General features: G+C 38.3%; 1 protein-coding gene across 2 annotated transcripts; it reads right to left on the reverse strand.

Annotated features, from left to right (window-relative positions):
* Positions 1-3,984: 3,984 nt before the first annotated feature.
* Positions 3,985-53,493, reverse strand: PTH2R (parathyroid hormone 2 receptor). Of its 2 annotated transcripts, XM_040641293.1 has the most exons (10): positions 53,372-53,493; positions 45,121-45,218; positions 41,148-41,337; positions 39,803-39,956; positions 31,871-31,931; positions 23,810-23,876; positions 15,493-15,587; positions 8,127-8,265; positions 6,692-6,733; positions 3,985-5,146 (listed from the first exon to the last, which is right to left on the reverse strand). In XM_040641293.1, the coding sequence occupies exons 1-10, from the start codon at positions 53,447-53,449 to the stop codon at positions 4,751-4,753; spliced, it is 1,320 nt and encodes a 439-aa protein (XP_040497227.1). In that variant the 5' UTR covers positions 53,450-53,493; the 3' UTR covers positions 3,985-4,750. The 2 variants fall into 2 exon arrangements, with proteins under 2 accessions (XP_040497227.1, XP_040497218.1); XM_040641284.1 differs by lacking the exons at positions 6,692-6,733; positions 8,127-8,265; positions 15,493-15,587 and having other exon boundaries at positions 53,372-53,470.
* Positions 53,494-72,089: the final 18,596 nt, after the last annotated feature.

Genomic DNA, 72,089 nt, shown 5'->3' on the forward strand with positions numbered 1-72,089 from the left:
ACAGTATGTTATGAAGACTATATGATAAAATAGACAAAAAAGGCTGAGCTCAGTTCCTATGTTATTCTTAAACTACCCACAGGGTGGGCCATCTTTTCAGCCTAGAACTTCCCTGGATGAGTGGGCAAGAGCCTTACTGAGCAATCGAGTCCCTATGTGTCTCATGGAGAGGGTCTGAGGGTGGAGGACATAGGCAGAGCAGGCCTAAAAAGAGACAAAGATTGAAATCCAACTCATAAAAACAGATACTTAGTAATTCTTTAGAAAAGATGAGAATGGCCTTTACTGATAAAAATTTATGTTTCTAAAATGAAACAACCACTGGTAAAAAAGTGAGTTTGGCAAATAGGCAACTTTCCTTCCTGTGATACATGCATCATATAAACTACCATAAACACTAGGGAAATAATTGATCTCCATGAAGCAAGCAGACAGATAGCAATTATTCAGCACAATTCTAATCAGCCATTGTAATTCTTTCCATGTGGATCATTGATATAAGTCTCTGTAATAGGTTTCTATGGGTACCATAACGTATTACCACAAACTTAGTGGTTTAAAACAACACGAATTGAAGGGTGCCAGGGTAGTGCAGTTGGTTAAGCATCCTGTTCTTGGTTTCAGCTCAGGTCATGATCTCAAGGTCCTGGGATCAAGCCCCATGTCCGTCTCTATGCTTAGCACAGAATCCACTTGGGATTCCCCCGGCCCCTCCCACTCTGGTCTCTCGCTCTCTCTGAAATAAATACATACATCTTTTTAAAAAACACAAAAATTGATTATTTTACAGTTCTGTAGGTTAGGAGCTCACTGGGCTAAACTCAAGGTGTAAATAGGTTTATATTCTTTCTGCGGGTTCTAGAGGAGAGTTTGTTTCTTTGCCTTCTCCAGTTGCCTACATTCCTCAGCTTATAGCCCCTTCTGCCATCTTCACAGCCAGCAACAAGAGGCATTCCTTCTTATGTTACACCACGCTGACTTCCTCTTCTGACTCCTTCTTTCACTTTTAAGGATCTTTGTGACTACACGGGGTTTACCCAGCTAATGCCCTGATGTTAAAGTCAACTGATTAACAATACCTAATTCCATGTGCAACCTAATTCATCTTTGGCAAGTAACCCCACATAGTCACAGGTTCTGAGACGTAGTAGGCAGATATCTTTGGGGGAAGAAGGGTGGGCATTATTCTGCCTACCATAATCTCCAAGGAAGATCACCTCTGAATTATACACTATTAATCTCTGGCTGTAAATAATACACTGCAACTCACACATACCTTATTCATTCTCTTCCAATGATTCAAAAACAGTGGAATTCTTTCAGCAGCTTTAGCAAAGGTGTTTCCGTTTGGAGGCGCCTGGGTGGCTCAGTCGTTAAGCGTCTGCCTTCAGCTCAGGGTGGGGTCCCGGGGTCCTGGAATCCAGCCCCACATCAGGCTCCCTGGTGGGAGCCTGCTTCTTCCTCTCCCACTCCCACTGCTTGTGTTCCCTCTCTCACTGGCTGTCTCTCTATCAAATAAATAAAATCTTTAAAAAAAAAAAAAGGTGTTTCCTTTTGGTTTAACAAGTACAGAAAGAGACAATGCTCTGACAGTTAGAGTTATGTAACCAAAATCATTCCTGTTTATACTAGGCAGTGGAATTTTATTTTCTCTGATATCAGGCTTCCTTTGGCTACAGGAAAAATAGGGTATCAAAATTTAATATCCATGTCAATAAGCCATATATGGCTGTCTTCACACACCCCTGTAACTCACCATACTATTCAATCCTTTTTGCATCTAGAACTTCCTGGTTTGCCAAAGAGAAAAATATCTATTGTGTTAGCAGTAAGTCAGAGTAATGACTTAGAAAGTGAAGCATAGTGTGGTTGGGATCTGAAAGCACAGAAACTGTGGGATGAATTTTGCTCTTAATAGACTTATCTAAACAGAATAATTGTGATTTCAAGCCTAAATACCACTACACATAAAAATACTTGGTTGCAAAAAATAAAAAATAAATACTTGGTTGCTTAGCTTCATTAGAAAAATTAAAATTATATAGAATGTCACTCCCCAAGAACATTTTAGGAAACTAAAGGTTTATGTAAGTTCATTGTCTAGATCAAGAAATGTAGATTAAGGGGGGTCTGGAGCCCAGGCAGGTAACAAAAGTAAATAGATGAGGCCAGGTGGGCACTGGGTATACTAGCACCTTTGTTGCCCCATCTGAAGACGTCAGCCACCACTCAGCTCTAACAGCTGATTTTTGGTTCATAAGATTGTCTGACATTTTTATAATTCAGAAAATACAATTTGATGTGGAAACATTCATATTTTCAAGGCTGACAACTTAACAATATACCGCAATCCTTTGACAGAGCAATAAAATACAGCCATGGACCGAATTTAGCTAATCAGCCAGTAGTTTGCACCTCTGAATCTAGATCAGCCAATCCTTAATAACTACCCGATACTTTACTTGATAAAATCAAGAGTGGTATAACTTATTGTCTAGCTGGATGCAAACATCAAAACATAGAAGAAATATGTGTGTACACAGATGAGGTAAGAGCCTTGGCATGCACCTAAGGGGCTCTTTGTTCCTTGTAGGGAACCGATTATGCCTTATGTTTTGTCATGGCCCCAGCACATAGCATAGTATCTGTCACATAATAGGCTTTAAATAAATGTTATATATATATATATATATATATATATATATATATTAAAGCCTATTATCTGACAGATACTATGCTATGTGCTGGGGCCATGACAAAACATAAGGCATAATCGGTTCCCTACAAGGAACAACTGACCAATAGGATCTTTTATAATATAATGCGGCAAAGCCAAATTTTAACTTGAAACTATAATGTAACAACAACTCAAACCAAGTATTTGTATTATATTTTTATGTTACAAAGTACTTTCAATATGTGATTTCTCTTATCACCAGCACATTTTTCTGAGGTAGACAGATATTATCTTCATTTTAAAGATAGGAAACTTGAACTACAAAGGAAGGTAAGTGATTTTGTACAGACTTGCAGAAAATTAGCTATAGAACTGAACTTAATCTTTCAGCCCCTGATCATTCTCTCCTGATAAGGAGACAGTGTCGGTGTGACAATAAAGTATAGAATCAGATGAATTAAATATCTACAATGGCACCTTCATAAGCAGAATGGGAAGGAAAGTATCTCTGTGTGGTACCGAAGAGGAAGGCAAGAATAAGCGTAGAAGGAAAGTATAGTATTTTTCAAGAAGGCGTGTAGACATCAGGGTACCTTATTCATCATGACGCCAGCTGCATGCATGTTGGTTAAATCCTTCAGCAAAATGAAAGAGATCAACTTCACCTGTGTTGTTTCACTTGGAACACATTGCTCTGTAGTATTTTCATTTCCTATATATATTTGTCTACCCCACTAGAGTGGAAACATCATGAAGGTCAGAAGCTAAGACATAATAAGAGTTCTTAAGCACTCTCTACCCAGAAGAAATCAATTGAATATTTTGATTGGATAATGGGAAACATATATATTGGTGATAGTGGAGCGTAATGATTAAGAACACGGGACTTGAAGTGAGTAGATCTGTGTCTGAAACTACGCTCTGTCAATGTCTAGCTGTGCACCTTCGGTCCAGTTACTTCACCTCTACGAGTCACACTGCCATCTGTAGAGGGTGACAGTGATAAAACTGAACCATAAGTTTGTGGTGAGAATTAAGTTAATGTTTGTAAAAACCAGCAGGATGGTGGGTACCTGACATACACTCAATAAATGTGTCCCTACGGCAACATACTGAAGTGTCAAGTTTGGGAAAGTGCTGGAGCTACAGGCTGATCTCTGTAGATTTGAAGAAGGAACGTTTGGTTGGTTCTCAAAAACAAAATTAGATGCTGAGAGAAAATCTTTTAAAGAGACCCAAAATGTATTTTTAAAACAAACTTTTAATTTATTCCACATGCCATTTGGAATATAGTAATAGAACAAAGAAGAAAAAGGCACGAGTGCAGTGTGCCTTACTATCAGTACAAATGATTACAAACAGAATCAGTTTGCAGACACAAGCTCACTGACTGAGAAAACCGGGGGGCATGTCAAGGTTTACAGAGGAGTGAAGGCCTGAGATTTGGCTGGTCATGGAGGAGACATTCAAAAGAAAGAATAGGTGCAATACTATTTTGAGTAATTTTCCTTGTTTCTAGAAAGAAACAAGTATTTCACAAATTTATTATCTTATCAAAGTCCAGCCACTTTTTTTCCCTAGTGTGTACTTGTACTTAGCTTTTTCATGGTTCAAGGTATGTTTTCAGACCCTAACTGCTCCTATGCACAGGCAAAAGGAATGCAATGGTAGAAGCACATTAAAATGAGAAATCCTAATTTCTTAAAAGGAAATGACACATAAGGAATGATCTCTATCATACTTAGAGTGATATTTTCATGAGAGAAAACTAGAGCCAAGCAGTTGAAACATTTTCTACCCAAAAGTAGCAGAAAAAAATGACCAATCACAGAGCAAGTACCACACAATTTAGAAGAAAATCTGATGACAAAATAAGGTAATAAACTACTCCACTGACACTTCTCCTTTTGTGTCTTTACTATTTATAGAATCCAATTCATGCGAGCTGAAAACTTCTGTGAAGTAACACTCTGAACCCTGAATTTTCCGTTCTGGGGCTCAAGCAGAGGAAAGCCAGCCAAGCTCCTCTAACACAACCAGACGGCGCAGCTCCTCAAAGTCACACGTGTTGACTCAGGGAACGTCCTTGGTTTCCCCTCTGCTTCCTTCCGGGTCTGGGTTCAATTCCAAGGGCCTGGGAGACTCCAGCATTGGAATCTCCTCTCCCAGCCTCGAGCTCCCGTCTTTGGTCTCCTCACGGACCGAGGGCGGCAGGCAGTCCTGCTCCGAGTGACTCCAGACGTAGCCGGGTAAGGTCACGTGGGTGTCGGGCTGGCGGCCGGCCGTCCTGGTGGTCTTGCCGGAGAGGAGCACCATGCGAGCGCTGGCTGCCGCCTGCGACTGGCTGCTGGTGCTGTGGGTCAACGTGGTGAGCACGGAGCCGTATCTGTGGCCGCCGCAGGGGGGCGTCCTCTTCCAGTCGACGGACAGGTTCCACCGACTCCACAACTTCTTCACCTCAGACTGAACCTAAGTCGCAGGAAACACTGTGCCTCAGAAACCATCGGGGACTCTGAGAAACAAACTGAGGGCTTCAGAGGGGAGGGGCTGGGGGAACGGGATGGGCTGGTGATGGGTAGTAAGGAGGGCACATACTGCATGGTGCACTGGGTGTTATACGCAAGTAACGAATCATCGAACTTTACATCAGAAACCAGGGATGTACTGTATGGCGACTAACATAATATAATAAAAAATATTATTTAAAAAAAATTAAAAAAAAAAAAAAAAGAAACCATCAGGGGGACCCTGCAGCCTTGTTACATGGGTGCTTGCCCTTCAATGACGGTTGTCACTGAGTGTCTGCTGTGTGCCAGGGACTTGATGTACACACTCTCTCAACCTCAAAAACCGTGGAGATGGGTGTACTACCAGAGATAAATAAACAGGCTTTGCGAGAGGTGAAGGGACTTTTCCAAGATTAGTATTTTAATAGAAGTTGAAATGCAGCCCATAGAAACATCGGACAGGGCGCCTGGGTGGCTCAGTCAGTTAAGGGTCAGACTCTTGATTTCGGCTCAGGTCATGATCTCAGGGTCCTGGGATGGAGCACCCTGGTGGCTGGGCGTCAGCAGGGAGTCTGTTTGGGGATTCCCTCTCCTTCCACACTCACCCCCACCCTGCTTGCGATCTCTGATCTCTGCCCCCCCCCCCATCTCTCTCTCAAATAAATCGAAGAAAGGAAGGGAGGGAGGGAAGGAGGGAAGGAAGGAAACCTCTGACTTGGTGGGAGAAGGAAAAGAGGATTCTGGGTTGGAAGAGAAGGACAGATAAATAGGGCCAGCTGTGGCTGAGGAATGGCATGGAAGGTACTCAACCTGAAATGTCATACTATCCCTTTTGCATAGGCATACTGAAGGAGGAAAAAATGGGAAAGAAGCTTTTATCATGAAAAGCAGGCACTGTGAATGCGTTATTAATGGGGTGGGGCTCTTGCTTCCAACTGTGGTTGAAGATTCAGTTCTACTGCTATTGCCATTTCCCAAAAAGGAGCTTATCTGGAAGTTCCATGGAAAAAGGTGGAAATCTGGTAAGCATGGTGTCACCCAAAAGAACAGTAGAGCTACCTCTCTCCCGCCAGCCCCTGAGTGAACTGAAAGCATCCTGTCACCATTGTATGGTTTTAAAAATATCAAAGTATTCTTTCTTGTCCCAAGAAAACTTTTTTTTCTTACTTTCTTATAGAACTTGAAATTGAATATCAGTTTCAGTATTAACTGGAATATGAAATTCACTGTCCTTCCAAGTATCAATTTACATTCCAGCAAGTTGGTTTTTTGCTATCAGAGTTTCCAATTGAATTAACATTGAAAAGTGTTAGAAAAGAAAGACTCTAGCTTATTTACATTAATTCTTGCTTTCTCAGAATCATTTATGATTGACATATCTCCTTTCTGCCTGCTCATTTTTTCCTGTAACTCCTGGGGATCCTAAAGAGATTCAGGTCCCATGATGGCCATTTACAAGCTTACTCAGAGCTGGACCCGTGGGACGTCCCGGGGACTTCAAACCTACCTCCCCATTGCAGTAGCAGTAGATGATAGACACAAAGAATCCCTGCAGAACAAAAAGAATGTTAACCTGCTGACAGCTCATGACGATCACAGCACTGAGGTGTCTTGTATCACAATACATACATTGAAAAACTGGGTTGTGTTATGCTTCCTTCAGGAAACTATATGAACTGTTCTCTCCTGGTGTTTCCGAAACTTTAGTTTATATTATATTTGTCTGAGATCCTTCCTTGGTGTCAGCAGACCCAAACAAGTAACTGAATAAAACACCCCAAGACACACAAATAGCTGATTTCTATGATATTAGCTTCATTTATGTTGCCACTCGAAGATCACAGAATACCTCCTGGTTGGTAAGAGATATTTATACGCTGTGAATGCTGGAAACGACAGACATAGGCTATTACATGGTAAAAAGACAAAGAAACTTTTCGTTCACTCATTCAAAAATATTTATTGAGCTTCTACAGGACACACTGCTCAGCATGCCAGGGACAAACAATTCAATCAAGACAGACAAGGTCCCTGTTCCCTTCGAGCTGCATACTCGAAGGAAAAAACAGATGATGGGTAAAAATATAAACAACGAGCCACACTCGAAAAATGTAAGATAATAAGGGCTACGCAGGCCAAGCAAGTGGTGTGAAAGAGAACGGTGAAGATACCTTGAATGGGGAACTCAAGGAAGACTGTGTTGAAAAGATGGCATTTAAGCTGGTGGGAGTGACAAGAAGCCAGGCCTTGTGACTATTAGCGGGGAGCGCCTTCCAAGGGGAACAGTAAGTCCGAGCCCCTGAGACAGGAATGAGCTCAAGGAACAGAAAGTGTGGAAGCGCTAGTGGGGCTCAAACTTAGCGGGCAACCAGGACCATGATGGAACGCGACATCACAGTCGGACAGGGTCCCTGCCACAGAGGGCTGTGCACGCCAGCAAATGGCATTGGATTTTATTCTGAGTGCAGTGGGAAACCTCTGGGGACTTCGGGTGGATAAGGGACGAATGAAGAGTAGATTTAAGGTAGCAGTGGGAGGCAGCAAGCTGGTAGCCAGGAGGAGAAGTTAGGTGTCCGCAGAAAGCCATGTGAGGCATGATGGTAATCGTATTTTCAAGTGAGATAAAATGGGTAGAAGCTACTTTTGCTTCTTGGTTGTCTCCCTTTCCCTTCCCCCCCTTTCCTGTCTGCTTTTTCTTTGGCTTTCATTTATTCTCCATACACGCACGCCGCTCTGCACGCCTTACAGATTCTACGACAATATGCTTTCTTGTCTCACTGCCCCGGCGGGTTTGTGAGCAGCACAGGCTCCAGAGAAGGAGGACTTTCCGTGGCCGTCTGGGGACAGGTCCACGAAAGCCAGACAGAGGGGCAGAGAACAAAGCTGCAAGGGGGCAATAAAAGCAAAATGCAAGAACCACATTCCTAGCTGGCGCTGTCTACCTGAAAGGAGTTGAAGAAGAGCTCGCAGTGCATGCGGACCTCCCAGCCGCGCCCCGCGAAGGAGTGGGGCAGGCACAGGAACACGATGTAGTGCACCCCAAAGACCAGCACGAGGACCAGGGTTGATTTGGCGAGTTTCCTGAAAGAGAATGCCAAGGCTTTTTATTCCTCAACTTCGAGTGCCCTTCAGTAGAGACGCTTGCTGGGAAAAAAGCAAAGCGTAGCCGAGCTAACAGGGGCTGCGTTTTTCCCATCTCTTTGGACCCCGTGGCTTCTGCTAGCGTTTCCCCCCCTCCCTCCTCTTCCTGTCCTTTCATACTAAGTCATTTATTCTCATTTCCCATGATTAGTCCCTTAAATCATTCTAACCTCATTTCCACTCTCCTGGCATCGGACACTATTTTCATAAAGCCGTGAAATGCCCTTTTTTTCTGTCCTAAGTTTATTTTCACGTCTGTGTTTGAGACTGAACACAAGTATGCCCTCCATCCTTGTTATCTGCCTTTACTTTCATAGACCGCATTTTGGCTCATTTTGTTCATTTTAAAAATGAACTTCTCCCTCATTTCTTCTTACATTTGGGTCTGCATTAATCATTTCATACTTTCTTATGGTCTTATGGATTTGCATGTGGTCAATACTTCCTACTTTCTCCAAATATCCTCTGTCAAATATTCTACAAAATACTACAGTCCTAGGTTTTGTGGGGTTTTTTGGTTTGTTTGTTTTTTGTTTTTTGTTTTTTTTTGCAAGCTAAGCAATTTGACTTTATTTCCCTTAACTACCTCTTCATACCCATTTTCTTGTGTACCTGGAGGAACCCCAGGTTTCCAAGGTGTTGCTTGATTCTAAAATGACCCCCAATGATCCTCAGCTGGTATTTACATTCTTGTTAATTCTTTCCTCTTGAGTGTGGACAAAGACCTGGAACTCGCTTCTAACTGATTGATTACAGCCAAAATGATGGGATGTCACTTCTGTGATTACATTTCATAAGAGTGTAGCTTTCGTTTTACTAGCAAACTCCCTCCTTAGTTTGGTTCAATGAAGCAAGTAACCACGTTGTGAGCTACTCTACTGAGTGGGAGAGATGGCAAGGAGAGGTGGCATCAGCCAACAGCCAGCAAGAAACTGAATCCTGTCAACAATCTCATAAATTTGGAAGTGGATTCTTCCCCAGTCTTAGGGTACGAAGACTGCAGCCCTAACTGCCATCTTGGTTGAACCTTGTAAGATCCTGACGCAGGGTCCCAGCTTACCCATGCCCAGATTCCTGACCTACAGAAACAGTCAAATAAGAAGCCATGGATGTTTGTGGTAATTCATTTGCACAGCAGACAGCTAGTACACCCAAGCACATCATTTGTTTCTTTTGTAATTTTTATCCAAGAAACTGTCAAATCTGGCTTCTTCTTTATTTCTCAAATATCTCCTTCTTTACAAATCATTTACACCTCAGTAATCTCAAACAATTATAACCTTCTCCCTTTCTTACTGGTCTTTCCTCCAGCTACCTACCTTCCTTCCTTCCTTCCTTCCTTCCTTCCTTATTTATGTACTTACTTATATACTTACTTAGTTCTCTTCTTGGAAATAAGCTGTGTGGGTGAGTAGAGATCACACTGGACTGAAGCTAAACAGAACTGGATTTGGGTTCCAGATTTGCCATTAACTCCCTGAATGATTGTAATTTAGTTTTCTTTTCTCTAAAATGAGGGAACAGGGCCCAGAAGTTAATAAGAGCTCTCACAGTCTAACGCTTTCCTAGGGATCATCTTCCAGACACATCCACTTTCATCTTTCTGGCTCCTGCAGGAGCTGGGTGTCCCACAGAATCATACTGAAATGCCTAATTTAGGCATTTGGAGTTGCACACCTACCCCATCTCATACTCCTCTGCCTCCTGTATCTCTCACTAGTGCCCAGACCATCTGCTCCTCTTGGCTCAGAGCCATCTGCTCTCTCTCACACCAATAGTTTCCCTCGTGGTCTATGGGCTTTCTCCTATGCTGCCCTAGTCCCACACCTCCTACCTTGACTCGCCTACAGTCTACTTAATTTGAAAATTCTACATTAAGTCTGTTTCATTCAGGGCAGCATCCCTGATAAGACAATGGATTTCTCTGACCTAACTCATCCTTTCAACTTTCAGGGGCTCCTTGGGATATGCTTGTCCTCCTGAATCCTGACTAGTGACTACCCTCTTCCTATCACTGCATATATGAGCAAGACACTGTGAATACCTTCACGATATTATAATTCAGTCTAATCAGATAAAGGGGGACAGCATTAACTACACTTGCAGAACTTTAGAAGTCTTAGTTAACATCACTCTGAAAAGAAAATTGCATTTCCTCCTTTAAGATGAATGGATAAATCCCCCTGGAGACTATTCTCAAAATCAAGCTAATTTGACTGCTCCTACTGTGTGTGACTAGGAGCCAAAAACTAGGTTAAAACAAGAAAGGAGGAAGGGAAGGAAGGAAGGAAGGAAGGAAGGAAGGAAGGAAGGAAGGAAGGAAAGAGAAAGAAAGAGAAAGGAAGGGGAAGGGGAAGGGATGAGAAGGGAAGGGAGAAAGGAAGAAAGAAAGATGGAAAGAAGGGAAGGAGGGAGGGAGGGAGGGAGGAAGGAGAGAGATGGGGAGGGAAAGAGGGAGGAAGGAAGGAAGGGAAAGAGAGAAAAAGGAAAGGAAAGGAAAGGAAAGGAAAGGAAAGGAAAGGAAAGGAAAGGAAAGGAAAGGAAAGGAAAGGAAAGGAAAGGAAAGGAAAGGAAAGGAGGAAGGAAGGAAGGAAGGAAGGAAGGAAGGAAGGAAGGAAGGAAGGAAGGAAGGAAGGAAGAAAGAAAAAAGAAAAGGAGGGAGGGAGAAAGAAAGAAGGAAGGAAGGAAGGAAAAGAGAAAGAAAGAGAAGGAAGGAAGGAAGGGAGAGAGGGAGGGAGAAAGGAGAAGGAGGGAGAAAGAAGTACAACACATTGTGATATACCACAAATGTTGGTTCAATGCAGAGTAAGTAAAGGCAGTCAGAGTAAGATTTAGTGGGAATCCTGCTAGCTCAGACATCTGGGTTTTCCCTCTCTCTTTATCTATGAGTAGGCTCTTTCACAACTCTGTAGAGATAAAAGTTAATCTGTAGAAAACCAGATAGTAATTGAATTCATTTTCTCTTGCTATGAAACAAATTACCACAAATTTAGTGGCTTAAACCAATATCCATTTAGTCTCTCTCAGTTTCTGCGAGGTCCTAGCCATAGTTCCCTCAGGTCTTCACCACAGACCTTCACAACATGTCAGATCACTTCTTCAAATCCCACAGAAGGATCTCTCTTCAGGCTGCCAGTCACAGGAGTGACTACTCCATCACCTTTCCAATATAATGTAACTTAATCAGGGGAGAGACTATCCCATCATAGGTCTTGATCAAGAAGGGGTGTGGGGATGAGGATTGCATAAGGCATGTACACCAGGGGGTAGTAATCTTGGGGGGGGGGGGTGCATCTTAGAAATCTGCCTACCGCAGCAGTGCAAATAATTTCTGTCCATAGAAATGCAAATTGTGTCCAATGGAATGCCACTAATTATAGCCCTGTGGATGTTAACAATTTGCTAATTTGCATTCATTTGTGAATTCATTTTAGCATTCATAATTCTCTTTTAAGCATGTGTAATGCCTACCAGTTCTTTCATTAACGAGTGAAATAAAATCTTTGAAGTGTGTTCATTTATATTTGTGTAAGAGTTACGATTACATCCTCTTTTAAAATGTATCCTTCAATGACAGTGAACAAGTTGAAGTAGTGGCATGTGCGGGGCCAGTGTGTACATGGGTCATCTGTATGTCTGTTCTCTCATAAAGATGGATTTTTCCACTCACATCAAATCATGCCTCAGTCCTGGAAGCTGATTTGCTCAGCGTCCATCTGGTCACTCATGCACACTGTACATCTTTGCAGCCCAGCTCTCTGAAAAGGCACAGCTGTCTAATGAGATAATCGGGGGTGCACCAGCTCAGAGTGGCCTTCTGGCTTGCTGGAGACATGGTGGTGGCTCTGTGTCCAAGGGCAAAGCCATGAGAGGAATATAAAGGAATCAAATGGTGTGTGGGACTCAGCGTCCTACTTAGAAAATAGATACCCAATCCTTGCAATCTCTCTCTCCCCAGGTGAATAGTGCTGGAAAATTGCTACTTTTCTTTTAAGAGTCAACTTAGCTTTTTAAAAAAGTAATATTTCCCCTAAGCCTTTTTCAATCCCTCTTGAGCTTGAATTAATCTTTCCCTTTTTTCTACACACATAACACTTTGTAAGTGCATCTCTACTGGTACTGTTCTCACTTCAATTAAATCAATCTCTCTCTCTCTCTCAAATTTTTTTCCCAGGCAGGAACCATGTCTTCTTAACTTTGAATCTCTTGCGTGGCACAAGAAGGGCACTCAGTCATGAAGCTGTTGGCTATCATGTCCTTGTCACTTCCTGTACTGGTTGCCTCCTTTTATTCTGCCAACCATGTGAGAGAGCCATTATTTTCCCATGTCCAGATGAGGACAGAGGCTCAGAAAAGGAAAGTATTCACCCAAAGTTAGACAATGAGTAGAGGATTCAACCTGAAAATCTGTCCTCTTTACTATCATATTGCATAACAAACACTGGTTGAATTTATTCCAAAAATAAAAAATAATAAATATGATTGTCTAATATTGAATGGAAAGTCAAATTAGCCAAAACATTCAAGTGTTCTTTTCTTCTGAATTTTGCATTTTTCATATCTCATGTTCTTCTAGTCCTAGTAATCTTCTCTTACTTTGCAAGGGGATTGAGTTGTAATTTAAAAGATAAAATAATACATTAGCCCTGTTATTAAATCTGATAATTATTTAATTTTCTACACAATCTCTTGTGTGTTTAAAAATCCTTCTTGCTTTAAAATAACTGATGTGAACTACAGCTATGTAGAATGTCACTTTTGAGGGAAACTGGGTAAATGTTATATATTACATATATATGTGTATTATTTTTACAAGTCTGTATTACTTGTATGTTTTATTTTATCTCTGTATTACTTTTATAACTGCATAAAATTCTGCAGTTATCTCAAAATAAACAGTTTCTTAAAAGTTGACTGTATTAATTCATTTCAGGTTTTTTTTAAGATTCTATTTATTTATTTATTTATTTGAGAGAGAGAGAGAGAGAGAGAGAGAGAGAGCGCAAGAAAGAGCAGGAACAGTGGGGAGGGGCAGAGGGAGAGGGAGAAGCAGACTCCCTGCTGAGCAGGGAGCCTGACATGGGGCTCCATCCCAGGACCTCGAGATCATGACCTGAGTTGAAGGCAATTCATTTTGGTTTTAAGTCACCATATGAATGAAGGGATACTATGTACTTTTCCAAAGTCTGTCTTTGTGCGTGTGCACGTGCACACCAGGAGAGACTATCTCAGCTTTGAAAGATGTTTTCAGTCTTTCAGAGAGTAATATCCATGGGAATGTGTTTAAAACCTGTTTTAGGTGCCACCATTTGGAAATATAAATAAAATATACATATATTTTTTCATCGTTAGCAAGAATATTTGATATTTGAACATTTGTTTGACAAAGGTAATAATTGAATGAAATATAAGTTTAAAGGTACAAAAAATGAGTGGGTATAAATTTAAATACTCTGTTAAACCTCATAGGTAGAATTTCACTGGGACAGAGACACAAATTACATTTTTCTAGGTCCCTTTATTTACAAAGTGAGAAGGTATTTAAATTTGGTAATCTAAGGCCTCAGAAACGAAATACTGAATTGAATTCCCAAATCACTACCAAGTAAGTACCCACATTTTTCTCCAAAAAGAAAGAGTCATTCCTCACCATATTTCTATCTGTAGCTTAACTTCAGACATTAGTAAGAATATTAAATATGTTTCAGCTATTTAAAACAAAACAAAACAAAAAACGTACTTGGCTGGAAAATACTTTCCCTGACTACTATTAGTCTAGACTCTGTTCAAATTAATGGCTCCAAAATTTAAAAATTTCTGGGCCCCAGATTATTTAAAATTTATTCTGAATTCTGAATAGTAGACTATTTTAATCCTTGATAAATGTTTCTCTTCCATTATTTTGAGAAATAATCTCCCATGAATGAACTCAAAATATCGTCTACTCTATTTTTTAAGATAATTCACTCTTTTTTCTCCCCAGAGTTTCTCAAACCTCTTGGGTAACTTTTAAGTGAAAGTACAAGCTCACATCATGCAGAACTAGAGAAATAAAGAGCTTGGGTTCAGGGCTAGAGAAATAAACAGCTTTCAAAAACCTTTGCACTGTTCCACTTTACAGAGAAGAATGAAAAGCTATTCACATTTTCCGTTGTTCTATCATCCTTTGGCCTTTGTCTTCATCAGTGGGATGTGACATGAGACATGCTATGAGTATAGCAAAGGTCCTTCACTGGAAACCCCTGGGCACAATTTACTTTATAACACTACTGCTTGCAGCATATTGCAAATGACTGGAGCCTACAGCTGCTGGTTTGTTCACACTGTGCACCCTATTCCAGACTCCAGTCCATACCCGTCATCGTTTCTTCCTGACAGTGAATGTTGTCTAAACAGTAGAGGGAAATGACTCAACGACGGGCTTCGAGAACGTTTGTGACACAGGACCAAAATGCTGACTATGGTTTCTTCCTTTCTGTGTCTCAGATAGCATTTCATAACAATCCAAGACAAAAAGAGATAGTTATTGCCTTGGGATTATAAAGAGCAATCCACATCCACCAGACTCCTGGATGTGTATATCCAGTTGGGTAGAAACTGCCATTATTCAGAACTCCCAAAATGATCATTGGAAAAAGTTGGCACACCCTTAAGATAGTATGATAATGATCATAAACACTCAATTTGCCCTTTTCTTCTTGAAAGACTGTGGATCTCACTCAATTGGTACATTTGAAAGTTCTTAAAAATTTATATTCGGTAGGAGCCAGTCTGATGGACAGATTGGAAACAATACAGCAAACCCACTTTCTTGCTATTTTCAGTTATGACATATTATTTTAAGAACGCAGATAAAATTGTCTGCCAAAATATCAAGAGATTTTCTAGGAAGTCACAGAGTTTATGGGAAAATTCCAAAATGCTAAGAACAGTTTAAAAAATTATACTTAATTAATACTTAAAATTTAAGCACATTAGGAAGGTTTTGGGTTATCTAGATTTTCCTAAAATACACATACTTTTCTGATAAATTGCACAATTAAGCCAAATGAAAATTCATATTCATAAACTTATCTCTCAGAGACGTTTCAGATCAATCAATATCTGCTCTTCACTCTAAATAGTAACCCAAATATTTCCTCTGGTGGGTGCCTGTCCTGCAATTACCTGTATTGCTTTCTTGTGTCATGCCCAACTGCGTTGGTCTCCCAGATTTTGGTAGCCAGAACTCTAACCGTATTCAGAAACAGAATAAAATTGAGCTGAAAGAGAAGGCCATATTACAAAGCATTATTAAGGTAGTCTTCAAGGTTTTTATAAAAATTTATATAAATTGAACTTCTTTGTATTCAAAAACTGAAAATTACCTATTCCACAAATGTGAATGAGGGACTCTGAGATAAGCTATTGGACAGCTAGCGATTCTTGAGTTGCCCTCATGAAAACACAGAGATAAAAAGTTTCAACAATACTGGAAACTAGAAATACCAGAGGATGATTTGCCAGAATCCAGGGGGAATTTCCAAACCAAAGTTCAGATCAAGTCCGGTGGCAGACTGGCAGGATAAAGGATAATAGTTATTATATAAATATAACCAATTGCCCTTTTGGAAATGAATTCCCAGCTTCTGCATCTATTTTAGAGGAGAGGAATAACAGAGTGGTTTGGAGGATGCTGTCCCTCTTATGACATATGAAAAGTATTGGGTCAAGTATAAGGTGTTTTTTGAAAAAGCAAGTGGTGGGAGGAGATGGATGAAATAGATACAGGGGATGAAGAACACATATCTTGATGAGCACGGAGTATTGTATAGAATTGTTAGAACATTATGTTGTATACCTGAAACTAATGTAACACTGTCCATTAATTACACTTTAGTTAAAAAAAAAATTTTAAAACACTTCTCAGATACACACACACATGAACAAGATGCTGTATGACAAAAGGCCCCCAGTGTAGGCGGTCAGATTGAATTCAAAATATTACAGGTGTGCGCACCCCCAGAGACAATCAAGTTCTGGTTTTAAAATGGGGGGAGGGGCGCCCGGGTGGCTCAGGCATTAAGCGTCTGCTTTCAGCTCAGGGCGGGATCCTGGCATTCTGTGATCAAGCCCCACATCAGGCTCCTCCGCTGGAAGCCTGCTTCTTCCTCTCCCACTCCCTCTGCTTGTGTTTTCTCTCTCACTGGCTGTCACTCTCTCTGTCAAATAAATGAATAAAATCTTTAAAAAATAAAAATAAAATAAAAAAATTAAAATGGGGGGGAAAGTGTTGGTAGGATAAGCCCTTTTATGTCTGAGGGTCTCAAAAGAAGTGAAGAGATCAAAAATGAAGAAAAAGAAAAGATCTCCAGATCCAGGTCATAAGGAGTCCCTTTATTCAGGAAGACATCTGCAGTCCAGAAAGGGCTACTACTTAGGAATAGTGGAAAAGTGGATTGCCAAGAGTAGGTTTGTGTCAGTGACAGAGCAACAGCAGGAAGAGAAGAACCAGCAAGTTCTGTATTCTTGGAAATAAATCATCTTGTAGAGTTTCCAACCATTTCTGGAATTTGGAGAATTGCGGATGTTGGGTAATTCGCGTGCCCCACTCCCGGATACAGACGATCAGGTGGATCAGCCCTTAAGTCCTGCCACCTTCTTTGCCATCCCACCACTGACTGTGCTGCAGGGACCTCTCATCTGTCACTAATTTCACAGCTTTCTATAGGAACCAAGGGCTGAGTCTTGAGTCCCATACCCTGGAGGAAGGACAAAGGTGTGCTGTGAGCTGATGGAAGGATTCTTCAGGCTAGTAAGAGCTGCCATTTGTTGAGCGCTCAAGTTTAACTCACATGATTGGGACAAGCATTTTTATGTCCCTTTATCATGGATGAAGAAATACCAGCTCAAAGAGATCAAGTGATCTGACCTACGCTACCCAGCTCTCGGGGGAATCTGAACCATCATGTCTATGTGAGTCTGTACTGTGAATTCTTCACCACCACCTTATACTTTCTCTTCGGGAGGGTAAAAAGATGCAAAACATGAGAGCTGAGGATCTCCATTCATCCTCACCCACAGCAACACCTGGCTCAAGACGCAGACTAGTTTTCAATAAGAGAGTGAGAGCTGCTCACAGATGTCACATGAGTGCTTCTTTTTGAATGGCCACTTATGTCGTGCCCCACTAATTCCACTCTCCCTACGACCACAGTCCCCAGCAATACGATGCAGCTGGAAGTGAAAATGGTGGGAATCGATACCGCGTAATTACTGTGCAAAGGACAAAGCAGTGGGAGCTGAGGCTGGCAGCACTGTGGAAGCAGTGCCAGCTGGGGAGTGTCACCGGTCATTCCTGTCCCTGGAAAAGGAAGAATTACAGATGGCTTGAGACTGGCCGATCCTAAACTCCATCCCTATCAAAAAGCCCATGACCAGGAACTCTGTTCTCAGGCCGGTAGAGCACACTAAATAAATACTGAAACCTGGCAGAAATGTGACTAAAGAAGATACACATCCAATACGTCTGCTTAATAACTAAGAAGATGCACTGAAGGATAATGAAGTGGATCGCGGAAAGAATTAAGAAAAACTAAGATTGGGTAAAACGTGTTGCCTTAAAAGATCAGTTAACAAAATATACCCATACACACACATACTGATAGCTCCAACACCGGCTGGGTAAAATTCCAAATAATTACTCTGAATTACTCTGAGTAGGGAAGTATAGAATAAAGGTTAATTAGCAACCAAGTTATCAACTACTTATTTACTATCCTAAGTGTATGAGGTGAATTGACTCTTAGTCTTCACAACAGTTCAATGAGATAAACACATCATTTTCCCCATTTTGTGGGTGAGGAACCTGAGTAACAGCTTCCACAAATTATTCCTGGTCACACAGCCAGCAAGCGGCAGAGCCCTGAGGCCCATGCAGCCTGGATGATGCCCAGTGGGGACTCAACCACAGCAGCATGCTGCCCATAGAAGAGAGTTGAGTTATAGCAGATTGAGATAGAGACAGAAATTTCTTAAGGAGCAGGACGGATTAAGAGAAGATTGGGAAGAATCTAAAATCAAGTTTTAAAATCAATATTAGAAACAGCAAACAGTAGATCTGACAAAGCAGGAGAGCACAGTCAGCAATGTAGAAGACCACTGAAGACTCTTCCCAAATGGGGGGGTAAGGAACAAAGACCCGTATGATGAGGGGGGAGATGCTTACATAGATGACATGGAATTGAGAATCATCAGGCAGATTTATTCCTCCCTCTGTAGGAAAGATTATGATAAATTGCACGAATCAATAAAAATATGAGAGGAAAATTCCTGTGCTAAAGGAAGATCTGAGTCTGTATAAGTGACATTATACACTGGGCAAATGGAATGAAAAAGAACGAGACCAAGTGGAAACTTCCAGTGAGATTTTTAAATGACATTTTAAAAGATGTAGAAATAATTCTAAGAGAAAATTATTTAGAGAGTCCTTGTCTCTCTCATGTGAACTTCTAAAATTTTGCTTAAAGGTCTACTTCCGGCAAAGTACAGATAAAACAAAGAAATAAGAAACTGAGAAGTGAATAAAATGACCACTCATAAGCATTAAAACCAGTCACACATGGAAAAAATTTTATGCAAATACAGTTTTTAAATAATGCAAATATAAACATTAGATTTTTTTCTCAATTAAAAATTTAAAGATGTATTCAAAGTGAACCACGCATGAATTGAAACAAAGAACTCAGAATTTCAGCCTTGAAACCTCTGGCCCCTCAGGCTATCTCAGAGACTTTGTTCCTAGAGTCCCCTTTGCCTGGATCATTCTTCCACTCCCTCTGCTCTCCCTTCCTTACCAGGTTAGCTCATTCCTAGATTTCAGGCTGACTGCCAGCTTTTCTCAGATGTTCCAGCCCCACCACAGCACTTGCCACATTTAAGGGTTTGCCTCACCCACTCTGCTTAAGCTTCAGGAGAATTGGTGTCTATCTCCTCACTGTATCATAGCCATTGCCTCACACAGCAATGTTCTTGGTGTTTAATCAAGATTTGTTAAATGAGTGAATGGATAATTGATTGAACGGGATATGCATTCTCCAAACCCTATAGCAGAATTTTTAAAAATCATCCTCAAATCAACATCAACATGTTACAGGTGAATAAGAAATTGTTATATTTACAGATATTTATTTTCAGAACAAAAATTAATGTTTTCTAATGACTCTAGTTCTCTTAAACACATATAGTTCTCTTAAAACACATAGTTTTAACACATATGAACAAAACATAGACAACAACAGCACAGTAACTTTAGATTCTGTGATTCCAAAATCAAGTGGTTCCTCCTAAATCTATGCTGAAGTCTGTGATTATGTCTAAAATTCAATTCTCTTGACAGGACTTCTTCAAATTAGAACCTGTAAATGCTTATCCTCTAAAACTCCTTTCCTATATTGCTTAGAAATTCTGATCACATTTCATCAGATTTTACTCCCAGATACACAAAATTTCAGGTAATAGAATTTCTACTATTCTAATATCCAAAGCCAGAATTAAGTGAGGGATCCAACTTATATTTAAAAGTTTCAGTGATGTGCCTGGGTGGCTTAGTTGGGTAAGCTTTCAACTCTTGATTTCAGCTCAGGTCATGATCTCAGGGCCGTGAGATCGAGCCCTGCATTGGGCTCCGTGCCTGGGGGGAGTCTGCTTGAGATTCTCTCTTTCCCTCTCCCTCTGCCCCCCCCACTCATGCTTGCTCTCTCTAAAATAAATAATCTTTAAAAAAATAAAATTCAAATTAAATAAAGTATTGCAAATAATTTTTGATAGCATATATGGAGCATATCTATTTACATAAAACCATGCTACATATAATGCAAGTCTGAAAAACAAATATTTTATCCAGAGTTAATATATAAAAAAGCTATAAATATTATCTTAAAAATGGAAGGATCTTTCCCCCATAAATTCAAGAAACAATCTTGACCTGTTTTGGAGTGCAAGTAAAAAGAACATGGTCAAAAAATGTAGTTATAGTTTTCTTTTGTCACACTAGATCTGTGACCTTTATCTGTGTGGGCTTTGGTTTCCTTCTCTAGCAATGAAAAGGTTGCATGAAATGAACTCAGAGGTTCTGTAATCATACAGAACTTGGCTTGTGCTCTTATTTCACCTCTTCCCTCTTACCAGCTTCCCAGGGCATCTACTTTGTACACGGGTTTTATTTTTTCAATATTTATTGAGTGGCCACTATGTGCCAGGAAGTTTGCTAGACACTAGAAATGTAGAAGTTTAGGGAAAATATGGTTCTGGTTCACATAAACCTTATAGCTTAGTGCACAAGACAGACATTCAGCAATCAGAAGTTTTATGCATTATGATGATTTTTTTAAAAAGATTTTATTTATTCATTTGACAGAGAGAGAGACAGCCAGCAAGAGAGGGAACACAAGCAGGGAGAGTGGGAGAGGAAGAAGCAGACTCCCAGCAGAAAAGCCCGACGTGGGGCTCGATCCCAGAACTCTGGGATCACGCCCTGAGCCAAAGGCAGACGCTTAACAACTGAGCCACCCAGGCGCCCCTGCATTGTGATGATCTTGAGAAGGAAAAACCTCACCTTGCTCTATGGGTTGTAACAGACGACCTAATTTAGATCGGAGGCATCAAGGAGGCCACAATGAAGAAGTGGCATTTAAAGCAAGGAATAGAAAGAAGCACATGGCAGACTTCCAGGGGTACAGCGCAGAATATGGAATAGCCCTGAGGAGGCAGAGGTGGACAGGTTCAAGGAACTGAAAGGAAAACAACGTGGCTGAGGTATTGCATGTAAAGGGTGCAGGCACGAGGGACAGGGTCTTCCCTAGACTATTGGGAATGTTGGATTTTATTTAAGTTCAGGGAGCTCACTAGGTAGAGACACTGACCCTGAAGTTAGAATCCCACTCCACCATTCACTAGCTGTGTGATCGTGGGCAGTTTCTTCATTTAGAAGATCAGGTAAACCTATGTCAATAAAGCGCTAAGAACAGTGCCCACTGCCTGGCACTATGCAGAGCTTGTTATTATTTGCATCGTCCTTCCTGGCTTCAGGATACTGAACAGCTGAGAGGAAGGAGCACCTCACTCAAAACGCCGGGATGGGGTTCGGGCCACATCTCTTCCGTTACAGACTGGTTCTACAGTAAAAGGAGGGAATCTTAAAGGGAACTATGATAAATGAATTGTAATACTTAAACAAAAAGGTAACTCTGTGAACAGAGAGGTGCTCTTGAAACTTCTCTGATTTTTTTTAGAAGATTTTATTTATTTCTTTATTTTAGAAAGAGAGGGAGCACGCATTGGGGAGGGGGGAGAGAATCTCAAGCAGACTCCCCACTGAGCACAGAGCCCTGCAGGGATCCATCTCACAACCCCAAGATCATGACTATGATTTTTGAGATTAAATGGATGTCGTGGTACTGGAAAAACACTTGAGAATTCTTGCTTTGGAGGTATCATCATCTAATTCAAGAAGACAAAAATGGCTTCCATCTGTTTTCTTTAAAATGCACGTGCATTGAGTTTACCATCATTTCTAGCTCTCTTTCCTCAATGGGGAATCTTCTAGAACCTCTATAATCACCTAACTTCACTGTTTTTCTTTGCAATTTAGAAACCTCAGCAAATAAACTTCTCATCCGTGTTGACAATGTGAGTAACTAAGATCTGTAAACAAAAAACAAAGCTTTGGTTTAAAATCAACTGTTTCGATGGAAGACGTCCTATGATTTACTTTTGTCCACTGTCCTTTGCTTCAATTCTTAATTTTACAAGGATCTCTTGGAGTTTTAATATGTCTTTTCTTTTCATCAAATGAAAACTCAAACTTAATGTTCTTAAATTTGCCTACATTTTCATATAATATTTAATTATCTCTTATTTCATGATTCCAGTACAAGGCACTGAGGACACAAAAAAGTAGTAAGACCTGAGTTATGCCCTTAAAAAGAGGATGGGAAGCGGATGGACAAGCAAACACAGTGGAGGAGAAACTAGGAAGAAAGAAAATGAAAGGCTGGGAGGCACAAATGAGCACAGGGTATCACTGGATAAAAGGGAAAGCAGAGCAGTAAACACCAGACATTACTTTATAAAGGTACTTTGTATCTTTAAGTTCACTGATGTTCCTCAGGGACATAGTTCATCACTAGATGGTTTGATGGGAGGGTTTATCACTAGACTAAGATAGCAGTACTTCATTAAAATTAAAATGATAAGAGTTCATAAATTTAAGTCATTCATTCATTTATCCACAGTCCGTTTCCAGCCTCTCCTAGGTCACTGAATGGGGTCTAATCTGCTAATAGGCTGTTTTCGCAAGGATACAAACTGGCTTCTCTAAAAGCATTCTATATTTTATTTCCCCCTATAAACATTTACTCAATGGGCGTTTGAAATGAAGAGTCTTTTTCAAGCTTCTCTATTTATCTTTCTGCATTTTTCCTATGACATAAATAAGTTTTTCTCTGATTCTGGATAGATCCTACAAAACCTCAATCCCATTAATAGCTGTCCCCTGCCCAGCATGGCAACGTAATGACAAACCCGGCGATGCATTATGCTGTAGAAAATAAAATGAGAAGAGCGAGAAACTGGAGAACAAAGACCAAAAAAAAAAAATTTAGTTAAAAATTGGGCTGTTGCATTACTTTCAAGTGATTTAACAGTTAATATGGGAACATAGGTCCTCTTTTTAAGATGTTAATAATCTTGAATTAATGCAAGTATAGTTTCTTCATCAAACCATGGAGAAGCTTTTGAGATAAAGTCTTCAAGGGAAATAAAAAATAAACATTTTGGGGAGTTATGTTAGACACAAAGAAGTGTAGCTTTGTTTCCTTTCACTACACACAGTGTAATATGCAGGTGAAATACTACAGGCAGAAAAGTCCTCGCAACAGGCATTGCTTACTCCAGTCTTTTTCCCATGACCTATCAGACAGGATTCTGTGGGATATGTTTCCATAGGGAATCATCTTCCCTCCTTGGGGACAGCATGCCAAGTAAGCTCTAGTCAATGCTTTATAATGAATCGTACTATCATTCTTCTCTCTCTCATAATTCCTCTGTTCTCTGGCTATTTGTCTCCTTCTCCTGACCTACTACCATCAGAATGGTAAAGTAGAGCTCTAACATAATGGATGTAAAGGGGGAAGAGTTTTAGGATCTTCCAACTGCTTGAACTGTTGAATATTCAATATATTGAATATTGAAATATTCACAGGTATTTTGAAGCCCCAGAATCGAACTCAAGTACTAGCTGGTTAAACGGAGGGTTTGTGCTTTCTGCATGGATCTCCATGTCTGCCATGAGTATGGCTATGATCCCCAGCCCAGACTCTCCCAACAGCTATTGCTGTAATGTAAGTCTCCTAAACCTTTGTAGAACAAAGAGAGACAACACTTTCTTCTGGTTTTAGCAGCATCCTTTTTCTTTCTTTCCGTGACACAGGCTTTTAACACTTACCCCAATAGCTGCTAAGATTGGGGCTTGATAAATCCACTTGATGTTTCCAGCACTAAGTTCCCAGCATCTGAGACATGAAAAAGAACTTTCATGAATAAATTGGCAAAACAAATAGGCAGTGAGAATTAAGTAGCATTTTAAGTTTAACTGAACATTCCAGTCTCAAGTTCTTGATTAAAAAATAAGTCGACAAAAAGAAATCCCATAAAACACTCAAACCAGTAAAAAAAATATATAACGGGTCCTGGGTTCTATACAATTAACTATAAAGGATTATAAATATCGTTTATTTTTATAGCAACAAGATTTAAAACCACATTTCCAGAGCCACAAAAAATTATTGTCTTTTAAATGTGGTGCACACAGGGGCGTCTGAGTGGCTCAGTCTGTTGAGAGTCTAATTCTTGGTTTTGGCTCAGGTCATGATCTCAGGGTTCTGGGATAGATCCCCATATCAGGCTCCACACTCAGTGGGGAGTCTGCTTTCCCTCTGCCTCTCCCTCTGCCCTTCCCTCCCACTCTCTCTCTCTCTCTGAAATAATCCTAAATAAATAGATAAATGTGGTGCACCTGATATTTCATTTTTCTTATCACTAGAAGATAAAGTCCTCTTACTTCCAGAAGTTCCAGCAATTTTACGTTATACCTCCACATGCAGAATACTGACAATAATGCGTGTCATTCTTATCCATCGAAACGCAATAGAAAGCTGACAGTAATGCAAATGATTTTTGTTGGTAGGAATGCAACAGAAAGCGAGATGCAAATGGTTTTTGTGCATAGAAATGAAAACTGGTGTGTTCAGTGGGATGTGATTGATCCTTACCTTGTGAATACTGAATTGTTGCATGCATTTATAAATTTATTTCGGTGTTCGTTTTGCTAAATACAGGCATGTGATTTCTTTATTTCTTCTTTGAACAAGTTAATAACATCTTACTGCTTCCTTCAATAATTAGTGAGTTAAAAAATCTTTGACAAGTGCTCATTTTATATCTGCATAAAATCCATGATTTTATCTTTAAAAGTTCGTTTTTAGCAGTCCTTAGTGAAAATGCCATATAATTTACCTATTTGTTATGTTTATCCTCTGCTTCACTCCCACCCCAGCTAGAATTTATTTTCTCCATGAACAGGGATCATTGTTCTTATTTTCTGATGTATTATAGGTGCCTAGAATAACAGAGCATATAGGCAGTCAACAAATATTTATTGCATTGAACTGAATTCAAAATAGGTTTGACTCAATCTCGCTCAGTCTGGTTTATGATGTAGTTCTTACACTGGAATAAATAGAACAGTGTTGAGAAAAACTAGTTTCACTTGAAATCTTAAAGTAGCAGTTTAAAGTGTTTTTATACATGAAAGATACATAAATAAAAGCCTCAGTTTCTTTCTTCTTAGATAACACCTAGCACTGATTGTGGGGATAATAAGTGAAATTTTATAAAGAAATTTTAGGGATATAATGATAATTTTTTAATTCTAGACGATAAACTTATCAAGAAGTTACTTTTAAATTAATGAACAAATTCTGGATAATAAAAAGCTATTTCAACTATTCCTTGAAGGTGAAACATTTTCAGTACATGGGTAATGACTATATTATTTTTACATTTTAATATTTCTATATAGGCAATACATTCTCATTTCAAAAATCAAACTGTATAAAAAGACAACCATTGAGACATCTCAGTCCTTCCCATGTTCCTATCTTCCTCAGCCCCTGCCTCTCTCCTCATAGGTAATGTCTTTTATGAGTTTATTTGATATGCTTCCAGTGTTTTCTTATGCATTTACAGATACAAATATTACAATCTTATTTTCCCCTACCCTACAAAAAATGCAATGTATACTCGGTTCTGCAACTGTCTCTTTCCTTTTATCAGTGTATTTTTTTTATTTCTTTTGATATCAGTACCAAGACAGCTCAGTAGCACAGCATTCCATTGGAAGGATGTACCACAATTGAATCAACTAGACCTCAAGACCAAAGTGTAATTTCAGCCCCACCACATTGAAATCTGCAAAGACAATGGACCTGAAGTTTGCATAACATGGAAATATCAAAGACATGGAAATATCAAAGACAGGGAAATTTTGCACTTGCACATTATTAAACATTTCTTAGCATTATCTGCACATGTCTACGCTTCACATTATTCAACCAGACAAGAAGGATAAAAGAGTGTTCCTGAGTTGTGCAGAACATCTATCACACTGCCCTAAAAAGGTTTTCTACTAAATGAAAAGTGGCATATATTATTATAGGAATATAAATTGAATACTGATTCACTAGCTACAAGACTCCTAGATTCTGTAAATTTTCTTTTTCTTTGACATTTGGTAATATCTTCACAATCTTCTCTCTTTGACTCAATAACATTTCATCATTGTGTCTCCTAACACATTGCAACTCAATTGCACAATTCCAGCTCTGCAAAATACTTATATTTGGAAATAGGTCAAAACCAGTTACCCCTAATAACAGGAAAAACTTGACTTTGGTAGTTTTCAATGTCAAAGCTTCAAATTTGCTCTTTGATATGAAAGGCGACTGAGATTTCAGGTTTGTTTTTTTTTTTAAGAAAATGCTATTAATCCTTGTTTTTCATTAATTCTTCCCTGTCCCAGCTCACACTGTGTTTGGTAACATGGCTCAGAAACTACCCTCTATTCAGACTTTGTAAATGAAATTTTAACACTAGAAAATGCAGAAATGAGTGTCAGTAAAAATGCAGTTCTGAAAGGTGAGGATGAAGCACAGAGGTCTGCCTAGAAGGTAGGACTCTCTACAGTCAGAATTGGGAGCAGGAAATGCATTGTTCTGCAGGCAGGATCCAGGGAAATGAACACTGCATTGTGTCCACAACTCACAATCTGAGAAGAGGAAGTACAGAAGCTCTGAGAGCCATGCAGATTTCCTAGACATGATAGAGGCTATCTTTTCTTTTCTTTTTTTTTTTTTTTAAAGATTTTATTTATTTATTTGACAGAGATAGAGACAGCCAGCGAGAGAGGGAACACAAGCAGGGGGAGTGGGAGAGGAAGAAGCAGGCTCCTAGCGGAGGAGCCTGATGTGGGGCTCGATCCCATAACGCCAGGATGACGCCCTGAGCCGAAGGCAGACGCTTAACCGCTGTGCCACCCAGGCGCCCCTATCTTTTCTTGGTCCTTTGCATTATGGGACCCATCTTTCCTGCAGGCATTCCATTTCCTTTGCATGAGCAGGAGGAAGGTAATAAGGTATCATATAAGGTGTTTTGCTTTTGCAATAAAAAGAAAGAGAAACAAAAATACTCACTTTTTAAGCTCATTTGTCCAATCAAAACTATCCAACTCTTTTACTTTACCTTAGCCAAATAACTTTTGATAGAATTTTAGAACTATAAGACTTCCTTTGTATATTCAATAGCATTTAGAGTGTCTTCCAAAACTGGATCTGATCTGCTTACCTTTAAATGGCCAAGATGCACAGAAAATCAGAGTTCTAGCTTTGAAAGGCCAGATCAGAAAAGGAAGAATCTCAAACTCTTCTAGGAGACAGGAGCAGAGACCCCATTTGTCCTTTGGAGATGCTCAAGGTCTCTCTCTACCTGAACTTTGGGACAGAGCACTATATGTAGGTCAGATTACCCTCAAGGAAACCCACAAAAACTTTCTATCTAGAGACAAGCTAAGTTCCATGAAAAATCAACTTAGGCAATTTTGAAATCATGCCATGTATGTGATAATACAGTTTTATTTTATATGCAAAATAAACATAAAATGACCCCTTAACCCAATTATCACACTCAGATCAGGGCACTATAGAATTCAAGATTGTATTCCGAGTTGATAGGAATAAATATTTTGCAAGAGGAGTCACATGCTCTAACTTTCATTTAATTTTTTACATTAATTCAACTGTTTTAGAGCAATATTCAGTATCAGTTGAATTTTTTTAAAATATTATGTACCTAAAGGATTCTTCAGCTCAAAAACAATAAACTGTTTTCCTTGAAAAACAATAGTTTTTGCTTGAAAATACATATGACTATTAATGGTTTATGGTTTAATTTATGATTTTCAAGAAAGAATACAAGATAACTAAGAAAACTAATTACCTAATTCAATATAAAATGCATTGTGAATATATCTGCTTGCTTTCTGGGCTCAAGACTTGGAATGTCTGTTGAATGGATGAATGAGTCAAAATTGCTACAGGCTTTGAAGATGCAACCTGATGTCTCTGTGTCTTTTATTCATCTCCCAAATGAGGGGACTGAACCAAAAAATGCCTTAGGATTTACCTTCTCTAAAATTCCAAATCTAAGTTACACGGTTCCACATCTCAGGGTAAAATTATTTAGCATTATCTAGTACCTCTTTACTAACTCAACCCCCCCCCCAAGAAATCAAATAGCAGACACTGTAAGTTTTCCTTGACATTTCCAGTATCATTGTACACATACAGCAATGATGCTAATGTTGATAATATTATCCCTCAATTATTAACGCCATATTTGTATAGAAGCTGGAGCTTCCAAAGCCCTTTCATAAATGGGCTCTTATCTGATTTTCAAATCTAGCCTCTGCAGACTCAATCTTACTCATAGCCACAAATATTCTCATTTTACAAATGGGAAGGCTGAGACTGAGGGAAACTGCCACAGATAACGAATGGATTAGAAAATACATTTCGTAGTACTTACAAGCTGCATTGAGTCAAACTTCATCTTTGCTCAATAGACACTTAGCAAATCGAGGAAATAGCCAAATAGATTCATAAGAACTGACTAGCAAGCATTGGAGAGTTCTCTATTGTAAAACACAGAATTTCATCCCTGCCCATTTGTAATTCATAGCTGTTGTTGTTGTTGTTGTTGTTGTTAAATCTGACAGTTCCACATGCACATCAAGAGAAATAGGATAGTATATAAGAAAGGGATAATTATAGAATCTACAAACAAAATGCTACAGGAAGTTGATAAGGAAGATTTTACATGGGGGAAGAGTGCATTTGAAACACACTGAAGTGATAGAGTCCTTGTAGTTATGGTTTTCCTTTCTGAACACCATGAAATGCAGTTACAGTTTTATCACGTGAATGAGAAACACACGTGCTAGTAGACAACGTTGTATGCTTACATGCAATACAAATGCACAAGCTTGAACTCATATCTCAGCAAAAAACGGAACTATTGAAAAGTCCGTAATAGGTGATGGACTATTTCTGATTAAGAGAATAGGAAGAGGGGCGCCTGGGTGGCACAGCGGTTAAGCGTCTGCCTTCAGCTCAGGGCGTGATCCCGGCGTTACGGGATCGAGCCCCACATCGGGCTCCTCCTCTGGGAGCCTGCTTCTTCCTCTCCCACTCCCCCTGCTTGTGTTCCCTCTCTCACTGGCTGTCTCTATCTCTGTTGAATAAATAAATAAATAAAATCTTTAAAAAGAGAGAGAGAGAATAGGAGGAACTACAAGTGGTAGAAGGACAAAGGGTAGATATAATGAAGGTAAGAAAAACTGTCCAGTGTACAATGGGCATTGTCCACCATGCACTCCTCATTACCGGGGGTCTTTAAGCCACTGAAGGGTAAGCAGCAGTCAGTGATATTGTAAAAGGAATCGCTCTACAACCCTCCTCCTCCACAGAAAATAAATACCACTGATCTTAATAGAAACCTCTCGTCTGCCCATAGTATTTATTGAGCCTCTGGAGCCTGACTGTCTAGACAAATTCCTTCTCTATCACTTGTGGCTAAAGCAATGCCGGGTACAACTTTTCTGACCTTGGTCTCATAGGGTTAAGAGAAAGTTCAATTAAATCAATATTTGCAGAACCCTTAGAAAGTGCCTGGAATGTGGGTATCATTCAAAAATGCTAGCTTCATCTTTATTATTACTTTTCTCCAATTTTTCCTCTGCATGCTGGTAATGATCTTTATAAAATGCAAATTTGTTGTCATTATCACTGAAAAAAAACCCCAACCATCATAGTATGACCTATAAAGGTCTGGAAGATTTGGCCCCCATCTCATCTCCGGCCTCATTTTTAAGCTCTAACTTTAGCAGAATCAAGGTTCCACTGCCTTGATAGGATAAATATCATCAGCTAGAAAGGATAAGTCCTGTTTTCTAATGGAATAACAATAAACAAAAACATTATTTTTGACCAGATATCATGTATAGGTATAAATTAATGAAATGATTAAGGGAATAATACTTGCCAATAAGTATTTAATACTTACTATTCTAAGCCCTAGAGTGTTCTATATACATTCTCTCATTCAATCTTACTACATCCCTGTGAAGAGTAATACTCATTTACCCACATTTTATTGATGAGAAAACAAAGCTCAGAGAGGTCAGGTAGTGCATTTGTTGTCAGAGAACCAAGAAGTAGCAGAACAGGCCTGTGAGTTACCTGCACCTGAACTCTTCCTCATCATGTTCCCATTTAGTGCCTCCTAGCTGTCAGGCTCTGTGCTATGGTTTGTCTGTATTCATGTCATCTATACATTATTATCTCTGTTTTATATTAAGAAATGGACATACAAAGAGGTCATGTGTGTTTCCCATGGTCTCAGAACTAATAGCTGAACCAAGACTTGAATTCAGGTCTGCCTAAGTCTGAGAAAAAGCATCCTTCACTATCACTCAGCACCACTGCCCTGTACTTTAATATGCTGCTTTAGGGGTGCCTGGGTGGCTCAGTCAGGTAAGCTTCTGCCCTCGGCTCAGGCCATGATCCCAGGGTCCTGGGATAGAGTCCTGCGTCAGGCTCCCTGATCAGCAGGGAGCCTGTTTCTCCCTTTCCTCCCTGCTCATGCTTTCTCTTGCTATCTCTGTCACTATCTAAGTCTCTCTCAAACAAATAAATAAAATCTAAAATAAAATAAAATAAAATAAAATAAAATAAAATGCTGTTTTAAATTAACCCCAGGCTACTTGAAAATCCTAGTGAATCACTAGGATGGATTCCACTTCTAATGTGTTTATTTTTTAAAAAAACATTTAATTATGCCATAGAAGACCAAAAAAAAGGGGGGGGGGATGGTTTATCACCTACTTCAAATAAGTAGGTGATAGTGGAGCCCATATGTGTTAAATATAAGTATAACTGGGTACTAAATATCCGTGATATACCTGGGGCGCCTGGATGGCTCAGTCAGTTAAGCTTCCCATTCTTGGTTTCGGCTCGGGTCATGACCTCAGGGTTGTGAGATCAAGCCTTCTGTAGGACTCCCTGCTCAGCACAGAGTCAGCTTGAGATTCTCTCTCTCCCTCTCTCTCTGCCCCTCCCTCCACTTGCACTCTCTCTCTCTATCGCTCTCTAAAATGAATAAATAAAATTTTAATAAATCAATAAGTAAATATTCATGATACACCAAATCTTTGAGGCATAAAATATCCCTGATACACAGGAAGTGCTCAATATTCTTGACATCTTAATTTAGCCCCTGATTGGTGAAACCCATGCCCACATATCCGTTGCCCAAAGAACACAAATAAAACCTAGAGCTGTTTAGTAGACTAGGTGGCAAACTACAGCTATGACCAGGCATACTTGCCTCCCATCAATATGAGAAAGCAAACGTGTGTCATTGGCCCAGGACACCTTCTGTCTGTGGCTCTCCTCGCTACAACCCCATCTCTGGTCTTCATACCCACAACATCAAGTGGGGAAGGCGGATGTGGCACAGGTTGAGAGAGGAGATCTGAATATTGCCCATCCTGGGACTCAGGTGGTGTGGTCCTTCCACATGCTTGCATCATAACCTGTGTGTTAACTTATCCATCTCTTTCCCTTTGCTTCTCACAATATATTTTAAAATGATATCATAAACTAAAGAGGTCAAGCATCCTAATCTGGTCTGTGAGTCTTTCTGTTCCATGAGCTCTGGGATGGATAGCTTGCTGGTAACGTATCAAAGCCTCCGATCACATCAAGGTAATTTCCTACATGACATCCCTGAGGGGACATGTAATTAACAATAGCGGCAAGTGTCAATTCCAGGCAGGAAGACAGAGTCTTGAGAAAATCTGAAGCTCTCTCTTTACCTCTCCTTTTTCACTCACCTTGCATCAGCCAGAGTTGCTCGTGCCACAGCCCAGGCCACAACAAATGCTGCTGGGAACCCTGCAATCAAAAAGGGATTCAGAGACCATATTTACTTTAATATTAAGGGAATTTTTAATCTCATACTCAGCACACATAAGAATATACTGGTAAAAGTTGAGAGAGAAAAACAGACACGAAAAATGTTGATATATCAACAAGAAATTCCACTTAGTTTTCTTCTTGTCCACTCAACTATGAGCCAGGTACATTGTTGTCATTTGTTCCTGAAAGTCTAAAGATTGAAAGTTGGCCCAATTTTCCCTTGAAGGATGTAGGATCAAGCTATACGGGCAGGGGATAGAAGTTACTGGGGCCAGAAGCAGGCAGCGGTTGGAGCAATGGACTTTGACTCTTGCCACACGGACAGCTGCATCCTTTCAAGGAGGAGTGAAGCAACATGACAGATGTCATCAGGAGCAGCAGGAGGCTGTCATTTTAAAAAGTTAGAACTTGGCCATTCAAAAAGTGCAAGCCATAGAGAAGCTATACTGAGAAGTTATTAAATTGGGAAGTTTTGATCAGGCTTGCCTCTTTTGGGGGAGTTCATATTGGCTCAAGACAAGCATTTACATGAATTTAGGCTGCAGGGAAGGGTGGCTGCTCTGTGAGTTTGGTGATTTGAGTGTGAGGTATGTATCCCTCATAAATGTTAGACACTATGTGAGCTAGCAATGTCAAATCTATTACACGGACTTTCCAAGAGTCCGAAAAGGCTGCCTACGGTAAAGGATGACTGTTCAGTTCATGTTATAGTTGATTAGACTCTGACATCACACACAAAAAATCACAAATCATAACTTTTAGGGAACATGACAAAACAGGGCCAAAGGACTTAACGGACAACTTCTCATTCTGTGGAATTTATGAAAGTGGTTTAAAGAAAGGAAAGAGAGAGCATAATGGAAACACTGCAGAAGTTAAGAAGCACCTTAAAATGGAGAGAAAAAGTTTTAATCTAACTTAGACCATTCTTTATTAAACACAATATTAAATTCTTTTAAAAACACACTTGTAATTTTTCAAATTTTTTTTTAGCAAAAAAAGTGAAAAAGAATAGGTTCAGATGAAGAACACCACCACTGAAAGTGAAAATAAAATGATACACTGCAATAGAAAACTTGTTGGCCTCCTCAGTGATCATCTAGTTGAATTTAACTTCAGCCTGCCTATGTGGCTATTTAATTTTATGATTCTACATTTGAATTTTATTTATTATTTGCATAGAACATCTAAATTTCAAATGTCATAAAAAATATGTTTGAATTCTATGAACCAGGAAATTGTTTTTGTCAAAATAGATCTACCCAATCCTGGTTATTTCTTAGGTTCAGTTCACATATTTTATCTATCTTTCTACCCACCTATGTATCTACGCACCCACCTATCCATCCGTCCGTCCATCCATCCATCCATCCATCCATCCATCCATCCATCCCATAACCATTCACTAAGTGCCTATGTATGTGTCAAAGATTGTTCTAGTTTCAGAAGATAAAACAATAAACAGATCAACAATATCCCTGTCTTTTTAAAGCACACTCTGGAAGGAGATGCAAGATTAATAACATAACTTTGGTTATCAATCAGCACTACGAAGAAAAAACAAGAATGATGCTGTATAACGGAGTAGAGCTCCTTCTGACGGGGAGGTTCAAAGAGGCCTGAAGTAGCCCCCCTTCCTGTTCTGCTGCCTTGGCTCACTTTAAAAAGTATCTGTCTTTGATCAGCATTTTCACATTTTCTCATTTGCAGGTCTTTATCTTTTGCTTCCTTTATAATCTCCCAATCAAGCGATTTCCTGAATGATGTTCTATACACACTGATCAATGGGGCTTGAGTTGGAACTCGATCTTAGATGATAATTATAACAAATGTCTTATATGGGACAACATGTCTTAATGAAATTACTTTTCTCATCATCTTGGAAGACTCTCACTCACAAAACTACCACAGAGGCAACCACGGAGGAAAAAGAATCAAAACCATTCTGGGATTTAAGGATTTTTGACCACCAATCTTAGTATCATAGTATTACATAATTGAGAACACATAAATCTAGGTGGAAATGTTTGAAATTTAGATGTTATTTTAAATTTAAATGCTAATTGAAGTAAATTTTAATGTAAATTTGAATGGTACTCAATATATGCATTTCCTTTGAGAACTGAGTTATCTTCAGAAAATGTCAGTATAAATAAGTGATTCTGAGAGGGAGGCAATCTCTAGTTTAAAAATAAACAGATGTGGGTTCTCATGTGGCTCCATCACTACTTTCCTTTAAAATGAGGTTTTGGACTAACTAATCCTAGTCAAAATGTTTTAACAATTAAATCCTTCCTTCAAATAAAAACGTATGCAGCAGCCCAGTGCATAAAACAGAAATGCTTTGAAGTCAAAGAGGATAAAAAGGATCTTCTCATCTTGGTCTATGTAGTTTCATCTTGTTTTGGATATTTTAGAAGCTTCGAAGAACCACACCTCAGCCTTACCCTCCTCATGTGATACTACTTAGTATAGTGAAATCACAGGTTGATCATAAAGTGTAAAGTTAGTCCTAAAAATTAGATCCATCATGACATAGGATGCCTAGCTTTGCTACACACAGACAGTGTCTTACCAACCAGAAACTTTCGATTCCCCTAGGAATCCATCTATGTTAACTGCTCAGACACGAAGTTCTAGGCTATGCTTTCAGTTGCCTCACTACTCATCACAGACTGCTGAAATTCAATACCCATCACCTAGGTTTCTATTTATTGAACTTTAGAAAAGCTACTCCTCCTGAGATAGAATTGCTGCAGGAAACAAAAGAAATATTTTAAAAATACATCTAATTTGTAGTCCAAAAAATTGCTGTAGAAGAACAGAGTAAGGCATTGTGAGAAAGGACCAGTCTGAAACAGAAGAGCTACAATAAAAAAGAAAATATATTTACTGAATTAAATATTGCCAGTGGGCAGAAACTGTAAAAGGTCAAATTGATGGAGATGAAGGAAAATCTTGAAACCAGGTGAACTCACTGAGATAAATCTACAGAACTGTTACAAATGTCAATCGAAACGTGACTATAATTTGTTTTCTTTTAAAGAGGTAATAATCTACATAATCTTTAATGGTTAGGAGTAAAACCCCAAATTACACCTGAAAAATTTGGGGAAAATGATAAGCAGAGAGATTCAAATTCTGTATCTTTCATAAAGTAGGGTTAAAATATTGATCTTTTATTGACTCTAATTGTTAAATGTAATTTTAACTTTAAAGCAACCTTCAGTAGAACTAATACTGGCCTTAAAAATCATAAGGGAAGGGTGAAGAAGACTTTCTAGGTTTTTAAATTTTGCTTGAAGTCAATTGAAGATTTTTAATTGTGTAAAGGTATTATATTGGTTATCCTAAATAATTTTTTTGGAGAACAGGTTTCATAAATATTTGGAATATAATATGTATGATCAGAACAGACAAACACAAAAGAAAATAACCTACTGGGTCAGACTCATGCTTATTGTGTGTAGAGACTTCAACACATTATCTCTGTATTTCAATTATATTTACTGCCAACTGGATAATCAAAAAATAATTGCTGAATTGAGATCACCTGATACAGAGATAATAAAACTGGAACTGTATTATCTTCTCCTAATTATTTTCAGAGAATACAGAATATGAAAATATTCTACAAGAAAGCTTGGCAGCGGAGACATGACTGCATGACATAATCAGGATAGGTGATCTTATATGATAATATGTACATTCTGGCATCTTCTCCGACAGCTGAAAATTAAGAATGGTTGCTAATATAGAGGGAAATTACCACATTAAGGATAAAGAAATAAGATTGACACGTTTTAAATATAGAATCAAATATATAGAAAGAATAATGTATACTTGGAAGAACAAAATGGAACCAAGAATAAAGTGCCTTATTTATGAGAAAATTGAGGCAAGAAGAGGGAAAATTAAGAATGTGGTTGGTTGAAAGAAAAATATAGTCATCATTGGAATCTGCCTTTACTCCTCTACACATCTTGTTTTGTGATGATGTGTAAAAACAGTTATTTTAAACATCTGCCTTCAATTTACTAATGGTCAGATATGGCATCTGCTCCTCTTTAGATTGTAATTTCCTTTCCTTCCAATTTATTCTTGAGAATCAGCAAAAGCAATGTAAATAATATAGCTCCACACATCACTATAATGTGAGTAATAAAGGTCTGACTATTTATTTAGCTGAAGAGAGCTTAAATTTTTCATGATTGGGTCCCATGAGTAACAAAGGAATCCAAGCAAGTTCTCTTCTCTAGTGAAGGCAATAAATCACATCATTGGAAGAAAGTACGAAATTGGTTTCATTATAAATTACTCTAGCAAAGGATCCTGCAAAGCAGCTCTAATGTTTTTGGTAATTGTTTTTCTTAACGGAGTTTAGAAAAATGAGTTAGAAATCCAAAATGATATTCTAAAATCAGACTGTCAGTGGTGAGGGGAAAATAGTCTATTAATCAAATAGACTTAGGTATTTAATTCATTAAACAGTAGCTGCAGTTAAGTAATGGAGAGATATTCTTTTTTTTAAAGATTTTATTTATTTATTTATTTATTTGAGAGAGAGAGCACATGTGCGTGCACACGCGTGAGTGGGGGAAGGGGCAAAGGCAGAGAACCTCAAGCAGACTTCGAACTGAGTGTGCAGCCTGATGCAGGGCTCGAGGCAGGACCCACCGGGGGCTCAACCTCACGACCCTGAGACCATGACCCTGAGATCATGACCTGAGCTGAAACCAAGAGTTGGACACTTAACAGACTGAGCTACCCAGGCAGCCCAGTAGTGGGGAAATACTCTTGAAAGAATAGTACTATAATTATGTACAATCTAGACTAGAGCATTTTTTTAATGGAGTTGCAGAGAGTCAGAAGGTAGACCAAGTGTGGAACTGTAATTCTATAAAGATTGGTTATTAGTGTTTTAGATTGTGGTTAATTAACTGTGTGTGATATATCACAAGTAAAATGCTTTTCAAAGCAAACTTCCATGGGAAGCCTACTTGTTTTCATGTTTGTTCTTAACCCATCTGATGAAAAGAACACTTCAAGTAACGTTGCTTATCTACTGTAGTCATCATTCCAATGCCAAAGTTCTTGTGGACAAATCAATAAATTTGTATAGGAAGGGAAGAAATTCATAGAAGCTCACTGGACTGGTTTTTTTTTTATTATTATTATTCTGTTTTTCATAGAAAGATCTGAAAACTAGTTTCTCGGGTTTAAGTGAGACAAACTCCTGATTTTAAAGAGGAACAGCCTACGTGGTAGAAGATGTGAAGAACCAAGGCAAAAGGAAATGTAGATAAAAGTAAACTTCATTATAACCTGCGGCCCATTGACAAATACTTGAGGCAGGCAGAATTTGACATTCCTCCAGGAACTCCCAACTGTCTTAACGTTAATACCTTGCTAGAGGAAAAAAACAACCTTAACTTGAAAATAGCTAGGACCCCATGATCCTGTAAGTCTTTTTTAGCATATGAAAATCCTTTTGGAAACTTCCTTTGTCTTTACCTCCCCCAACTCCAAAGTATATAATCAATTGCTCCTCACAATCCCAGAACAGCTCTTTCTGCCAAAGGGGTCTTGTCCCTGAACTTTAATAAAAGCACCTTTTTGCACCGAAAAATGTCTCAAGAATTCTTTCTTGACCATCCACTCAGGAACCCTACTTCGATCACATCAATTGAGACCAAGTAAGAGTTCTAGGGGAGTTGGCTATCGAACTAGTAAGTCCATAGAGAAAAAAAGAATTTATTATGTATGACCCGTGCTGTAGAAATCCAAAATATAAAATGTAACTCAGACAAATGTGTACATTCATTGTTGAATATTCTTTTTTTTTTTAAAAAAAGATTTTATTTATTTATTTGACAGAGAAAGACAGCCAGCAGCCAGCGAGAGAGGGAACACAAGCAGGGGGAGTGGGAGAGGAAGAAGCAGCCTCCCAGCAGAGGAGCCCGATGTGGGGCTCGATCCCAGAACGCTGGGATCACGCCCTGAGCCGAAGGCAGACGCTTAACGACTGAGCCACCCAGGCGCCCCCGTTGTTGAATATTCTATCAACACCTTTACCAACTTCTAATAATTATGTTGGTATACAAATAAAATTTTGATTTGAAGGCAAACTACCAAAAACTATTCAGGAAATTTCCAAAGTATCCTAAAAAATAAAATATGTTTGTTTTTTGTTTTTGGTTTTTTTTTTTTTTTTTTAGCAACTGCTAATCAAAGGGAGAGCTTTAAAACAGACAAACTGCCTTCAGAAATAAAACTTTATTTACAATAACCATTTCATAATAAATGAAATGTAATAGTAAATAGACCGTTTGCCTTCTTAAAGGTTACTCATCAACTAGCAGGAAATTCAATATTCCCTACTTCACATTTTCAAATGTTAAAAAAATATATTAAAGACAAACAAGCAAAGAAATATTCTTATTTTGGAGGAGAAAAAAAAAGCCCTTCAAATTTAATCTTGAAAGGCTCAGTTATTTTTTTCTTATGCTGAGCACCTTATAATATGGATATTAAAATAACAATGGAGATCTGCAATTGTTAATCATGAGTCTTCTTAATTGTAACCACATAGGAGTTTCAATTTCTCCTACATTTGAACAAGTAACATACTTTTCCCCCTGGCATGCTGAGTTAGTGCCTAGCCCAGTGTAGTGCTGAGAAGGCAATTTGGGAATGTGAGCTAAATATCCTTTTTTTTTAATTACTCATGCAGAAAGTAATTTGAATTATTTCCTTCCAAAAGACATGGTAGTCTACATAATTAGTTTATAATTTATATGATTAAATGCAGTCAAGATGGTCTTATAAATTCCTTTCTGGTATTCTCATCATATATCCTAAAAACGCAAACAATTCATCACTATAGCTTAGAAATTAAAAAATAAAAATAGGATGAAATTATTGCTAAATCAGGACATTGATAAAAGACATGAGCATAGCAGTTCTAAATGTGCATGGTTAACAACGTGTTCTTTTATATTTCCACCAAAGAATTCTCTCAAGAATCGGACCTAAGAACACTAACCGTAGGTTAAAGGTGAAAAGTTTGTTACCACTGGGAGGATTTTAGGCTTGATCTTAATAACCTTCTCCAATGAATAATGGAAGAGAAAGAAGGAGGTCTAAAGGTAAGGTGGAGAGAGATTTCAGGAAAATGGCTGAAAGTGTGCTAACGACAGGTGATATAGGAAAATGCTGGGGTTCAGAACAAACAGTCGAGAAAGAATTCTTGAGATGTCTTAGGTGCAAAAAGGTGGTTTTATTGAAGCATGGGGACAGGACCCATGGGCCGAAAGAGCTGCACTCAGGTTGTGATGGGCGTCTAATTGTATACTTTCAAGTTGGGAAGGGGTTAATGCTAGTGTAAGTCCCCAAGGGATTTTGGAAACAAGGTTCCCAGGGCCCTAGGGGACCAGCTATTGTTAAGAAAAGGTCATTTATTACCTTTTAGTAAAAACTCAGTCCTGAGACTCTTCAGATGTATAACAATGGACCATATGCTTGGAAGATTATTGCTAACATGTATCTTATGGGGTAGAGATAAAGGAAGTTTCCAAAGGACTTTTTATATGTTAAAGAAGACTTACAGGATCCTGGAGGTCAGCCTCATGTTCAGCTAAGACTGCCTTTTGCCCTTAGCAAAATGTCAACAATTGAGGCAGCTTGAGTTCCTAGAGGAATGTCACTCTGCCTGTTTCAAGGACTTGTCAAGGGGCTCTAAGTAGTAAGGAAATTTAATTTTTTCTTTTGCCTCTGTTTCCCACATCGAAAGGTTTAACAGAAATCCATAATCCAGTTTAAAGGGAAAGGAGATATAAATACCTTACCCCAGCCTATCAAGATGAAGCCCCACAGGTATTTGGTGTCCGAAAAGAATGCCACAAAGATTAGACTATGCAGGTAGAGACCTTCCACCAAGATCCAATAGTAATTTGTAGCCAAGAAGTAAATGAACATCACAACAGCAATCTTGCACCCAATCTGTTACAAATAAACCAGAATTGCATCATATTAGAACTCTTAATTATACTGCATGCAACACCAGACCATGAAAAAGTAGTTCTGTATTTCTTTTTTATGATCTGTTTCCTGTATATAGGAAAGCCAAGACTGTTGAATGAGACCAGAGCAAAATTATTTTAAGACAGCATCTCTAAGACTATGGGCTCGATTCTACTTGCTTAAATAAGATTTTTTCTTTTAGAAGTTGTCAAAAAATCACTTTTCCTTAATTTTTCCTGTGTATGAAAATAATACTTGATCCTCAGAGAAAATTAGGAAAGTACAGAAAAGCATAAAGAAGAAATATTAGCCATTATTCTACCATGATTTTATTTTATTCTCGTCTTTTTTATGCCCCAAAAGTCAATGGCTAAAATAATAAGCATTTACTACATCTTAGGAACCTATGCATTGGCTAAGTGATTCTGTTGATGTGGGCCAGCCTCCGCTAAATCTCGCCTAGGCTCACTCACAGAGCGCGACCCTTCATTGGCACACTACCACTTCCACTTCATTCCATCGGATAAAACAAGTCACAAAAACCAGCCCAGAATCAGAATCAGCAGGGACTACAAAGTTACAGGGCAAAGGCCAAAGCCACAAAAAGGGCAGTAATTCATACCATCAAGACATATAATCTATTATAGTTAATTCCCAGATATAGTGCATCAGTGGTCTAATTAACCGAATTATTAAGTGATTCTATTTACTAAATAACACCAGGACAATTCAGAGCAGAATCAAGTATCTTGGAATCTTATATTGGAACAAGTCTGAATCTACAATAAAGAAAGTAAATGTCATGGCCTTTTAAATGACACACTTCCGGTTTAGCAAGTGGGCTTTTTACTTTTGAACATGGTAAGCCATGACAGCTAGTATGAGCCATACATCGAATGTACTCCAGTCATGTGATTTTTGAAGTTTCCATTCCAGAATGTTCTTACAGAAAGAGCTCAAGACTTTTAATAGTCTAAGATGATGAGTAATTAGGTGTAAAGCTTAAGGAAGAATTGAGGCAGTAAACATCATTATATAAATTGGTCGTCTATCTTGGTTAATTCAGAGATTATGTAAGTCAAACAAGTTAATATTGAGTGGACTGTAAAATTCTACTTGTCTGTGATGTTGTAGGAATCAGTAATGAGAGAAAATGGTGAAAACACTTACATATTGTGATTTGTCCACAGAAGGCATTTCTATGGAACTTTGCAGGTCATCCTGCGTCAACAGGGACTGCAGTTCCTTTACTCCCATGTGAGCATGGACCACTTTGTCCTTGACAAAGATGCTTACAGCTCTCAGCATGAAAGACACAAACAAGTGCATGTGGATATAGTTCCTAGTGCAGTGCAATCGTCTATGGAGAGAAAATATTCAGTCTTTAGATTTGGACAAAATTAGACAAAGGGAAAGAAAATACATATGAGTCCATACTCCTCCAAAAAAGAAGAAAATATAGTAAGCCTGAACAAAGACAGAAACCCATGATTTCCAATTGAAACAACTGGGACCAAAAACTAAAATGTAACTTTTTGAGAAATAATTTCAAATTTAACCTGATCTACTACCATGTTTATCCTGATTTTGCAGAGTTAACTATCATGCTTTATTATACTAAACCATTATACTAAACTATTTATTAAAATAATAAATGACTAATGGAGAACCATTTTGAAAAGGAGTAGATATTATTAAAAGTGGAGCTTTCAGGGGCACCTGGGGGGCCCAGTCAGTTAAGTGTCTGCCATCAGCTCAGGTCATGATCCCAGAGTCCTAGGATCAAGTCCCACATCGGACTCCCTGCTTGGTGGGGAGTCTGCTTCTCCCTCTCCCCCTGCTCCTGCTCTCTCTCTCTCTCTCTCTCTCTCTCTCGCTCACTCCCTCTCAAATAAATAATAAAATCTTTTAAAAAAATGGAAAAAATGGAGCTTTCACATTTTCAACATATACTCTACAAGGAAAAGTAAAATATTTTGATAACATTACACAACTTTATGTCCTAGTAATGTTAAAGAGTAAACAAGTTTACATTAACATAAAAAGCTTTGGGTTTATAAAAGAACCTTAGACACAGGTTAAGTCATAACACACTTAGGAGTAGATACAGTATTACTAATTTCCCATACAAAAAGCTACCTCCAAAAGAGACCTTTTCTTACGTTTGATGGAAAGAAACACTAAGAAAGGGTTGTAGAATCTGGCCCAGCTCTACAATTGCTTGACCGCAAGACAGTACAACTTTCCTATACAATGATCACCCTATTACTACTTCCCTTCCAGGGAGGACAAAGTACGCAAGTGTAAGAGAGTGAGAAAATTTTTAATCCAATAATATATTTTCACATTTCATAATATAATAGGAGTAGGCCAACTGAGAATGAGCTAAATTTAGACATTTTGGAAATACTATTTTGTTAGTATATTGTCCATTAAGCCCAGACAGTCCTCCTCATTGATCAGTTCCTTTTGGGGGAGTGTCTTCACAGCTGAGTGGGATTTGACCAGATAGTTTATCAGGTATCTGTGGAAATTACTGACTGCGAATAGTGCCATCACATATCTAAACAGGTACTGATTTTTAGAAGACTCAACACTATTGACTATCCTAATAAAAAATTATTTTGTTTTGTGAAACAAAAGACTTTCTGAAATTTTTGTGTAACATTCTGTTATATAGTAATTATATAAAAAGTATTATATAGAATTTGTTAAATAGAGAGATAAATTACTATGTAAGTTGAAGAATTACTACTTAGTGATCTGTATCCTCCTGAAATGTTATGTGGCTTTTTTTCTCATAAATATTCATCTATTATGCTGAACAACCAGAACCACCCTTAGTATAATGGAATGAACTCTGGATAGGAATTAGAAGATGAAGGTTCTGTTTCTGGCCGTACCACCTATGACCTTTTGACCTTGGATACTGAACTTCAGTTTCTCAGTCTGTAAAATAAGATAATACTGCCAAACCAATTTCACAAGGCTGTTTTGAGGAACCCCTCCATAATTTCACAAATCTGTGTTCCCCTTCTACTTTAAAAACTTCATTAGCTCCTTATTCTCTACCCTTACAAGATAAAATTCAAAGCCTTTGACAAAGACCAGCAAAACCCAGTGCCACAAAATCTAGTTTCTTCCTAGTCATTCCCATATGGCCACTCCACCCCATGCATCAAATTCTGCATTTGCATGGGACTGTTCTATGTTCCCAGAGTCTACCCTGTTCCCTCTTGCCTCTGAGTTTTGCACATTCTGTTCCCATCATCTGCAATATACTGAATTCCTTCTCATCATTGCAGTATCAGTTCACGTCAGTATGTTCTGGGAAGTCTCTCTTATCTAGTCAGTTTTAGCCTCTTTGGTGTTCCCAAAACCCTTTATAAAAACCTGAATTATAGTATTAACAATATTTTATTTGATAATCATTTAATGAGTCAGTCTCTCATATGTACTGCTTTTCTAGTCTGTAACATATCTTAACTTGTCCTCCATCAACACTAAAAAGAGTCTATCATATGGTAGAGAAAAACGCTTGTTGTGTAGATAGACTAGTGAATCAATAAAGAAAAAGTTTTGGAAATATAAACTATATTGCCATAAGATGAGTAATTGTTTTAGAAGAAGTAGTTGGAATATTAAACTAGTCATTTATTTATTAATTCAACAAATATTTATTAAGCACCACTATATAATCAAGCACATTACAACCACTAAGAATGCTACAATGAGAAAAAAAAATGCTCTCATGTGGCTTTACGTTCTAGAGGGAGAGATAAAAGATAAAAAGAAAAGAAAAAAATAAATAAAATAAAAAGATAAGTAAAACATCAGATAGTACATTAGACAGTGATAAATCAAAAGAGAAAAACAGCAGAAAATAGGTACAAGAAGTTTCGAGGAAGAGGGGATTGTAAGATGATCGGAAATAAAATATAAAACATTTTGTTTTTTAAATATGTCATCTGCCCTCATTTCTTTTCCCATGCATAATTTAGCACTGCAGTCTTAAAATTGTATTGTCTTAATTAATAGACCTCAAGACGTTCCATTTCTATCCTCAAGCCACTGCCCTTGGCCAGGCCACCATCTTCCTGTCCTGAGTTACTCTAACAGCCTCCTCCAAATGGGCTTCCTAACGTGCTTCCCACCAACTCACACTACACCTTACAAATGACCTTTCATGTCACTCTTCTGCTTAAAATCCTTCAATGGCTCCTCATCACTCTTAGGGTCAAGTTCAAATTTCTTCATATAACCTACAGGTCTCAGAACATTCTCAACCCTGCTTACCTCTCCAGTCTCACTGCCCATCCCTCATCTGCACCCAAACTCCGAATTCTCAAATATTCCACGCTTTTGATCTAAACTTGGGTTTGGAATTCTGTCCCCCAGGGTTCTCTTTGGGTTAAATCTTATTTACAGTCATGCATCTTTTGAGATCTCACTTCCCCCCCTTGTCTGCCTTCCCAGTTACCACACCGCACCTGAATCCTACCACTTCTCACACTGCACACGAGTTGTTTTCTCTGCTACGTGTATCACAGACCAGCCGCAAGCATCGTGAGCACACATCGCCCGTACCTGTCGTGCGCCGCTTTATCTCGACGCTGGTGCTCCAAATTTTGTACTGATATACATTAAATGGAATTGAATTGGGCAAAAGTTTCAGTGGATAAAAAATAAGCCATAACAGAAGCAATAAATATGACCTCTTTAGATACAATATCAGATCATTTGGGAGATTATTTAAAATGAATTTCTGTCCAATGGCACCAAAATCATTCGGGAAAAATGAAGTCTTTGCATCATGAACAGAAATGTTTGTAGGCCATTCTGCTCTGCTCTGCCACACTTCACAGACAAATTCACCGTAGTGCCGAGCTCTCGGCTTAATGGTTTCATGTTCCTTTGATGTTTTTAAAGTTGTTTTTTTTTCAGTTTTTAAACAACAATAATAACCTTGAATTTCCTCATGATATATAAATTTTCAAAGCCAAATACTATTATAACACCAGGCTGAATTCAAAAATTTGTGCTGGGAAAAGTATTTGGGCCAGAAATTGTGAGACCTCTGCGTCTTCTATGCATAGGACCCAGAACCCGTCCATCACGGAGAAAGGGATTGGGACTCACTCACCTGAAGTAACCAATGATGAGAATAGCCACAGCCAAGGAACCAAAGGAGACAGAATACCCAACTGTGTACATGACAGAGAGGCGTTCAAAGAATTCTTGCTGAAGGGGAAGAGGTTTAATTAGAAAAATAGCTTTTCACAAGTAGATGTGGATAAACTTACAAATCATGCTTCTTCCTGTTTAGAGACAGGCAGTGTGTTATCACATTTATATAACATAGAGTATTCATCTGGCCTTTCTTTGATTTCCTAAATTCAAGTCCGAGGGTTGTTTTTTGGGTTTATATTAAGATTTTATTTATTTATTGGAGATAGTGAGAGAGAGGGGCACGACCAGGGGGTGGGCACAGGGAGAAGCAGACTCCCCACTGAGCAGGGAGCCCGATGCAGGACACCATCCCAGGACCCTGAGATCGTGACCTGAGCTGAAGGCAGACGCTTAACCGAATGAGCCTCCCAGACACCCCTCAAGTCAGAGTTAAAGATGTAATAATAATAATAATTGGCATTTCTTGCTTAAGTGAGGTCAAATTAAATGTTGCCGTATTTACTTTGTGAATTTCTATGCTGTCCATTTTAATTAATTGGAATTGTATACATAACATGATAGTTGAAGTAAACAAAACACGTATTACAGGGCTATTGTTAAGAGAAAACTAGTAAAAACAATATGTCGTTTTTGGAATATTATTCTAGTTTTCCTTAAGTTTTTTGTTGAGCTGTAATTTACATGAAATAAAATGTACAGATCTTAAGTGAGCACTTTGATGGGCTTTGACAAGCCACGTTTGCTGTGCACCTTGCCAACCAAAAAACCACCCACCACTCACTCGCAGGTAACGACTGTTCCAATTTCTGTCATCACAAGTTGGCATCATCTGTTCACGTACTTCTTGTACTTTTTGACTGTTCTTAGACTTCTTAGAATTAGTATATACTTAGTATGCACTCTTTTTGTCAACATACTGTATTTGGTATTCACCAATATTGTTGCATGAATCAATGGTCCATTCTTTGTAATTTTTAAAAATAATTATAAATTCACAAGAACTGAAAAAGATAGTAAAAAAATGTCCCATTTGTCCTTCACCCAGTATTCTCCAATGGTTACATCTGAACATAATTATACTTAAATATCAGAGGCAGAAATTTGATATGGTGCAATTTGTGTGTTTATAGTTCTGTGTCATCTTATCACATATGTAAATTTTTATAACTGACACTGCAATCGAGATACAGAACCATTGTATACCACCTTGAAGACCTGCCTTGTGCTGTCCTTTACAGTCACTCGTAGACCCCTCTTCCCCAGCATCCCCGACACCTAGCAACCATTGCTCTGTTTTCTACCTCCATAATTTTGCCATTTCATAAGTGTTATAGAGATGGAATCATACAATATGTGACCTTTTGAGATTGCTTTTTTCACTCACAATAATGACCTCAAGAGCCATTCAAGCTGTTGTATAGATCAAGTTTGTTCTTTTTTATTGCTGAACACTATTGCATAGTATGTATGTAACCTATGTATATATAAAATGTTTCAAACGTTGTAGACAGCATACCTTTGGGTCATGTCTTTTAATAGATTTTTCAATCTCTGTTAATTGGTATAATTGGATAATTTTTTAAATGTAACATTGATATGTTAAGGCTAAGTCCATCATTTTATTTTTTTATTTTCTGTTGTTCTGTTTTTCATTTCTCTGTTTTATTTTTCTTGCCACCCTGTAGGTTACTCGAACATTTTGTAGAATTCCATTTCGATGTCCCTTTTTGTTTAGTGCTTTCGGTGGTTGTTCTAGGTATTATATTGTACAGCTTAATGTGGAGCCTTTGACTACTGAATGTTTACTTTCCTTCTTTTCTAATTAAGCTATAATTAAGCATATAATTAAGCTATAGTCTAATCAATCATATAATAAGCTATAAACCTCCTTCTAAGCTCTGCCTTTGTTGTCTCCCCGATCTTTTTTTATATATTCAGCTTTCATAGTTCAGTTTAAACTTTTGCCATGGGTCACATATTTTCCAACAATTTGTGACTTGTCCACGTATTTTATTTTAATTGATTTTCAGTTAATTCCTTTGTGGTCAGAAAATACACTCTGTATGATTTTAATCTTGAGATTTATTGACTCTTGTTTACAGTCCGGCATATGTTTAGTCTTGAAGAAACTCTGGTGTGTAATTTAAAAAAATGTGAATTGTGTAGTGTTTGGTGATTGTATTCTATAAATGGCATTTTCATCAAACTGTGTGAAAGATATCCTATGGAAGTTTTCATCTCATTGTTTTACCAATTATTGAGCTATTTTGATAAATTCCAACATGGTGGGATTTGACCGTGTCTCCCTTTTGCTTTGACAATGTTTGCTTTATGCAATATGAAGCTCCTACATGCAGGACCATTTAGGATCATTATCTCTTCCCCGTACATGGATTCTTTTACCATCCTGCTATGTCCCTCCACCTTAGTAATACTCTGTCTTGCAGCCTACTTAGCCACACCAACTTTCTCATGCTTGGGGTGTGCACGGCATTAGAACTCATCCACCCTTTTAATTTCAACAAATCTATTACCTTCACATTTATCTGTATCTGTATCTTTAGAGTACATTTCTTGCAGACAGTATATACTTCAGTCACACATTTATTACCCATTCTGTCTTTTAAGTGACTGTTTAGTTCATTTACATTAAACACAATCATTGCTCTGATTGGGCTTAAATATAACACATTGGCATTGGCATTCTAGATGTCCTATCTTTGTTCCTCTGTACCTACTACCTTACCTTTTATTTGGGGGGTGGTGTCAATCAAGTATTTCTTAGTATTTCGCTGGTGTTATTTTTTTAGCAATCATGCATCCTGAGCTTATCAGAGCCTCCATTTAAATAATATTGAACTATTTCACAAACTACATAAAAGTTTACAAATTTATACTCAATTTTGCTGCCCAGACCTTGCCCTTTTAGATTTTGTCTACATAACTTATAAACCTTAATAAGAGACTATTATGTTTGCTTTAAGCAGTCAATAGACTTTTAAATGAATTATAGATAAAGATACAAAGATATAAGTGCGGTAATAAATAAGGTAAGAATATAGTTTTGTTCATTATTTTAGTCTGCCACTTTTATCTATCTATCTATCTATCTATCTATCTATCTATCTATCTATCCCCATTCTGGTCCTCCACATTCCTTCCTACCTATTCCTGTTCCCATCTAGCGTATTTCTCTTTGACCTAGAGAACCTACTGGAACATTTCCTATACTGAAGGTATGATGAAGATGAGTTCTCTCATATATTTTCTGTCTGAAAAGTATCATTATTTTACCTTTATTTTTAGGCATATTATTACCTTAAAGATGTCCTCCCATTATATTCCAGCCTCCATGCTTTCCTGACTAAAAGGTTGGCATCTTTTTTATTGCTGTTCCCTAATGTGCCCTTTTTCTCTGTCCACTTTTCAGTTTTCTTTTTACTGTGATTTACAGCACTTTAACTATGATGTATTTAAGTATGATTTTATTTTAGTTTATCCTGCCTTGGGTATGATAAATTTCTGGAATGTATGGGTTGATTTATTTCATCAATTTAGAAAATTCTTGGCCATTGTCTCCTCAAATATTTAATTCTCTCTCTTTACCTCTAATTTCACATGTTAGACAATTATATGTTGTCTCACAAGTCTCAGATGCTTCTGTTATTTTAATTTATTTTTTCTCCTAATGCTTCCATTGGAAAATTTCTATTGACCTCTCATTAAGGGCATTAATCTTTTATCGTGCTGTATCCAGTATGCTGTTGAGCATATCAAATGAATTATTTTTGAATTGAATATTTCAATTTTAGAATTTCCTTTTGGTATTTTTTTTTTATTGCTCTGATTTCCCCATCTGTTTTATGTACCTTTTTCACCAAATCATCTAACATATTTATAATAGTTATTATTAAGCACTTATCTGCAAATTCTAATACCTGGATCATTCGGTTTTTTCTGCTCTTATTTTTACTCCAGATTTTGGGTCCCTGCCTTGTAATTTCATATCACATTCCAGGCCCTGTAAGTGAAAAAATTAAATAGAGACTAAAGTATATGTTGTCAACTGCCTGGAAAGGCAGGCCTTTTCCTCCGTCAGGCTTCTTGGGTAGGAAGCTGCATTACCCTGTTGTTAAACTAAGCTGAGCTTTGTTGTACTTTTTGTTTTTGGTGATCCTTTTATCCTGGTTTTAGGTTTTGAGAGCCGAATCAAGATTCGTTCAGCTGACCTCGAGATCTTAGCGCTAGCAGCCTCTAGTGGCCATTATACGGATTTTAGTCCACCTGACCTTTTCCAAGCCGCAGAACTGCTGCTGCTAGTTGAACCATCCATCAGGTTTTTGAGTTGCTAGGGATTCTACTTTGCTTTCCCGCCCTTCTCTGGCATGTGGGCTGTAGCAATCATGCACCATGTGCCTTAAAGCACGTCTCTCAGCTCCTCTGTTCTGTCTCATGCCTTTGGCTAACTGCCACCTTTCCTTCTGAGAGCACCTTGCACATCTCAGGGGATGTCTCTTAGCCCACCTATGCTGTCCCCAGCCTTTGGCATATGGTCTCCACACACTCAGTGAAGGCCCCATGGGAAAAAACTGGCTGGTGGGGGATAGCTCACTGTGCATGGGGCTCACTACTTGGGATTCTAAGCCCTTATGCTAACCTTTGTCTGTTAAAAGTTGGTTTAAGAGGTACCTAGGTGGCACATTTGGTTAAGTGGCAGACTCTTATTTCGGCTGAGGTCATGATCTCAGGGTCCTGGGGTCCAGTCCCGTGTCCAGCCCCAAGTCCAGCCCCGCGTCCGACTCAGCACAGTCTGTTTCAGGATTCTCTTTCCCTCTGCACCCCCTCCCCCCCCCACTCAGCTTGCTTGTTCTCTCTCTCTCTCAAATAAATAAATATAATCTTTTTTTAAAAATCCTTTTGGTTTAAAAGCCTTGCTCTTTTCTTTCTATCCCCTTCTACGACCTGGTTGTTCCTCTTCTGCTATAGACCCAGGGATAAATAACAGTCATGGGTCTCTTCTCTTATAAGAAAGTCTTGCCCACTTCTAGAATTAGGATCATTTAGACTTCTTGGCATTCTCAGCTCACTGAGGAGTTATTACAAAATACTGATTTTGCATCTTACTCAATCTATTCCTACTGTCAGAACCTCCTGCTTCCTAAAAGCAAAAGATTTTGCCTCTTGCTCCTCTAAAAAAACGTTTACTATATATTCTTATCCGTTAATAAAATACGAAATCTTTTTATAGAAAATATTTGGGGCGCCTGGGTGGCTCGGTCAGTTAAGCGTCAGACTATCGGTCTCAGCTCAGGTCTTGATCTCAGGGTCATGAGTTCAAGCCCCATGTTGCATTCCAAGCTGGGTGTGGCGTCTACTAAGAAAAAAAAGAAGAAAGAACGAGAAAGAAAGAAAGAAAGAAAGAAAGAAAGAAAGAGAAAGAAAGAAAGAAAGAAAGAGAGGAAGGAAGGAAAGGAAAGGGAAGAAAAGGGAAGAAAAGAAAAGAGAAACTATTTGGATAATATGTGAAACACAAAAGGGGGGGATCTTCTGAATTCCTAGCAACCAAAAAGAAACACTGTATTTCATATATTTCTTTTCATTCTATCTCTATGAAGCATTTTCTATTGTTCTGAGCATCTACATTCCCAATTTACATACAACTTTATTAACTGATTTTTTTTTCTGTTAACTGTATCACAAAAGAATTTTCTAAGGCCACAGACTTTTTACGAAAAGCATTTATATGAGTTTATTTAACCTTCTCTGGAGCGTTTTTCACTGGAAACCTAAATTCTTCAGAATAGTCACTGTAAAAATTAATGGTTCAATGAACATTTTGTCGACTCAATTCCCCCCCATTCCAAATCCTTATAGTTGGATCTTAGAAGTAACTGTATAAGCTCAAAGGGTATGACCACTTTAAAGTTCTTTTAATACACATCGCTAAATCGCTTTCCAGAAGTTCATTTAACCTTTAGACGAATTTGATAAGCTTATGGCCTATTAGAAGAGTTATTTCCCATCTTTTTACTAAAAGTAACTGTCTCCTATAAAGAACTCATCAAACTCAACACCCAAAGAATAATCCAACCAAGAAATGGGCAGAAGACATGAGCAGACATTTCTGCAAAGACGTCCAAATGGCCGACACACACATGAAAAAGTGCTCAACATCACTTAGGATCAGGGAAATACAAATCAAAACCACACTGAGATACCACCTCACACCAGTCAAAACGGCTAAAATTTACAAGTCAGAAAACAACAGATGTTGGCAAGGTTGTGGAGAAGCGGAACCCTCCTACACCTTTGGTGGGAATGCAAGCTGGTGCAGCCATTCTGGAGGACGGTATAGAGGTTCCTCAAAAAGTTGAATAGAGCTACCCTACAAGCCAGCAATTGCACTACTGGGTATTTACCCAAAGGATACAAATGTAGTGATCTGAAGGGGCACATGCACCCCAATGTTTATAGCAGCAATGTCCACAATAGCCAAACTATGGAAAGAGCCCAAATGTCCATTGACAGATGAATGGATAAAGAAGAAGTGGTATATATATATATATATATATATAGAGAGAGAGACAAATCCTAAGAGACTCTTAATCTTAGGAAACAAACTGAGGGTTGCTGGAGGGGAGGGTTGCTGGATGGGGTAACTGGGTGATGGACATTGGGAATGGTATGTGATGTAATGAGAACTGGGTATTATATAAAACTGATGAATCATAGACCTGTACCCCCAAAACAAATAATACATTGCATGTTAATTTAAAAAATATTAAATATATGAACACTGATAAATAAATAAATAAATAAAAGTAACTGTCTCATTTTGTCGAGTCAACAATAAGGAAATTATTTAAGGAACAAGACGATAGATGTTTACAAAATCTTTGTCTTATTTCCCCCCAATAAAGATGTTTACTCTCAATGCACGCTTTTTTGTTTTTTTTACTTCTTTTTCCTTCTATAAAAACTTTCATTACTGGGCACTTGGGTGGCTCAGTCACTTAAGCATCTGCCTTTGGCTCAGGTCATGATCCCGGGGTCCTGGGCTTGCGCCCCACATGGCGGGGGTGGGAGGGGGGGTCCCTGCTCAGCAGGGAGTCTGCTTCTCCCTCTGCCCCTCCCTCTGCTCTTACTCTCTCTCAAATAAATAAATTTTTAAAATCTTAAAAAAAGAAGAAGAAGAAGAAAAGAAGTCCTGACTATTAGTGCAAAATCAAAGTAATCTTCTTCAACTCATTGCTTCCCTTACTGCTCTCCCTACTTCCCCCTCCCCCCCAAATTCAAGCATAAAGAAAAATGTCTAATGCTGGTAGAGTTTATGCATGAAAGACTGTTCTCAGGGCCCCCATAAAAGCCATTTATACATCCATCTATCATATTAACCCCTAACATCATATGCATATATCATCATGCATTTTACTCACGAGGTCTGAGTGATAGGAATTTAAGCATGACTTAAAGCACCACGTATCACTTGAAAGTGACTATCTAGAAGTTTCCAACGTTTACATGTGATTGCCATACTGCAAATAGCACTGATGAGGAATTTGGAGATCAGGATTCAGCTTTAGATCCTGTCATCAGTGAGCTGGGTCACTCTAACACCTAAACTCTGGTTCTGAGTTTACTCACGTGTAAAATTAAGGTGCCGTCTGAAAGACCTGTGGGGTGCCCCTTGCTTCTCCTTCATTCTACAACCCTAATCTTTCCTATACTAATGAAATCACCTACTGGCCGATCTTAGGAAATGACAAATATATCTTTAAAACACAAATCTCCTTTAGGAATACAGAGTGAAATGAGATGTAGCCATTCATAGGTAACAAGACATCATAAATCATGTTGCTGACTACCTATTTCGATTTTTAAGCAAAATATAATGTAACATAGCTTAATGATATAATGTAAACATAATATACCACAACATAATACTCGCTGACACAGATTTGTAAGTATATACGCATATATCTTAGCTAGATAACTCTAACCTAAAGAAAGTACCAGAATGTGTCCGGTCTTACACCATTCCTTAACTGGATAGCTAAAAAGATTCCAACCTTGCTTTTATCTTTTAGAACATTTGTGTCCTAGAATAAAGGGGTTTTTATATATAATAGTTGGCAATCAAGAAATGCATAAAAATATTATCCCATTTTCCCTGTGGTGTTCACGAACACAAAAGTTATCATTACCTTTCCTATGCTGCTATCTGGCTGCGTAGAGCGAAGGCAGTCTGAATAATTAGCCCATGTTTTATTTAAACTGTACATAAAATCCCATGTTCCATTGGGGTTACAGTGTCGGAAAGCAACTCCTATAAAGACATGAAGAAAAACATTGAGATTGCTCAATTCTCTTGGCTTTCATTAGGGGGAAAAAAAGTATATTTCTATTCCAAATTAATCATTTCAGAAAAATGCAATACCTTTATGATTGAAGTCATAAATATAAGGAGGGCATGGGACAGCCAACAGTTTCCCCACTGTTCCTCTGGGCCAACAAATGAGTCCATCCCATTCTGGGTAACAATTTCCCTCTAATAAAGAAAAAAATTAAAAAACAAATAAACAAAAATGCAGTTAGAACCAGACAGTAAATGCGCTCAAAATACAAAATTTCAGGTTTCCACCTGTAGCAAAATGTAAGACAAACTGGTAGTTGTTGAAACTAGAATGGGGTCGATACAATGCAAATGTCCTAGGATTCATCCACCTAGCCTCATTAAAGGTCCATTAATAAGAACATTTGATTTGCATAAATTAAAAATATTTTGTTGATTCCACTATGAGTGAGTTATAGCAAATAATACATAAGAAACACTGGAATTCATTGTGAACAATGGCAGTAAAATTCTATCACAGTTGTAGCTCCATTTTTTACCTTAGATTTTTAAAAATTGCTGTTAAAAATATGATATGTGAAACAGATTGAGCTTCCCAGGTAAGCTCCAAGATTTGAGTTTGCCTTTTTACCAATAATTCTTTTCTTTCTACCAATAATTCTAGTAATTTGAGTCTAACACTCATCTCAAACAAAATTCTCACAAGCTTTACTCTCCTCAAGAATCAAGTATAAAGATTTGGAGTGGGGGGTATTGAACGGACAAAATGCATCCAGAACCCTAGCACTTCTCAAAACCTCCATTGCCACACCCATGGTCCAAGCTTGTCAAACCATGATATTTACACAGAACAATCTGGACTTTGGAACCTCCAACTTTGTCTCTTTTCAGTCCTATATCTGAACTGATAATATAATGTAACTATAACACAGTGTAACCATACATTTGTGAAGTTGAACCGGGATGAATGATATTTTGGGTTTTGTTTTCAACTACTTGAATCATTTATAACTAGGTATTTGCATTTACATTTCATTTTCTTTCATAGACATGAGGAAAATTTTTTTACAAAAATTTTTTCATAAATAAAGCAGAATATCTTACATATATAAACACATTCACACACATCACCTAGAATTGACACTTGCTAATATTTTACCATATTTATTTCCTCTAATTTATTTTTTGCTGTGGTATTTTAAAGTAAATTGCAGACAGCATAATGGCTCACTCTTAAATATTATGATACCCATCTCTCAACCTGAAGAGAATTTAAAGGTGGAAATTTTTTAAATTAGCTAGTGAATTCAAAATGCTGTTAATAGTTTTTTACACATAAATTGAAGAAAGTTTTCACTGAAAGATACATCTGGTCTTCCAGGTTCCGCTCATGCTCTCCTTTCATGCATTCACACAATAAGCCAAAGTCTTCCAAAGGCTTCCCATCTCACACCCAGCAAAAGCCAAGTCTTCACAAAGTCTGAAAGCCCTGCAAGATCCGCTTTCCCCAATACTTATCTCCCTGACCTCAGTTCTGCTTAGGTTCTCCTAGCTCTGCCTTCAGTTCAGTGCGTTCACCAGATGGCCTTAGGCTTCTTCCCCTCCACCCTACAGACTTTCACTCACAGGTCACTTCTGAGTAAACTTTCCCCACTTACAGTTCCCTTCAAAACTCCTTATCTCCTTCCCTTCTGTACTTTCTACCTGAGCTCTCATCGCCTTCCAATAGTACGTGTCATTTTATTATTGGTTTCTTAAACCACAGGGACCCTGAAGGTGGGGAGTTCTGTCTGCTTTCTTCCATGCCTTAGCCACCCAGCACTTGGCAAGGGCTTAACAAATATGCAGAGTCAACACGTGTGTACTTCAGGACTGGTCTCCATTAGTTGTGTACTGAACTTCCAAGAAGAGAGCATATCCTCTGTTTCAAAATGAGATTACTTTTAATGAGTGTTCTGTTCATTTTTCTATTGCTACCATAACAAATTACCGCAAACGTAAGGGCTTCAAGTAACCCAACTTATTATCTCACTATCTCTTTAAGTCAGAAGTCCAGTGAGGTCAGCTGGGACTGAGGTCCCCATTTCCTTGCTGGCGATCAACTTTTAGAAATCACTTGTATTCCATGGTTCATGACTCCCTCCCTCCATCTTCAAAATCAGCAAGGCAAGTCGACCCTTCTCACGTTTCAAATCTCTCCTCCTCTCTCCTTCTCCATTACTGATTCGTCCACCTTCCTCTGAAACTTTGAAGGCATCAAGAGATTACCTTGGGCCTATTCAGATAATCCAGAATAATCTCCCTATTTTAAGGCCCGTAACTGTAATCCCACCTGCAGTGTCCCTGTGCCATGTAACGAAGCATACACAGGAATAACACCAGGTATTAGGGTATGGACATTTTTGGGGACCCTGATTCTGCTACCACAAGTCCTATCTATTATAGCTCTCTCAATTTTTTAGTTAACCAATTACACTACTGGAGCTGAGGAATTTTGTTCTAGCAGATGTTCATGATGTCAAGTTGTTTGTTCAGTTTTGAATAGTCATGCAAACCCTGATCTGTACAGAAAAGAATTCAGCATAAACATGAAATTAACTTCTTAGTGTCCTCCATACCACATAGAAACAAATAACTTGATTTGCTTTGGGGATTGCTGAAGCAATAAGAAAAAGAAAATGTCTTCCCTCGCCCACACTGTTCTTATAGAAGAGAACGTTTTCCTGGAAACAGCCTCACTTTGCTCACATAATAAGCGTGTGCTTTACATATCACAAGTAGCCCAGGAACCCATCACACTGGCTCTTGCTTCTGGTGCACAGCTTCACTGGCTTCTTTCCACCATTACCTGTGTTTTGTTTTTTCCTTCTTGTTCAAACAGAGAGCAATGAATCAACCTCTTTCACCAACTTTACCCTAGACACTCCTCTGTATCTTGCTACCATTCCATATGGCTTCACATCCATTCACTTTGCCTTTAACGAGTCATGCATCTTCATTTATCTGTACTGTCCATCCTTTACCAGATATCTATTGTGCAATCTACAAAAATTGGACCTGGACACACATTCTTGTGTTCTGATAACTACTTGTCCCTCTACAATGTATCCTGCAAGGGTGTCTGGGTGGCTCAGTCAGTTAAGCACCCAACTCTTGATTTTGACTCCGGTTATGACCTGAGGGTTGTGAGACTGAGCCCTGTGCAGGGCTCCGCACTGAGCGTGGAGCCTGCTTGGGTTTCTCTCTCTCCCTCTTCCTCTGTACCTCCCACTGCTTGCACTCTCTCTCTCTCTCATAGATAGATAGATAGATAGATAGATAGATAGATAGATAGATAGATGAGATAGATACATAGATAGATAGATAGATAGATAGATAGATAGATAGATAGATAGATAGATAATAAGATAAAATGTATGCTGCAGTATCATGATATTTTCAGGCAAGAGTTAGTTACATGATGGAATAAGGTCTTCATACAAGTTTAAAACCCAATGACCATTTATTCTATAATTATGTAGTTTTTAAACTACTATGGAGACAAATCTGCTGATATTTTCCTCATGCTCTAAAGGAGACAGTTTTCTAGTTCCCTACAAGATACCACCCCACACACATACACACACACTCCCCAAAATTCGTAAAACCAACATTCCTCAAAAATAATGTTTCTGTAGATTGTGTTCATCTCTCTAGTGGCTCTTTGATAAAGAGAATAATAAATATTCACAAAAGTTGAAAGGATCGGGGAAGCCATGGCCTCACACAGCTAACACAGAGATCTTAATTAACATCTACTCTTTGAACATCAGTTCACATCCTATGTGAGTAAATACTTTCATCAGTTACCAAGAAACTAATTAATTGCCTGGTGATCTACAAATCTCTCTTCATAAATTAACACTATTAATTACATTCTTTGTCATCTTTTGTGTGTGCCAGGACAAACTACTCATTAGTGACACTTGTCAAACCATGATTCTCACACAGAACAGTCTAAAATTTGGAAACGCCAACTTTGTCTCTTTTCAGTTCTATAGTTACCCACAATAGAGTGTAACCATATATTTGTGAAGTCAAACCAGGATGAATACTATTTTGGGTTTTGTTTTTAACTACTTGAATCATTTTATACCTAGGTATTTGCATTTATACTTCCTTCACTTTCATAGACATGAGGGAAATTTGTATTTTCTTTTTATTACAAATTTTTTCATAAAGTATTATATACATATACAGCACCAGGAATTGACACTTGCTAATATTTTGCCATATTTATTTCATCTGATTTATTTTGTGAAGACACAAAGGGTAGGGTGAGAAGGTCCTACATTTGCCTAATTAGTGTTCCAGATGGAAAGGCTATGAGGATGAGGGAGAGCAAAGCTTCAAAGACAAAATAGCAAACCACTCTCACTAATGACTAAAGACAGATCCTCAGACTTCAGAAATCAAATGAATCTCTACCTGGATGCAGAATAAAACTGCAGAACATCAAATGCAAAGAAAAGCTTTTAAAAGGAGCCAGAGAGAAAAAACTGATCATCAACAAAGACTGAAAACTGACTTGTCATCAATCACAATGGAAGCTAGAGTAAAAATGAATAATACTCAGGTGCTAAAAGTAATTCTCAACCAAGGATCATATGTCCAGAAAAAGTATCTTTGAAGATTGAGACTGAAATAAACACGTTTTTTGGACAAAAAAAACACTGAGAGTGTTTACCGCAAGCAAGTTCTAGCATAAAGAAATCTTACAAAAAGATACATTTCATCCTGAAGAAAAATTATAATGTATAATTCAGATAAAACTATGACTTCATTAATATAAAATTATATGATAATAGCATATCATTTGGAAGTAAAGTATTTCAAATTGCTTGTATTATTCAAGAAGGAGAACTTATAAACTTTAAATGTTCTTAAATTAAATATTTGGAAAAAAATTAAGTATTTGGAGATTAGAATGAAGTAGATCAAACCTGATATTTCATTATAGAGTAGAGCTTTCTTTTTTTCTTTTTTTCTTTTTTTTTTTTAGGGAGGAAGAGGCAGGGGGAAGGGCAGAGAAAGACCCAGTGCAAAGCTCAATCTCACAACCCTGAGATCATTAACTGAGCTGAAATCAAAAGTCTGAAGCTTAACCAACTGAGCCACCCAAAAGCTAGGGCATAGCTTTTTTTTTTTTTAATTTTTTATTTAAATTCAATTTAGTTAACATATACCGTGTTATTAGTTCCAGTGGTAGAATTTACTGATTCATCAATTCCATATAACACCTAGTGTTCATTACATCAAGTGCCCTTCTTAATGCCCATTACCTAATTACCCCATCTCCCCCCACCTCCTCTCCAGCAACAATCAGTTTGTTTTCTAGAGTTAAGAGTCTCTACAGTTTGCCTCCCTCTCTGATTTCATCTTATTTTTCCTTCCCTTCCCCTATATTCATCTGTTTTGTTTCTTAAATTCCACATATGAGTGAAATCATTTGGTATTTGTCTCTCTCTTATTTTGTTTAGCATGATACTCTCTAGTTCCATCCATGTCACTGCAAATGGCAAGATTTCATTCTTTTTGACGGCTGAGTAATATTCCATTATACACACACACACACACACACACACACACACACACACCATTTCTTCTTTATCCATTCATTTGTCATGAACATCTGGGCTCTTCCATAGTTTGTCCATTGTGAACATTGCTGCTATAAACATTGGGGTGCAGGTGCCCCTTTGGATCACTACGTTTGTATCCTTAGGGTAAATACCTAGATAGTGCAATTGCTGGATCGTAGGGTACCTCTATTCAACTTTTTGAGGAAACTGCATGCTGTTTTCCAGAATGTCTGCACCAGCTTGCATTCCCACCAACAGTGCAAGAGGGTTCCCCTTTCTCCACATTCTCACCAATATCTGTTGTTTCCTGAGTTGTTAATTTTAGTAACGCATAGCTTTAAAGACATTATCTGCTGCCTTCAGACTGTTGGGAATTTAGGAAAGCTCAGTAAATAGCACCTCCCTTTAAAAAAAAATTCCTTAATTATACTCAACTATCAAGACAAGGCATTTTCCCATATAAAACATTATAATTTACCTACTACTCCAAAGAGTCCAATAAGACTCAATGGTCCGAATAAGAACTGTGGGTCATCACCAGGCCCCAAGGAGCACAAGCCACAGGTTTCTGTGTAGTTACAACAGTAGAGCCACCCCAAGAGCACCAGAGCCACCACAAGCTCACCTGTAGTGTTGCTGCTTTGTTTTTCTAGTTCCCCACTTGACTGTGGAACTAGTTGAGAAATTACATAGAGAGTCAGGCATATGGAAATTAAATAATCATTTTATTATTAAGAAAAATTTTTTTGAGAACAGGGCCTCGGTTCATGCTTTTTTGTTCTTCTGATATTTATTATAGTACCTAAAACCGCAAGCGATACACACAAGAACAGAGCCTGCCCCTCCAAGCTCACTACCTGGTTAAGGGCAAACCAGGATGCACGCTCTCTGCAAGCAAACAGACCCCAAAGAGAAGCCTGAGAGAGAGACCAATGTGCACGTGCCCAGCTGCTGTTCTGAAACTCAAAAATTGGGCAAGTCGTTCTGTCCATAGGGAGGGAAGAGCTTGTGGTTAAAGAAATGAAAAGAGCATGATTCTGCTACTTGCCCCTCCACATGGAAACATGTAATGAACACCCTATTATGACTTCCCAGGGGAATTTGAGTCTTTTTGAGAACTGGGGTATGGTAGGGACACAAGAAGACATAATTTTTAGCACCTTTACCTCCTTCCTGGAGCTGCGATGTGATGTTCAGTTCACACTGCACTTTAGCTTTCAGCACAAGGACAATCTGCTCCTCAATTGTGACGGTGCCATCAGAATCCAGCTGTGGAAATGAACAAAATACAAACAGAAAAGTATTCCCATGACCTCTTTTTTAAACCATGATATAATCTTTCATTATCTACCTTCTAATACAGTTGAAAATTCAAGTTTTGATATCCAGCTATCTGAAATAGTCTTTTATCTGAATCGAACTTTCTACTAGATCTCTTTCACTAGACACTTTGATACCCATTCCCACCTTGGAAGGTGCTTCTAACATAAAAGTGAATAATGAATTCTTACTGAACGAGTTCACCTAGATTTGACTTTAATACCACCAGTGATGGAGAGGAAATTCTACTTTGGAAAACCTTCATTTCAATGAAATATATTTTATTTTAAATATGACAGAATAGTCATATTTTGTTTGTTCAAAGCATGGTGCTTGGACCACCTGAATCTGACACTCATATAAAATGTAGCTCCTTAGGCTACACATCAGATTCGGTGAATCAGAATTTATTTCCGAAGGTGGCGACTGGTAACCCCCATGTTTCACAGGAACGCTTTGTGGTTCTTGCACTAACTTTAATGGGTTTGAGAACCAACATATTTGAAGGTACAAGATAATGATGAACACCATTCTATTAGTCAAGATGCAATCAAAGAAACAGAACTAGTAAGAGACTGAGATAGACTGTAGAGGGGCGCCTGGGTGGCTCAGTCGATTAAGCATCTGCCTTCAGCTCAGGTCATGATCCCGGAGTCCAGGGATCAAGCCCCATATAGAGCCCCGTATTGGGCTCCCTGCTCAGCAGGGGGTCTGTTTCTCCTTCTGCCCCTTACCCTTCTCATTCTCTCTCTCTCTCAAATACATAAATAAATTATTTTTTTAAAAAGATAGATTATAGAAAAATACAGGTAGAGATAGAGATAGAATAAGTACTCGTTACACGAATTTGACTAAAGTATTGTGGGAGGTGGTTAAACAGTCTCCAGAAGGTCTTTTGGGTTTTGGGGTTTGGGGTTTGTCTGACACAGTAGCTAGAAATCTATAGGTCAGGAAGTCAAAAACAGAAGATGGGTGTAAAGAGAGGGAGAGTAAGAACAAGCTGGAACCATGAGCATGTGCTAGAAACCATGAAGACACACTGAAATGCATGTGAATTCTTGGAGCCTCCAGCCCTCATGTTGTAAGTGTCCAGCAGAAGCTGACATTCTTTATCAGGGGCCTAAACACACACTTAGCTCAGGAATCAGAGAAGTTAAAGGAGGACTCAGGAAAAGATGGAGCAGCTGCAGGCCTGGCTACTATCCCTCCCCAGTGAGATGAGCCAACAGATAAGCAACAGTGTATGTGAGATATGAAAGTACCTGCTTTGACCATCTGAGTGTAAAAAACAAAATGGCTTCTGCTTCACTTCTGCCCTCCAGTGCCCATGAAAAAAATGTCTTGTGTGTCACCCTAACCAGAAACATAAAGGGAATGGGAATTCTGGGAAATACATTTTAACATAGCCAAGTTGACATATTACAAAGTCATCAAAATCCACCTCTGCCAACATGGCACCCTTATACATCTCTTTAAACCACAACGAATTTCCAGAAAACTCAATAACAAAGTCATGCTTCATCTAACATGATACAATTCATTTGGTATAAAGAGTGATTCCAAAAGAACAGAATTTTAAGTAGAAAAAGTCTGTATTCATCATCTCTAGCTATATAACAAATTTACCCAAAACTCTGTGGCTTAAAACAATAAACATTAATTATCTCACAACTTGAGAGAGGCTTAGCTGGGTGGTTCTGGGCTCAGTCTCTTATGAGGTTTCAGTTAAGACTTCAGCTACAGATGCTGTCACCTAGACTCGACTGGGACTAGAGAATCCACTTCTGAGATGGTGAACTCACACAGCTATTGGCAGAGGGCTTCAGTTCCTCAGTGTCTGATGAGAGGAAATGTTAGTTCCTCACCACACAGTTCTCTCCATACGGGTGCCTGAGTGTCTTTACAACATGACAACTGGCTTCCCACAGATGAGTGATTCCAGAGAGAAAGCAAGGAGAAACCCACCATGCCTTTTATGATCTAATCTCAGATGTCACTCATGGTCATTCCCATCATATTCCGTTAGCTAAAAGCAAGCCACCAAGTCTCACTTGAGAGGAGAGGAATTAATCTCTATCTTTTAAAGGGAGGCATCAAAAAATATATAAATATATCTTTAAACAACCACAAATTTCTACAGGTGTTCTCTAGAAAAAGAATACTGAGTATTATGGGTTTCATAGATTTGTTAACAAGAGTGGGGTTCAGGGGGGCCTGGGTGGCTCAGTTGCTTAAGTGTCCACCTTCAGCTCAGGTCATGATCCCAGGGTCCTGAGATCCAGCCCCATGTTGGGCTCCTTGCTCAGTGGGGAGTCTGCTTCTCCTTCTCCCCCTGCCTCTGCCCCTCCCCTGCTCATGCTCACTCTCCCTTTCAAAAAAATAAATAAAATCTCTAAAATAATAATAATAATAATAATAGGGTCCAGAGCTTTGCATTTCTGTTTTTCTGTAGGAGGCTTAGAAATTCTTAAATTGATAAAACCCATCAATTTACCTAAGTGACCAACTCCCAATAATACAACCCTTTGCAAACCCCAAATCTTTAATTTCAGGTTGCAAATACTTACTCTCTAGAATCATTCTTTAAGGAATGTGGGAAAAACAACCTTTTTATGTTTTGTAATACGATAATGGACTAAACATTAGAAATAGAAAGATGTTTGTATTATTAGCCATAAAGACCCAGAGATTACTGATAATTATGATTTTAAGTAACATATAAAATGATGCATTGGCATGTTAACTTGAAATGGAAGATACAGGAAAAATATCTATCATAAGAACTAGTTTCAGCATAAAAAAAGGCTTATTCCTTAAAATTAAGAGTTTATTTCCTAATATATTTATAATACAAAGAGTAGTTCAGTGAATGGTCTGGTACATAGTTTTAGAGATTTCTGGATAATATTCATAGTTCAATGCTCACATTTAATGATATTTACGAAAGGAGAGAATAAACAAAAAATGATTTTTTGGATTGGAATATACCCCATAATTTAGTCAGCAGGCGAACACAATGCAGATCCTGAGTTAAAAGTGGCTACACTGCAAGTGAGCCATGAAACGCTCACTTACCCAGAAGGGAGAATGCAATGTGGGCCTCTGAGCCTTGTGGGTAAGCAGGGTAGCAAAACGGACTGCTTCCCATTTATTATCCAGAAACAGCCAAGCACCATCCATGTTTTGCTTCGTCCTGTTTTCTGGCTGGTTTTTGTTGTTTGCTTTTTCAGTTCAATAGTTATTTTCTTTTACTTCAATCCTATTAAACACTGGGTACGCTGTGATCAAGTTTCAGAGCTATACATTTGATTCAGAGAAATCCGACTTCAGTTATGAAACATGAACGTTGCAAGTCGTCCCTTGCCCATTTTTACTTGAATAAATACATTTTTTGTTTTCTGTAGTGCAGATTTAGCCTTTTTATCAGGACAACCTCTTCAGAAACACAAGCATCATATAAACTGCAGCTCTACACATTGTGGTCAGTTTATTAACCAGAAGCAAATTTGATTAGAATGTACTAATTCGTGATCTTTTAAATTGCTCTTTAGTCATTTCAAGTGAGAATAAGGAAATGTTTAACATCTTTTATATTGCTTTCCCTCCCTCCTTAGCTGCAGATACAAGTTCTTCACCATAGGGGGACAGTAAAATCATAGTACACTTAAAACAGAAGAAGAGGTTTCATGTTGAATGTCTGTTACTCCAAAAGCAACAATTGCATCCAAAATAAAATGGCACATTTAGTAAAAAAAAAAAAAAAAAAAAAAAGAATATATCAGTAATTTTTTCTGGGTAAGTGATTATTTATAATTTGAAATAAAATGCATTTTACTGAAAGTACTTAAAGTTGTTGTTACAGATACTGATTGGTTAAAATCAGAATATGCAAATTCTTATAATTTCAATATTCACATTTATTACATTTTTAAGTAAACATGAACCCATAAGTTAGATGTTCTTAAAAAGAAGCATTCTGGAATTTCCTCCTCTGCATGATGGAATAGATGTATTTTTCTCTACTTCTCCCAGTAAGTACAACTAAAAGCTCTGGACATTATCTATAAAATGAACATGAGATGATTCTGAAAGGCAAAGAGCAGACAGCAGACCAGCTAGGGACCTCAGATCCCAAAGAACAACCAAGTGGTCAATTCTCTCGGTTTTCTTTTTGCCTTATGTATTTGGGACTTGGAGTTGAGAAGCTGGCAACTCTGAAACAACAACAGACACTGCCCCCCCCCAAAAAAAAACCCTCAAGAAAACCATATTTTCTACAGCAAGGAAGGAAAGGGACAGCCTGACTAGACAGAAAACTTTTACACAATAACAGCTCGACCTAAGCCAAACACCACAGAAAAAACATTGCAGTTCTATCCCAACTGACACCAGCAAAGGCCAAGTGGAGATCCACCCTTAGGCGGGTTGTAAGGAGGTGACCCTACACTCTCTCCAGTGTGGTTTGAGAGCAAAGCAGAGAGCCAGGACATTGACCCACACTGGGCTGTATCATGCCCCATTGCCCCTCAGGGGTCAGTGGAGACCATGAGGAGAGCCTGGACTTCCACCCCCTGCTGCCAGGGAAAAGGTACCCCTCCTTGGGGTGCTGTCAGAAAAGACCAAGTAGGGAGTCAGCCTAGCAATGAGGCCACCCCACTGTGGTGTCAGTGGAGACCACGTGGGGAGCAGAACTCATATCCACATTCGTCAGCAACAAGGAGCTCCCCACCTTGGGTGTCAAAAGCAGCTGGCTGGGGAACCTAAACTTCTACTTCTACCGACACCCTCACTTCCCCAATTATCTTAATATCAGATAAAGTAGATTTCAGAGCAAACAAAACTACCAGAGACCAAGAGGGACATTATCTAAGGATAAAAGTGGCATTCCACCAAAAAAACATAGCTATCTTAAAAGTGTATGCAACAAAAAACAAAAATAGGGCACCTGGGTGGCTCAGTTGGTGAAGCCACTGGCTCTTGGTTTCAGCTCAGGTCATGATCTCAGGGTCATGAGATTGAGCCCCGCGTGGGGCTCTGCGCTCAGGGAGGAGTCTGCTCGAGATTCTCTCTCTCCTTTTCCCTCTGGCCCACACACTCTTACTCTCTCTCTAAAATAAATAAATAAATAAATCTTTAAAAAAAAAAACCAGAAAAATATGTGAGGGAACCATTGATAGAATTGAAAGAGGAAATAGACAAGGCCACAATTATAGTTGGAAACTTCAATACTCCTTGCTCAATTGACAGAACGAGACAGAAGAGCAACACGGACAGAGAAGAACTCAACAACGCCATCAACCAAGAGGGTCTAACAGAACACTTCACTCCACTTACAGAACACTTCACTCCACAAGACAAGAGTCCAGATTCTTTCCGAGTGCTCACAGGATATGTACCAAGGCAGACCATGTCCCAGACCCTAAAACAGACCTCAACAAGTTTAGAACTGAAATCATAAAGACTAGGTTCTCAGACACAATGGGCTCAAGCTAGAAATCAAAAACAGAAAGATCACAGGAAAATCTTCACACACGTGGAAACTAAGCAACATACTTCTAAATAATCCATGGGTCAAAAAGGAAGTCTCAGGGGAAATCAAAACAATACACTGAACCGAATGAAAATGAAAACATAAAATATCAAAATGTGTAAGGCAGAGCTAAAGCAATGCTGAAATTTACAGTACTAAATACCTACATTGGAAAAGAAGAAAAGTCTCGCACCAATAACATAACGCTCTGCCTCAAGGAGCCGGAAAAAGAAGAGCAAACCAAAACCAAAGCGAATAGAAGGACTTAATAAAGATAAAAACAGAAATCAATAAAATTTTTTAAAAAATAGAGACTATCAATGAAACAAAGAGTTAGGTCTTTGAAAAAACAATAAAATTGACAAACTTCTAGCAAGCAAACAAAGTGAAAAAGAGAGAGAAGACACAAAGTAAATTATAGAAATGGAGGACAGATTAGTGGTTGCCCTAGGGCTGAGGAGGAGATGTGAGTGTGTCTATAGAACAGCAACAGAAGGGGAATCTTTGGGAGATCGGAAAGTTCTGTATCTCGACTTTATGGATGTCAGTATGCTGGTTGTGATGTTGGACTATACCTTTGTAAGTTGTTACCACTGGGAGAAACTGGGTAGAGGGTACAGGGTTCTCTCTGTATTATTTCTTACAACTGCATATGAATCTGTAATTACCTAAGTTAATTTTTTTTCAAAAGAAACAATCTGTCCTAACTTGAAAAAACACAATATATATAAAAATATTACCTCATTTTAGTACATGAAGACTTGCCAGAAGGTGGTTGTAAAAAACAAAGGTAAATAAGAAATGTTAAAATGTGACTATTTTATAATTTTGCAAAAATATCTCCTTTATAAAGTGAAGTTTCCTAAGTGCATATAATGCCTTCTTAGAAAGTTATTGTAATGTTCATATATTAAATATATTTAAAGAGAATGAATTTCTTTGGACGTTCTACTTTCCGTGGTCCAAGAGAAAGGTGAGTTGGTCTATAATAAGGAATTTTGTTTGGAATTCAGGATTAGTCATATAGTCCAGGATTGACGAGCCAAATAATAAATCAGTTTTATTAACTTTCTACTTCATGTTTTTATACAGGCCTCAAAAGAGTTCATACAGACCTATTAATATTTTCTTTTACTTTACTTAAATACTGATTTCACTCTCAAGAGTGTGATCCTTGAGAGTAGCCGAAGTTTTTACATTGTGAAGTGAATTTGAGAATGAAATGTTTTTATTTATTTAGAATTTATTGTCTGTAATATTAGGTTCGAACAGAAAAAAAGATTCTGTTATAATAAACTGATAGCTTTGAGGAAAATATTGAACCATTCACCTTTAATTAAAACACCACCTATGAAAGTGTTTCCCCATTTGTCCTTTTTAAATTCAAAGTAAAACAAGTTATATGGATAAAACACACACACACACACACACACAAAACCCAAACACGTGTCCATACCTCTCAAGTTTTTTAATCCTTTCACAAACGGATCTCTAACTCAGAATTAAGTCTAAAGACCAGCCCATTTTGCACATTCGGCAGTAAATCGTAACGTTCACACAGGAAGCAAACTGAAAACACTTTAAGACAATGGCCATATCTGTGGCCTCATTCAAAGTCCGTCAGGATTTCAGCATGAGGAGAGTGACCACATGGAACTGTCATCCTTCACACCTATCATCCACCCTTTCTCTTTCATTTTAACCACACGAATTTATTAGGTATTTCTAGAGCTCCAAGCACTACTTAGAAACCAAGCATAGCTAATTTTTTAAGTCCTCTAATGACGATAGAGATGAAGACAGATCAGTGGTTGCCAGGTATTGGAGAGAGCAGGGAACAAGGTAGAAGGAAGAGGCTGTGGCTATGGAAAGGTAGCAAGAGGGATTCCTGTGTCGAAACTGTTCTGTATCTTGACTATGGTGGTGGTCAAGGGCATCTGTGCATGTCATAAAACTGCATAAAACTAAATGTACACAAGCCAATGAATACTTATAAGACCAGTGACAGCTGAATTAAGTAGGTGGATTATACCAATATCAATTTCCTGCTTGGGCTATTGTATTATAGTTATGAGAGATGTCCCCACAGGGAGAAATTGGGTAAAAGGTATGCAGAATCCCTGTGTTATTTCTTATACTACATGTGAAACTACAATTTTCTCAAAATATTTTCTTCATTCAATAAAGAGTTTTTAGTAAATTGTATTTAATGATTACAACCATGACAGAGAAAGACCAACTTAAATTAAATGCCATGTAATCTATTAATTTGAGCTAAATTCAGTTCAAATATATTAAGACTGTTTGGCAAAGAATTTGAGTGCAAAAGAAATCATGCATTAGGTAGCTCCCCGTAATTTATAGGTTTCTATAAATATGAAAGATTCCCTATCCTCTCAAGGAAAACCAATTAGAACTGACAATTTTTAAATTCCCACCCATTACCAAATCTCCCAAGCAAAAGATTAATTGTCAACTATTAATCATCAACTAATTTAAAATAACTCCCTTGGCAATTCAGTAAAGCAACTGTGTGTATCTTCCTCAAAAGTAATTTACTTATCTTAAGGAAAGTTGCCATCAACACACAAATTCAGAATTAGCCAAGTTAAGAACTATGCACGCAGGATCAAGCAGGGGCGTGCAACATTCGATCAAGTCAAAAGCTCCATTTTCAAGTATCAGCAAAATTGGCCCAAGAGCTTTAGTTACTTAAAAACGTACCTAGCTAGTACATCTAAAATGGCTTTCGAAATCATTCCACACTAAGAATTTGGGAAGTTTTCTTTGAACATAGAAAAGCTGAAAATTTACTTTGAATGGGGTCCCTGTAATTATGGCGAAATACAGAATTTCAAAAACAGGCATACCCACTTTACTGCACTTTGCCTTATTGCATTTCTCAGATGCTGAGTTTTTTTACAAATTGAAGGGTTGTGGCAACCCTGCATCGAATGACGCCATTTTCCCAACAGCATTTGCTCATTTCATGTCTCTGTGTCATATTTTGGTAATTCTCACAATATTTCAAGCTCTTTCACGTATTATCATTTTTTATGGTGATCTGGGATCCATGATTATGATACACTGAAATCTCAAGTGATGGTTAGCCTTTGTTCAGCAATCAAGTACTTTTAATTACGTACCTTGTTTTTTTTTCAGACATAAAGCTATCACACACTTAATAGACTACCATATAATATAAATAAAATTTTTATATTCACTGGGAAACCTAATAATTTATTTGACTCACTTTCTTGCAATATTCACTTTATTACAGTGGTCTGAAACCAAACCTGCAGTATCTCCAGGGCAAGCCTGGGGCTCTTAAGTGTTCTCAGCACACACACACACACACAGTGAGGCGATGGATGTGTTAATTAACATGATAATGATAATCATTTCACAATGTGTATATATATTAAATTATCGTGTTGTACACCTTTAAAAGAATCACATTGTACAACCAAAAAAAAAAAAAGGAAAAGAAAAAGAAATGCAATGCAAAATAAATAAGCTACTCCTACCCTAACAAACAGTGTTGGTCTGTTTGGGGATGTAACAATGCATCAAGAAGATGACTGTTTCCTTCAGGCAGTTGGCGACCAGAAGTTGAGACACAGAAAATCAGGCTGCAGGCCAAATCGCAGTGAAAACATTCCAGCCATTTGTATCTGTAGTGTCACCACCCCGGGCAACACATCTGTCATGCAGCGTAGCTCTGGGATCCTGAGAAAGTCGTGCTGGGAAAAATAACATGGTTGATATCCAATGGGAATGAGATGGCTAATTTTGAGCAAAAGCAATGAGGTAAAACCACCATTAATAATAAGGTCAAGAAACTAGAAGGTAAGTTTGACATACTAGAAACTCTGCACTCATTAACAATTATGCACATATATTAAGAGAATAAAGGAAAATTACTATGAGAACTTGTAAATTAAACCATTTTCTATGACCTCTCAAAAAAGGGATGAATGTTGGAATGAAACTTTGGTTTCCCTAATTTCTGACCTAAGGATGTGACCACCTATCACACAACAGCTAGCTTTATGGATGAACGAGAGGAGGTCGAGGTATGACTATCTTTAGACAGTTGAATGAGTAGTGGTGTGTGGGGAGTAGGAAAAAGTAACATGTAATGAGGAATTGAGTCAATAGATCTGGGAATAATAAAGGGGTTCTAAATCAGTGAGAAGTGAGAGTCCGCATGGTCTTACTGGAGGTAAAATAAAACTTAACCCAGAGGTCCAGGGGTGGGGGAAGTGGGAAAGAGCTATATTTGACAAGACTGTGTGAGATCAGTGTAGTCTGGGACACAGACTTTTGGACAGATGAGGGGAGGGACACAAGAGGCAGCCACCCAACAGTATAGTGTCTTATGAGGTTGACTTCCCTCCCAAAGGAATCATCATCACCCAAAGGTTGTAGTAAACATTAATTCAAATGTAGAAACCTTTCTAAGAATGCTGAACACGATCTGTTTGAAAAGGTGGGCATGTGTTTTGGCTGTATTTCTATTTCCGGTGATTGTCACAGTATCCAGCACATGTGAGACCCTCAAAGTACTTGCTGAACTGAAGTGTTATGAATAGAAGGTTATGGGGTTTTTTACTGTTGTGTTTTAATTGATATACAATTGATGTGTAACGTGTTGTATTATTTCCAGGCATATTGATTGGGTATTTGTATGTATCGTGAAATGATAACCACAGTAAGTCCATTTAGCATCTGTTACCATATATTCACCAAACTTTTTTCTCATGATGAGAAATTTTAAAATCTACTCTCTTGGCAACTTTCAAATATGCAATACAGTGTTATAACTATGGTCATCACACTGCACATTACACCCTTATGGCTTACTTATTTTAAAACTGGAAGTTTGTACCATTGACCACCTTACCCATTTTACCCTGTTTGGAGGGGTTATTTTTGTTTGTTAGGTAAGGTGTTCTATTTTTTTTAACAGCTTTATTGAAATACAAAGTAGTAGGGGTACCTGGGTGGCTCAGTCGTTTAAAGTGTCCAACTCTTGGTTTCAGCTCAGGTCATGATCTCAGGGTCATGGGATCAAGCCCCACATTGGGCTCCATGCTCAGTTCAGTCTGTTTGTCCCTCTCCCTCTGCTCCTCGCCCCCACCCCCCAGCTGGTGCGTGCACACACTCTCTCTCTCTCAAATAAATAAGTAAAATCTTAAAAAAAAAAAAAAGAAAGAAAGAAAGAAAGAAATACAAAGAACGACATATATTTAATAGGTACAATTTGATGGGTTTGGACATACGCAAACACTTATGATACCATCACCAAAATCAAGGTAACGGATACAGTCAAAATCTTCCTCAGTAGGTCAGGAGCGACAGTGTGGCTCTTGGGCACTTACGACACAATGAGCATGAGTGGTAAAAAATGTGATAAACTCACAAACAAAACGCCATTACTCATATATTACCAATCTGGTGGGAAACAGAAGCATGCTGTGTCTTTTGGATTGATTTTAAAAGGCATTTTTAAGACTGCAGGGAAGCCCCACATGTCTACTTATGGTTTCTTCTAGTTTTGTAGATATCTCTAAGTTCAATTAATCAACACGAAAATGGTGCTTCAGTCCCGCTTACATGACTACCTAAAAGCTTCTGGATGTCATCGTGTCTTACAGACTTTATTCATCTAGGAAATAAGATCCCAGAATATATACTGAGAGGAGAAGTTCCACCCTGGTGCTCATTACACGCTTGAGCGCCCTTCTGAAGGCAGATTCTCCCGTGGTGTAGGCGGAAGAATATGCAAGCTCAGACGTACCTCATGCCCACAAAATTGGTTTAAATGCATTGTTCAACATAATCTTTGCTCTAAGAAAGTGTGTTTAAAAAAAATAACCAAAATTTTTTTTCTCATAGAAAAGAGAACTAGCCTGATTACATAAGTAAGGAAAGTGACAAGAAGTATAAATTAGTCTCATTTAAGAAATGGTAGCCAGTTTGCAATTTGATGTAAATGGTTTCATAAGGGAGAGGCAGAAGTTTGCCCTAATTACACAGAGAAGTCTGCTCTAATCTAGTCACATAAACTGGTCAAACAGTATTAAGCAACACTT

Source organism: Ursus maritimus, unplaced genomic scaffold, assembly GCF_017311325.1.
Source record: "Ursus maritimus isolate PB19 unplaced genomic scaffold, ASM1731132v1 scaffold_1, whole genome shotgun sequence".
NCBI classification, from domain to species: Eukaryota; Metazoa; Chordata; class Mammalia; order Carnivora; family Ursidae; genus Ursus; species Ursus maritimus.

Excerpts from the sequence above, each read along its gene's own strand:
- PTH2R (XM_040641293.1), bottom strand. The coding sequence starts at position 53,449 with ATGTACAGTTTAAATAAAACATGGGCTAATTATTCAGACTGCCTTCGC. Across the intron at positions 45,219-53,371 it reads CAGATAGCAGCATAGGAAAG|CAAGAATTCTTTGAACGCCT; the intron begins GTAATGATAACT and ends CTTCCCCTTCAG. Across the intron at positions 31,932-39,802 it reads CTTCATCTTGATAGGCTGGG|GGTTCCCAGCAGCATTTGTT; the intron begins GTAAGGTATTTA and ends TTTTGATTGCAG.